Source organism: Epinephelus moara, chromosome 11 (assembly GCF_006386435.1).
Source record: "Epinephelus moara isolate mb chromosome 11, YSFRI_EMoa_1.0, whole genome shotgun sequence".
NCBI classification, from domain to species: Eukaryota; Metazoa; Chordata; class Actinopteri; order Perciformes; family Serranidae; genus Epinephelus; species Epinephelus moara.
In genome coordinates this window covers 21970117-22040704 of record NC_065516.1, presented here as the reverse complement: position 1 = coordinate 22040704, position 70588 = coordinate 21970117, and the positions used below count along the sequence as shown (strand labels likewise).

The 70588-nt window shown below is 42.9% G+C and overlaps 6 protein-coding genes across 6 annotated transcripts in view; 3 read left to right on the top strand and 3 right to left on the bottom strand.

The window, feature by feature from the left end:
* Positions 1 to 1605, top strand: part of pola1 (polymerase (DNA directed), alpha 1) — an 83350-nt gene extending 81745 nt beyond the window's left edge. The window contains exon 37 of the mRNA XM_050056266.1: positions 578 to 1605. Within this exon, the coding sequence (XP_049912223.1) occupies positions 578 to 714 (137 nt within the window). The 3' untranslated portion in view covers positions 715 to 1605. The remainder of the gene's footprint in view (positions 1 to 577) is intronic.
* Positions 1606 to 3653: 2048 nt separating this feature from the next.
* arxa (aristaless related homeobox a) lies at positions 3654 to 12816 on the bottom strand. The gene is made up of 5 exons (XM_050056276.1): positions 12244 to 12816; positions 11392 to 11956; positions 10034 to 10079; positions 8040 to 8371; positions 3654 to 7461 (listed from the first exon to the last, which is right to left on the bottom strand). Exons 1-5 carry the CDS (start codon positions 12431 to 12433, stop codon positions 7194 to 7196), a joined length of 1401 nt encoding a protein of 466 aa, XP_049912233.1. The 5' UTR covers positions 12434 to 12816; the 3' UTR covers positions 3654 to 7193.
* A 14155-nt stretch (positions 12817 to 26971) lies between these two features.
* On the top strand, positions 26972 to 36553 carry hgd (homogentisate 1,2-dioxygenase). Its single transcript, XM_050056278.1, has 14 exons — positions 26972 to 27132; positions 28348 to 28419; positions 28750 to 28838; positions 28944 to 29049; positions 30798 to 30857; positions 30942 to 31033; positions 31139 to 31173; positions 31287 to 31366; positions 31698 to 31797; positions 33277 to 33401; positions 35146 to 35250; positions 35345 to 35471; positions 35909 to 36090; positions 36181 to 36553. The coding sequence occupies exons 1-14, from the start codon at positions 27118 to 27120 to the stop codon at positions 36322 to 36324; spliced, it is 1332 nt and encodes a 443-aa protein (XP_049912235.1). The 5' UTR covers positions 26972 to 27117; the 3' UTR covers positions 36325 to 36553.
* Positions 36554 to 38269: 1716 nt separating this feature from the next.
* Positions 38270 to 41106, bottom strand: ndufb4 (NADH:ubiquinone oxidoreductase subunit B4). The gene is made up of 3 exons (XM_050056292.1): positions 40883 to 41106; positions 39300 to 39443; positions 38270 to 38421 (listed from the first exon to the last, which is right to left on the bottom strand). The coding sequence occupies exons 1-3, from the start codon at positions 41057 to 41059 to the stop codon at positions 38359 to 38361; spliced, it is 384 nt and encodes a 127-aa protein (XP_049912249.1). The 5' UTR covers positions 41060 to 41106; the 3' UTR covers positions 38270 to 38358.
* LOC126397461 (sperm-associated antigen 16 protein-like) lies at positions 41051 to 42996 on the top strand. The gene has a single exon (XM_050056287.1). It carries the CDS (start codon positions 41180 to 41182, stop codon positions 41987 to 41989), a length of 810 nt encoding a protein of 269 aa, XP_049912244.1. The 5' UTR covers positions 41051 to 41179; the 3' UTR covers positions 41990 to 42996.
* A 12152-nt stretch (positions 42997 to 55148) lies between these two features.
* Positions 55149 to 61297, bottom strand: si:dkey-12l12.1 (uncharacterized). The gene is made up of 6 exons (XM_050056291.1): positions 60942 to 61297; positions 59235 to 59282; positions 56461 to 56571; positions 56016 to 56132; positions 55695 to 55775; positions 55149 to 55610 (listed from the first exon to the last, which is right to left on the bottom strand). The coding sequence occupies exons 1-6, from the start codon at positions 61062 to 61064 to the stop codon at positions 55539 to 55541; spliced, it is 552 nt and encodes a 183-aa protein (XP_049912248.1). The 5' UTR covers positions 61065 to 61297; the 3' UTR covers positions 55149 to 55538.
* Between the last annotated feature and the right edge of the window lie 9291 nt (positions 61298 to 70588).

Sequence of the window (70588 nt, the reverse complement as noted above, 5' to 3'; positions counted from 1 at the left end):
CTCTTTGGTGTGATAGTGTGTTATTACTTGGTTTCATGATACTTCATCTACACTTGACGCTCAGTATAATATTGTAAAGATTTGGTTTTGGTCAGGATAGCAGCTCTCAGTCTTCTCTCTGGCCTTATTATGGCCCACCCGAAGGGATAACAGGGACAAGATATTGACTTCATGCTCTCATTGGGCATCTCTATCGATCCCATGATCCTGTGTGTGTGCACACGCTGCCATCGACCCATCTGTCCAATTCTGTGATGCCCCTCAAAGTGATAGCATTACTGGTAGATAGCATTGGATCTGTTAGCTCTCCAGTTAAGGGTGAAACGCTCCTCGGTGTTTATTAGTGACGAGACAAAGCCGGCGTGCACTCTGCTCCTCTTCCAGTAGGACTCTGCAGAACCTAATCACAGGGATAGAGGGGGGTGAGAGTCATCCAAGAGTGAATCATTCACCAGTTTGAAATGCACACGTCCTGGTCGCCTGTGGTATTGACTTTGATGCAGTTGAGGAACCAAATGATCTTCCATTGAGCTCTGCCAATAACTCTTCTTTCTTCTCTTTCTTCCCTCACCTCCAGATCATCAAAAGCATTGGTACAAAGAAAAAGAAGTGTATCGGAGGCTGAAGGAAGTGCCGGACAAAGCCTTGGCCACCAGTGGCTACTCGGAGATCAACCTGGCCAAACTCTTCCAGGCCTTCTCCTCCCTCAAGTAAAACAACACACACACGTCCGTAAAGACAACACCTGCCGAGAAGCTCCGACATCTGACTCAAAGCTGGACATTTGCACATTCAACTACATCGGTTTTTGGTTTCCAAATGTAAAGCAGGGATGGCGATTTTAGGCTTTGACCTCCTCACCCCTGTACAATGTTCCCCGGCTCTAATGGGCTTGTTATTTAACTTCAAACCTAATCTCACCTTTTTGTCAGTTCCTTCACTTAGACGCTCATGACTTGACCCCATCACCCTGACTCTGTATCCTAAAGGGGACTAGCAATCATACCTAAATGACAGTCTATTGTGTGTGTGCTGGGGGGGTGCGCTAGCTGTGCCCAGATGTGTATGTGAGTGTGTGTGTGTGAAAATGACATATCCTCAGATCAGCCAGTATCCTCAAAAAGCGGCTAATTAGCCAATGATAGTGACCCCGGCCACTAAGACCACTGGATGCCTGCAGCGATCGGACACTTGTTCTGATTACCACCATTCATCCCTAGTGTGTGTGTGTGCCTCTCTGTATGTGTGTGTGTCAGATCAGAGGATAAAAGAAAGGAGTAAGGAGGATGCAGGGAGTGACGGGGTGAGGGAGGCCACACGCGCTGCTCCCTCACTCTTTTGTCTCCGTATCGAACATCTGATCTCCTTCTCCTCCACTGCCTCTGTTTAACTGAAGCCATTTCATCCCTTTCACTCCTTCCCCTCTTCCCTCTGTGCAGATTGTGTTTTAATGCCTGTGATTTTCTGTGTGTGTCCCACTTGTGTCGCTCAGGTGGGTGTATGTAACGATTTTTGTAATGACCAGAATATGTCGTGTTGGGTATTTTGATATTGATGAGAACAATTTTGATACTGAATCTTCAATAAAAACCTAAATGGATAAGATGTTAATCTTGTGTTATTACAGTGTGGGGGGGGTGATGGAGATGAGTGGATGGATGTTGTAGTGTCTTAATGTATCTTCTGTTAACCAGTGCGCTCTGTAACACTACAAAAGTGAAGTTAATATTAAAAACACTAGAGAAAATGTAAATAATCTGGCTGCGTAAATCGAGCATTCCTTCACTGTATTTGACGCCATATTTAAAGTGAAAGTCAGACGATATTCTGTATTTTTATTAATCCTAACAAGTCCTACGAAAAGAGCAAAACCATCAATGAAGCGATACCTGTGCTAAGGCTGGTAAGTTTATTGATATTATATCAAAATTATGATGTGAGACGAGATAGCTGCTTAGATTTTGGATATCAAAGTACCTTAAGTGTCGTCTTTTTTTAGTTTTAAAGGCTGCATTACAATAAAGTGATGTAATTTTCTGAACTTACAAGCTGTTTTATTATTTATATGATATTCCTCTGTTCCACAGGCCTCCATTATTGTCCCAAAACTATTAAAGACACACCAATGAGCCACACATTTGCACTGGCTGGCGTGCGTCTTCATATCTATGAGCCTAGATTCTCACTAGAATTAGAAGTGTGTGTTACTCCGCAGCTGTAAATAGTCCCCACCAAATGCACGGTTTCCTCCTCTGTGAGTAGCATTTGTTAAAAACTACAGTGCCCAGCCAGTATATGAAATTAATTGCCCTTTTTTTTTAACACATAACTATGTATTTTCATTTTTCAGAAGGAGCGAGTGGTTTGTGGACGAGCGCCACACACACAGGCAGAGAAGTCCTATGTACTGTAAGTATTGGAAGATGAAGCTGTACTGTTTAAATATACAGATGGGGACTTTGTGAGTTTGACTTGATTTCAGGAGAACAAACAAGTGTTGATTTCTAAATAGGAGTGAACGATTGAGATAAAAACATCTATTATGGTGTTTGTAATTTTCTAACGCGGTGTTATGATATAGTTCATTCTGTGGGAAATCAATTGAGAGGTGTTTATGAATAAAATAACTCAGGAGTGTTTGCTGTTGGCTAATCCAGTGACCTGAATACCTGTGTGTCTGTATATTATGCCAACATTATTAACAGGAGTTGATATTCTCAGGCTGATGCATACATACTGTCATATCACTTTCCTCTCCCTAAATACTGTGTTTCCTCTGCTGTAGTTAACGCTCAGCCTGTAACTTGCTACATTAAGTGTTTCACCATTTCCATCCAAGAATTCTCCTTTGTGTTAATACAGTGGAGGGATTTTTTACTCCATCCTGCCGCGTGCATTTCCATAAACACTGCACGCCTCACAAATCACTTCAAACCACTGTGACTTGTGAAGGCAACCTTAAGTGGGCTGAACACTTAAACCATGATTCACTATGCAATGGATAGAACATGCTGTGTGTGAGAGAAAAGTGTCTCAGTGCATTTGCAGCCTATTGCTCATAACTTTACATATTTATTAAATCATATCAGCTCCGGCACTTCTCCCACAGTTGCTGGGTTTAATCAGCTCCCAGTAGATGTGCACAGGACCTGCCATTCCCACTGCCAGGCTGAGGGCCCCCGTTTTGTAGTCAACCAAATTGAGTCCCCCTGCATTAATTCGACCCAGCTAAGCTAATAAGGTCGAACAAGTCTCTTTGTATTGTGGCGTTAAGCTTTATTGCTTGTCGTTTTGACCAGCGATGTACAAGGTAGGCTTTGATGAGGGAATTAGTCCCCTATTCTGTCCCTGTTATTCATAGCGCGGTGGAACATACAAGCAGCAGAGAGGGTGTCAAAAGGAGAGCTGGTCCTATTGCAAAGTGTCTCCCTTGTTGGAGCTGAAAGGGCGGTTATGAGACGATAAACCGCTTAATACACTGAGCTAATTGGATGAGAGCAAGAGAGACGGGGAATTAAGGGGCGATCCGAGAGGGGAGCGGAGTGCCATGGCCCTGCTATTCAGGTCTTTCATCGGGGCCGGTTCTCCGCCTGGGGAGGAGGAGGAGGAGGAGGAGGGGATGATGGAGAGGAGGGGATGAGGGGGGGTGCTGTTCATCAAAGCGCCTTTTAGAGCTCCTCTCCCGGGGACTGAGTGAGGACTGATCCGGCTGAGGCTGTGGAGTGATTGGGCCTATTCTCTCAGGCAGGGTCGTGGTGGGAGAAACGAGGCCCGGGAGAATCCAAATCACGGGCCAAATCAAGTCCAACAGCTGGGGGAAGGAGAAAGGAGCGGGGCGGTGATGAAAATAGGCACGACTTGCACTTTTCTGGACACCTGGATTAACCTGGGAGAGGCGGGGGCAGCATTAAGGCCCAGCGCGTTGACACAATCCACCAAATCATGTAGATTTCCTTCTTCATCTGTGCAGGCAATTTGCAAGAAAACACCGCATGATTGGACTGTATTCACCTCTTTTTTTAATATATCAACATTCATTATCATGATCATTCATGCAATAAGAAGCCTCGTGGTCTAATCCCAAGTGCAGGCCTGTCTTTGAATGAAAGAGCACACATCCAACAAGTGTGACTTTATAAATCCAGAGCCACTGCCCTGCGACAGCATTTCAATTTTCTCGCCTTTTTGCGCTGCAAAGAAAGTTTAAGCCTCGCTCCCAGCAGGTCATCCGCCTCCCGGCATTCCCCAGATATTAGGGACAAATTGGTTTGCCATTCATTAGTTATATTCACAATAAGATTAAAACTCCCCCGGACAATCTCATCAAAACCCTATAGGGCCATACAGAGGGGGAAAAAACACACACGCTCCACTGGGCTTGAGCAAAAGAATGGGAATTTTAAAAAACATGGAGCTCACACATCGTAGATGGTTTGGGCGCACAGGAGAAAATTGGTTTTTATCTTTTCTCTTTTTTCCCCTGCTTTTTTTTTTTTTTTGCATTATGCACCAAGGAGCAGCTGCGTGACTTTGTGCGCGTAAATGCGCAGGAATATTCTTCCATCGGTCTCTTATCGCGTCTAATTCCTGCTTGTTTGGACTAAATTGGGTGATTAACAGGTGTAGGACCTGCAAGACCTGAAGGAAGGAATAAGAAGAGGGTTTTCACAGATGCACACAATAAAAAGAGGGACTACATTAATCCGCAATTTCACGCGGTGTGCTCGGGCACCATGGATGGGTCAAACGGAGGAGAATAACCATTGATTGCTGTAATGGTGCTGCAATAGTTGTGGGATCCAATGCACGGTGGAGGGGGTGGATTTGGGGGAATTAACTCTACGAGGTGTGTGTGTGAAAGCCGTTTGATGAAGTGGTTTGTTACTTCATTAATGACAAAAGGGACCCGCTTCCATCGACACGGCATTACAGATGTTAAGACCAATTTAGCGCCTTTAAAGGGGTTTAAAGGAAGTTTTGTGACGGGCCCCCCCACATAAAGTGGGCGATCTAATTGAAAACCCCTCGCCTTTGTCGCGCGTTTCACATGTTGGGGATTAAGCTCATGAATATATGGTCAGTATTTTGTCAACTCGGCTGAAGAGGATAGACGCACGCAGCGCGCTGGATTATACACCTAACGCATTTTCTCTTATTCAGGTGGAGCAGTACGCCTCCATCTCTGCTCTCTGCAGCGATAAATTCCTCTTTGGGGAATGTTTTCATCCTTCCCAGCAGGCTTTTTTACCACCAGACAACTTGCTACTGCAGTCTGATGCATTTATTTTACATTCCAGTGCACTATTCAGTTAATATTACAATTATTTATAGTATTAAAAACACTTATTTATGTAAGAATTTACATTCTGCAGAATTATTCTTCAATGTAAGACAGCAAACACATTTTCTTCATAACACCTTTTATTAATAGTTCTATAATATTCTATTTCACATTGTTTATTTTTTTCCTGGTTTAGGCCTATGTCAGCTCTAAAGGAATTTGAAATAATAAAAGATAACTCATTTTACCAGTGTAATTTATTCAAATTAGCAATTATTAAACCAGGAAACTTACAATCACTTAATAAGAAAACAAAATCTCCTTCACTCGGTTCCTCGGGGGGGAAAAGTTTTGACATAAATAATGATCTAAAAATCCTAATAATTCATAAACACAGGTGAAATTCTACACAGGGCGACATTCATTAAACACTACACGGAGTGCAAATTATCAAAACACGGTCTCCTGAAATATACACGACCTTGTTTTGAAAATCATCCTTTTTTGTGGTACTTTTTTTCTCCCCCCTTTTTTTTTTTTTACACAATATGTACAGTTTGTCAGGTCTCAACTTTTGCTCGCGTGTCCTGGAGTCAGACTCAGCGGAAAGTGCCACTGCTGTGATAATCAAAGAGAGGGGTTGAGGTGGGGGGAGAGAAAAAAAAAATCTCAAATTGCAGCAAATTTACAGAAATCTGATGCTGGGAAACGACCTCGAATAACTCTGGTTTGAGTCAGAGATTTAAAAGGTATTTATGCACAGTGGTGCTGCTGAGTGTGACTGGTGGACAGGCGAGCAGCGGAGAGGAGTCAGGCTTGTAGAGAAGGCTATGGAAGGTCTATGGACAGTTTTCCTTTGGTTCTGGGGGGGTGTAGGTGGGTGGGGTGCGGGGGGACCTCCTCCAACTCGCCTTTATTATAGACGCAGACCGGCTCAGCCCACATCAATGCATACAGATTAAGCAGTGTTAATGTCGAGCACTCGAGTTATCCACATTTGAAGTAGCACAGGAATCCTTTCTACAAGTCTGGGTTCCCCTGTGGTTCTTCAGCTCTTTCTGTGTGTGTGTGTGTGTGTGTGTGCGTGTGTGTGTGTGTGTGCGATGACAGATCATTTCCTTGGGCAAAACATACACCCTCTCACAAGTTAAGTCCTGTTACTTGAGTAAAAGTACAAAAGAAATTGAGCAAAATGTACTTTAAGAGCGCAGAAAAATGGCCCCTGTGAGCGATACAGCTGTATTTTACATTACTGAATTATTATAGCTGATGCTTTAATGTGTAAGTAGTTGTAGGTGTATTTTTGGGCAGCAGTTACAGTGCTTAATATTTTATAAATTCATGTGTTTAGTGTGTAAAATCCTAATTTTTAAAGTAGCTAATTATTGCTAAATAAATGAGGTGTAGAATAAATTAAATGTAAAGTATAACGTAGCATCACATGGAAATACTAAAGTACAAGTACTCCAAATTTGTGCTTTAGGAAAGTATACTTTTTTAAATTCATGCGGCACACCATCAAAAAAAGATGTGGATTATATGTAGTGTGAAGTAATATTAGGAAAATCTTTTTAGCTGTGTCATAAAATATTGTAATTGTTCTTCAAGTTACTGAGGTGTCATTCAGAGAGGTGTGTGTATGGAGTGTAAAACAAAATTACGATAGCTGTCATCACCAGACACACACACACACACACACACTCTGTCTTTTAGCCTGTGCTCTTTTGAATTTGGTCGTGCTATTTTGTTGGGGAAACATGAGGTAACAGGGGTGGTTGAACAAGGGGACGTCAGGACATCAGCCTCCAGAGGTATGAATGGGTTTTTGGAGAGGGGGGACGTGGGTGGGGGTGTGTGTGATGGAATGGGACGTAAGCCCGGGACAGGGAGGCCTAGAGCTGGTGTTGAGTGTTCAGCACACCTCCTTCCCTGCGGCTCCGGCGGGCAGGATGTTAAGCTGGGTGAGCTGAGCCGAGTGTTCCTTGGCCTTGAGGCGCAACGCGGCGATACTGGAGGCCCTGCGGTCCGCTGCGGCCGCGGAAGAGGGGGAGGACGAGGAGGAGGAAGGGTCGGGGAGGACGGGGCCCGCGTGGGAGGGGTTCTCTACAGGGGGGGCGGGCTGACGGAGGAGGGCTGCAGCGGTGGAAGCACTGGACAGGGGACCCATACTGGAGAAGAGCCTGTAGGAAGACAGATTTACATTTATGGATGCTGAACGTGTTTAAAGTTTAAATAGCATTTTGATTTTCACTGTCCCTCTGATGTATTTTACTTCCTCTCCATTTCTAAATAGATTTACATCATCTATTCAAGCTGACTTCTTTAATGTAAAGGATAACGTGGCGAGAACAATGTTAATAATTCTCTATAGCAGAGAGGACGGGAGCAAATGAGAGGCTAATTGTGGCATATGGAGTGTGCGGCGTGTCACACCTCCTCACAGCTTGTCTGGCAGGATCACACGTTTGGTTAATTCATTAAGACGTTTGACAGAGTGATTACACACCACTGTGAATGGTTAACAGTATAACATATTTATAATCAGTCACCGTGAGATAAACAGTAGTGCGGTGTGACTGACGACCACAGCGACCATCAGTCATTAGAGTCACATGATGTGTTGGGGTTATTATGAGCCTGGTGTCTGCTGTTCATTTCTCCATACATGTGAATGAACATGGCACACAGTTTCAGGTGTACATGAGTGTAAAGAAGAGATAGCAGGTCCAAGGGAGCTCTGTGCATGGGTTCAGCCTACCTGCCAAAAGTGGGTCCAATGAAGGCAGGGTGGCGAAACATGGCAGCTGTGCCCAGAAAGGTGCCCAGGCCGAGCGGGGTCGCCAGGGGCGGAGCGGAGCCGTTGTGCGGCGGTGGGGCCAGGCCGGGGAACGCGGCGGCCGCAGCTGCAGCAGCCGTCCACGCCGACTCCAGGGCAGGGTGGTGGTGGGGAGGGAAGGGCCCTCCCTCCAGGTAGTGGCTGAGAGGGTGGCCCGCTGCCAGGGGGCCTGGGAACGGCAGGCCTGACGGGTGGGCCTGCACCCCGGCCTTCTCACGCTTCCTCCACTTGGCTCTGCGGTTCTGAAACCACACCTGAGGGGCACACAGAGGTGATGACACATTAATATGAGCAGTTAGAGGGAGGATAGCAGATTCTACAAGTTCAGGTGTGTTTTTGCCTTTCCTCCTCTCTAAATGAAGGAGTGGGTGCTCAGTTGGAAACAAGTCACAAATGCCAATATAGCTGTTTGCTTATGCAGCTCTCCCATGCTATAAATAATGAAAACTATAACTCCCTGCCCTGCTTCTCACAGCAATGCTTCGTTGTAATTAACATGACTAAACTCTATTGAATGTTGTGTCAGTGTAGTCTAATAGTTGTCTAGTTCAGGTGGTGGCCAATAGGCGGAAAGTCAAGGGTAATTACATGCAAGGTAAACCCTGCCGCTCACGGTCCCTTAAATCTGATTTCTGTCTAATTAAACCCCCCTGTCCCTGCAGACTGGGCTGCAGAGTGCTGGTGCTGGTGGAGGGGGGAGATAATTAAGAGCGGTGTTAACAAAAGATCCAGAAAATTACCGCTGAACTGGCTCCAATAACAATTAATGCGCTTTAAATTAAATTCTTAAGAGACGCAGAACAAGTGACTTCCATCCAAGAGAGTATTTAACTTTCCCACGCATCCACTGTTGCCCAGTTTGCTCTGCAGAAGCACGGGGCTCTCACAATGAGCAAAATGTCAACATGAGCAAAGTGATTGAACGAGCTGGCTTGAGCGACAGGCCCTGCACACACACACACACATACACACACATTATTCCCAGAGGGCTGTTTAGCATTACACAGCCCCTCGGGAATTTATGAGTTTTTATCACCTCCTGATGGCGCCTGTTAAGTGATTTGTTCACCTACAGGCCCCTAAAGAGACATCTGTTGTTTTACCGACGGCCATAACCTCCCGGAGCGTCCACCGTGTTTGAACTGTCTCTCTGGTTATGAGCCCGGGCTTTCGACATGCAAGCCACGCTTTCAGTGCGAGGCGAGGAAGAGGAGGGAGGGATGGAGAGAGTGGGATGAGAGAGGAGGAGGAGGAGGAGGGGGGGGAGGGGAGCGGGGAGCAAACACCTTTAATGGTCTCTCATTCGCTCCCAAGTGCAAAGCATCGGATCAATGCAGGTCTATTGCAATCACATAATGGGAAATCAAATAGCATTATCCCTCCCCTCTTTCTCCCCCCTCCCTCCTCTCCCTCTCTCTCTTATTCCTGCACACATCTCCCCTCTCTCTCTCTCTCTCTCACACACACACACACACACACACACATATCTCGCCCCCTCTCTGTCCCCTCTGATGGGAATCCAAACACCATCTCATCCCGGGAATACAGACAGTGTTTGCTCCTGCACTAAGTGAGCTTTTTATGAATCGCCAGCGTCGGCTTAATTGCCACTAAAACGTCCCTTCGCGTGTAATAACATTCAATAACAGGAAAGACCTTCCCCGCGCAGCGACTGGGGCCATTTAACACATTTTTACTGTAATAAATTACCGCCTCAAATTGGCCCGTAATCGCTGATCCTCAATCAGTGACGCATATCACCGGTTATTATCCAGCACTGTGTACCGGGGGACATTTTATAGAGGACATAAAACATTTATTTTTTTACCTCCTCTCTCTCTTTTTTTTCCTCTATTTGATTTACAAGTCACAGGCTTTTTCTTTTGCAGATAAAGATAAACAAGAGAGCCACTTACTTGCACACGGGCCTCGGTGAGATCCAGGCGCATTGCGAGCTCTTCTCTGAAAAGAATATTTAGAAAAAGAAAAAGAAAAAAAAGAGAGGAAGAGAGACAAGAAAGGAAAAAAGATTCAAGGTTACAGGCCAGCCGTTTTGGAAAGCAACGCAGAATTGCTGTTTTGTCCCCTCCTGTTGTTCACTGTCAACAATAGGCGACCGAAAATAGGCTTGATTTTTTTGTTCTCCTCCCTTGGCGCATGGACTGCAGAAAAGACGCCATAGCCATATTCTATTTTCCCTGTCACGGATGGGTAGAAATAGGCCCTAGTGATTGTTAGATTTTCCTCAGCACAGGCCTGTCACTGTAACAACATAATGGTTGAAATAATGACATCTAAACTAGCCTGCCACAAAGCAATTGACGCTGCCTTCAGCTGCAAGATGGGCTGGCAGTGTGAATTAGAGCCACGAGTCGCCTTAAAGTAAATCGATTGGAAAATATGAATAATCCCAATGGTTAAAAAAAAAAAAAAAAATCGAAAAAGCAAGTTATTGTGTCAGAAAGCCTCTAATTTAAAGCATAAAATGTGTCAAATATCAAAATGTTACTGTGCAGATTTTTTATTTAAATGGCTTATTTTCCTTTACATAAAAAAAATCTAATAAGGTATTTTTAAGCATTTATAAAACCCTCATAAAATGTGTGTTTGTGTGTGCACCTGCCCTTTGGCTTGAGGTGAGGCCCTGTTTTTTTTTGAGTATCATGTCCAGCAGGTAACCTGAGCTGCACCTGTTAATTGTTCCCTCTGAGAATAACATGAACAGGAGCGGATACAGGTGACAAAACGTCCCCAGTGTTTGCACTTGCAGGGCCCATTGTGTGCGCTGATGCTGGGCACGGGTTTGGTGTTGAGGCATTTTATGAGGTGTGATCCGCACAGTGTCCGGTTAAACACGTGTGGAATTACTGGGGATGCTTTTGGAATTTTTATATGTTTATTTAAAATTAAATGCATTTGATTATCACATTAAATTAAGGAGTTATTAGAGAACACGGTGCATGTTTTGTGTCTCTGTGTTGCTTGGATTTTATTTGAAACGTAGCCACAGAGTATATAACGATAAAAATAAAATGAATAATAATCTAATTATTATAAGACAATTATTAGTATATTAGTGTAATTATAGAGGTTTTATATGCATGTAAATTAAAATTCTTAGGCCTAGTTTTTATGGTTTTAAATTTAAAAAAGGCACAGGCCTGTAGTGCAAAATTTCTACAATAATTATTTTATTGAAGACAAAATTTTAGAATTTCACAGCATTTTTTTTTATTTTTATGAGTATTAAATAAATAGTTTTACTGTGTCTTACCTGGTGAAGACGTCGGGGTAGTGTGTCTTCTGGAAAGCTCTCTCCAGCTCCTCCAGCTGGTAACTGGTGAAGGTAGTCCTGTATCTTCTCTGCTTCCTTTTCAGCATCCCTTCCTCCGAGTCACTGCCCGCCGACAGACACACGCTGTCCTCCCCGTCCCTCACGTCCCCATCCCCGGCGTTCAAGCTCTCCCTCTCCTCGTCCTTCGGGGACAGCGCCGCCGCGTCCCCGCAGCCCTCCTCCTCTTTCCCCGCGTCCTCCTCGAACTTGAGCGGGCCGAGCTCCACCAGCCCCAGGCTGCCGTCCTCCGAGCCCTCCCCGGGACTCTGGTCGCCCTCTCCCCGGCTCAGCGACGCGTTCTCCCGGTAGGACTTGCTGCGGCTGATGCTCACCTGCGGCGCCTGGCTGATCTTGAGGCTGTCGCTGGCTTGCTCCAGGAGGAGCCGCTCCCTGTCGAGTGTCTCTGCGTGGTCGTGGAGGTACTTCCCCCCGGGGCCGTACAGGCGGCGGAGCTTGGGAGGCAGGTGCATGTCAGCGGCGAGAGAAAGGGGGTCTTTGGTTGGCCCTGGAGAGGGAGGCATGACAAAATGGCAAAATGTTCATATGAATAAAGTTTTTATAGGCCTGTAACAACCCTGTCATACTTTGTAACAGCTGTTTAATAAGGAAACATTTTATTTTAAAAACATTATCCACTGTTAAACATGTCGACCTGCTTGCTCCATAAAAACCAACTCTCCTTGACGCATTAACTTTGCGCACAGAGCTGCACATGTTTATCCCTCACAATGCTCCAAAATAACTTAAAAAATACTATTTTTTTTTTTAAATTTAATCTCAAATAAAACTTACTGTCAGCCGTCTTGTCGAGCTCCCCTCTGCCGGGCAGACCCGTCAAACTTTGCGCCCCTATCAGCCGGACCTTACAGGGGCTCCGGCGGCCCAGAATGCTGTCTATGCAGTAAGAGGAGAGCAGCGTCGGGGATTTACTGCTCTTCCTCTCGCCCCTGTCGTGGAGGTCTTCCTCAAACTGACCGCTCATGTCGACGCTTCGGCTCGTCTCGTCTCGGTAACGCCTGTCAGTCTCCCACTCTCTCCCACTCTCCTTCACACACTCTCGGGGTCCGGTGCGCTCTCCTCTTCTTCTTCTTCTTCTCCTTCTTCTTCTCCTTCTTCTTCCTCTCCTTCTCCTCCTTCTCTTCTCAGGCCGGTGTGTGTGTTTGAACCGGGACCGTTCACTCCTCCTCCTCCTCCTCCTCCCTCCCTCTCTGTGCTCTGTCACTCCTCTGTCACACTCTCAGCTAATGACAGGCAGCGGTTTGGCTCCTCGCGCTCAGCTCCGCTCTGCCAGGCGCTTCTCCGCTCCGCGCGCTCGCTCAGCAGACGTGTAGGCTGTTATTGAGCGCCTGATTGGCTCGTGTGTGTGTATGTGGGGAGAGAGACAGCGCGGGGCTGCTTTATATATTTTACGATTAAAGTTAATTTGAGGGAAAGGCGACAAAACCCGGCATGGAGTGCTTTTCCTGCGTGGAACGAACTCGGCAGATAAACTTAAAAAATTTTTTTTTTTTACCCTATTTTTTTTATCATGTGAGAGGGGTCAGCTAAAATCATATTCACTTCAATTAAATTATCTGATAATGCAAGACTATTTTTGGGCGAGGTGGCAACAGTTGCAACTAAGCGCAGGTGTGTTTTGTAACATTAATTTCAGCACACTGACTGTCGGTCTACAATATATTTCTGCAATTTATATATAAAATAAATAAAATAAGACCACACAGAGGTTAAGACTGCAAGGGGGCACACAGGGGTCACACTCCCCTAAATAAAATTAAAACATTACAGTAGCAGAGGACTTTTATTCTGAAAAAAAAAAAAAAAATTTACACCATAAATTGATGCAGAAAAAGAAAATCACTTAAATACAGGAAATTATGTTTGGATGCCTAAAAAATTCTACTGGAAGGCCCCCAAATGATCCCTCTAATATTCAAACAAAATCTGCACCCTTGGGATCACAATAGGCTTTTATTTCCTCCTTAAATAAGGCATTTGAACGCATCACAGTAGGAAATAATAAAATTAATGACGGCTAAAATTCCATTTAGCTGCTTCAAAGTCAAGATCTTGACAGTGTGCTTGCTGGCTGTCAACAAGGCATTTTATTTACACATATATCCTGTTTATAAGTCAGTAAACAGAACAGTATATTAAAGCATTAGACTATTACAATAGTGTCTTTTATCAGAGACATTATTCCTGGTTTCCTGTCCAGGGACCAGATGAAAATTAGCTTATTGCTAACTCTGGTGCATTTAAGTAGCTATGCACTGTCCCTGTTAAATATATAGGTACATAACTTATTATATAAAATAATGTTAAGATAACTGTTGATATTGCTAGCAGTACCTTAAAGTTAAACTAGGAACACCTTTTCATAATTTCCTATCTTAAGGGGCCTAAACATGGGCACACTTTTATTTTATGTTATTTATATTATCCTACTTTATAATGATGATGCAATAATCAAGAATAATATTAGTAATAATTTAACTGTTATTGCAGACTAGTGTAATTATAAACGTTTTTATATAATGATAAAAATAGCTGATAATAAACGAAAATATTGGATATACTATAATAACAGAATAAACTGAGTAGGCCTGTGTTTCATGATGATTTTTGGTAGTCTTAATCACCAGCCATCACTGTAAATAGCTGCACAATAAATTACATTTTTTTTCCCAGGCCATACAGACACCATTGAATCCCTGTGCCAAGATTAGACACCAAAAAAAATCTGGCGCGGAGTTTGTGTTCAACCACAGAGCACCTGTGAAAGCCATGTCAGAGATGGAGTCACATAGAAATAGAAATATCAACAGTGGGATCTGCCTAAAAGTGTCTCAGGTTGCAGCATGTGAAAAATATTGTGTTAAAAAGAGGAAAAGCAAACATTAATAGGGTTAAAATCAATCTATCTATCTATCTATCTATCTATCTATCTATCTATCTATCTATCTATCTATCTATCTCTTTTCTTGCTCTCTGTGCCCCTCTCTCCACTCGCCTGCTCTCTGCTGGAATTGTGGATTGACTTAAAAAGTGAGGGTGGCGCGTCGGTGATGAGACGCCGCACGGGGAGCCGGGATAGCACGCAGGGACTCCGCTGAGGAGAGGGGGAGAGAGGGAGAGATGGATCGAGAATGTAATTTTAAATGAAAGTCTATTTAACCCGCTGTGAATGGCATGACCCTTATCCTCGCCTCAGAGCCCATCACTGTTAAAAGGATCATTTTCAGAATTCAATCCAAAAACTTCAGCAAGCTGCAATTTACTCTCTCATTCTCTCTCTCTCCCCCCTCTCTCCCTTCTTCTCCTTCTTCCCCCCTCCGTTATGTATCTGCCCGGGGCTGCAGCATCAGCAGCAAACGAAAAATAACAATAAAATATATGTCCAGAAAATTGCACAAGTTATTCTTTTTTTTTTTCTCTTTTATCTATTTTTCAGCGTCGTGACCCTTTTGTGATTGAACCTGGAATAAGGGCGCCATTGATCTGTTTAGTTAAGGTGCAGGCGCTTTGATTTATCTTCTATTTTTTAAACAGTCTCACAAAATATTAACCAACACTGACACTATAAAATGCAGGAATACAACATGCATTTCTATTAAAGCCTGTTCTGTTAATGCTGTGAGGCAAACACAACATTCTCCTGTGCGTTTTAGTATAAGTAGGCCTTTTACAGGCAGATGCACTGTCACCAAACAGATGGTGTCACATTCAACCCATCCGCAACTTTTTTTGGTGTCACAAACTTCCCAGCTTGTTTATTTGCACGCAAATCAATGTAATGAGTGTAATAACAATATAAAAATGTTATGCCTTTTCCTGCGCGGTCACAAACAGACGTGCGTAATACAGACGGGTATTTAGAGTCGCTCTGTAATTTGGGGGCCACAATTTGATTCATTTATCCGCACACTGTTATTAACCCTGTGGAAAAAGAGATGTCAGCCGCCATTTCAGCCAGCAGGACATCCGCGCTTTGTTTAAATGCACTAATTACGCGCATACATTAGAGGGGGACGGAATAGTCTGAGCGCAATTTTCACATTTTCAATTTTCCGTCTATTTGACGTGCAGGTGAAGAGATGGCGGAGAGAGGCCGCCTTCCGTTTCAGCACCACCTCGCCACCGCCTCCCCTGTATTTGCATAACATCCTAACTTGATAATATCCAGGGGAAACACCGGGTTGCATGCTTTCTGTTCGTTTCAAGCTCAGATACTGCTGCTGCTGTGCCACTGCGTGTTGGTGCGCAGGGCCTTTGTGGCTCCCCTGGTGTCACGCACCTTTGGTTATTTGATTTAAACATAGAAGGAGGGTTTGTGCACTAAAAGCTATGAGTACATACATTTTAAGAGCTTCCTCCTAAGTGATGCAGGGTGTCTCTGCTCCCTCTCAGCGCAGGTCTCGTCCTCTCCAGTGAAGGCCACGGAAGTGATACTAATGAGGTCCATCATTTAGGACCAGCAGATCGCGCTTTGCCTTGCGGGTCATTCAGCTGGCGCCATCTCCTGGACGGAATAGGGAACTTCTCTTCCAGGTAAGACCCAGTTATTATAATGTAAGGGCACATACACTAAAAACAATAATGTTCTGCATCCATATTGCCCACACCATGATGGAGATGAATTATTTTATTTAAAGTTAAACACCTCACCCACCTGTAGGAGACATGCATGCATGCGCACATGCCAGAATCACTTTTATGTCATCCCACAAGTGCGTCCCTATGCAACACGTGTAAATACTGGTCTCTAACGTGCACCACTGGCTCGTGGCCTCGGTGACGACGACTCATCCTCTATCCATCCTCCCGCTCTGACATAATTGGACACTTGCTCTAGGCCAAGCAGGGGGAAGAAGGAAAGGAGAGACAGCGAGAGGAAGAGAGTGTGTGTTGGGAGGGGTGGGAGGCTTTTAAGGCGCGCGTAAGCAAAGTTAATTAGCGGTTATTAACAGCCCGCATAATGAGAGCGAGAGGGAGTCAATTTAATGACTTTGTTAGCGCGAGTTCAGAGCGACAGGCGATGATCGAAACAACAAAGGCGAGCGCGCACGCAGCCATCATCCGTAATTTCCAGCGGTAATGCGGTCTGATCAGAAACAAAGGGTTCTAATTTCGTTCAACTGACTCGATAATTTGTCCTTATGTAAGGAAAATAATTAATGACTTAATGCTTCAACAGAAGTAGCTTTCTTTGGGGGGGGATTTCGGAGGCCTCTTTTCCTCGAGAAGGTCGTAAGGAAATCAATTTCCAGGCCTATAATTATTTACATCACGAATTTAAAACGTGGACGTGTGCCTTTGCTCCCGTTAGTGTGCAGACGAGTGCGAGTCTATTAGGAGACGAGAGAAGGAGCCTCCAAATCTTCTTCCCTCAGACAAATTGTGTGTGTGGCAACAAATGAGCCACTTGTCATAATGTAGGATTGTAGATTTTGCCCCGAGAACACAAAGACAATCACCCAGCGTGTGAGAGGAGTGTAGGTTTTTAAAGCCAGATATAAAGTAGAATCAAAGCCAAGTATTCAAGGTCACTCGTCAGAGCAGGTTTGGAGGTTCTGGTGATAGATGATACCTGATCATACCTTGGAGCTCAGCTGAACCGATGGTCCTCACGCCTCGTACCTGCTCCCCACAATGCGCCAGGTTATTGTGGCTGCTGCAGTGCAAAATTATCCGAGGCGTGTGCGTCTTTACGCATGATTTCATCTTTCCACAGATGGGTTGAGTCGGAGGAAAGATGTGAGCGCTATTATCGATTGCGGGGAACATGAGCCGCCTGCGGGCCACTCTTGGATTCATGGCAGGTGGATAGGTCACCCACACGAGAGCGGCAATTTCACGGCCCCCATTGTCTCCACTGATTACTGCTTTGATCACAGGAATCAAGAGCCCGAGACTCTCGTAAACCCACTACGGAGTCCAGGAGCTCCTGAGCTGAAGAGGTCATCATCATCATCATCATGACCATCATCACCCGCCACATCATCATCATAACCGCCATCATCATCGCTAGTTGACCATACAAACCTGGGGTGCCGTGTGTTTTCACAGCCGCGTTGCCCTTTTATTGATTGCGTGCCTTAATTTTAATTCGATTGCGCGAGTGTCAAAAATTCCGCAAGAATCATCCTAGTAATGAGATAATCAAAGTAATATATGCAAATCAGTTATGTTGCCAGCTTATCAAAACCGGAGTGCCCCCCCTCGAGTCTGAAGAAGTCCATTTATTCAGTTAGTGGCAATACCTTGCGCAAATGGCGCGATGCAAATGACAGTTGATTAGACTAAATTAAGAACCTCGTTTCTCCCTGACCTTGTCTGAGTTTTATGTAAATTCTTTTTTTCTTGCTTTAATGTGATAAAAAATGCATTTTACACCCTGGCCTTTATAAATCTGAACAATATTTTCCATGTGAGAAACAATGGTCAGCCTCAAATAACTCACTGTGTCAATAGCTTGGACGCTTCTCTCAGTCTGTCTGTCTGTCTTTCTCTCACAAATCTCAGTATACCTTGACCCCGGTGCAGCTCCCACAGGGACAGAAAGTGTGCCGTTATAACTTCCTTGCTGTGGGGGAGTGTGCCTTGAAGATAGACTAGGTGTGTGTGCCTCGGAGTGTGTGTCTGCATGTGTGTGTTTACACGATTATGTGTACTCATGTGTGTACCATAACATATTGTCTTAGGGGACAGAGAGAGTGCAGTTGAGACTTCCTCTCTGTGGGGTGTGTGGGGCCTGTAGATGGGAAAGGAATAAATCCAATATAGATTGCAGGGCTGCGCTGCCTCCCGCTGGGGACCCTCAGACTTGCAGGCCAGGATCGAAGTGCTTTTCTCCCCCTAAATTGGCCTGAGAGGCCGCAGGAGCTGCCAAGCTACACCCCCAACACTGGGACTGCCTACGACCTAATGATGGTGCTGGGGACAGACACACGTATACACAAGCATACACAGAGACAAGAGACGTGCGCGTGTCCACGTACACACCGAAAACTCGCACACAATCATTCGCAGATTGATATAACATCAGTCACACACTTGCACCAGTCAAACACACACTTGGACGAGAAAACCACACAGCTATAAACACACCCTCCTCGTCCTCTGATGTTGAACACACTCATTCCTTGTCCGAAGACCATTCACCTCAAGTTTCCCTCTTCACATCTCACACCACCCCTCAAAACTACCCAGCTAAACTGCAGATTTAGAGGAGGCATCCTCACTACCTGTCCACACACTCCAGAGGGAGGGGTGAATGGTATAACTGGCACCACACTAAGTGTCTGGACTGATACACACTCCTGCCCTTTGGTTCCCCTGCAAGGAAAACACCACCAGCACCCCAATGCCATTACGCTTCCTGCCAAACATCCAGCCACTGTCATTTTGGTTCTGTCCAGGGAGCTAATTCTATTTGTGATGAGGTGTCTGATGTGTTGCTGGGTCGGCTCCAGAGACAGTGTGACAGAATATCCTATAGCTGGAAATTTGTGGCTCAGTACGCCTCATTACCTCCTCACAGGGCATTGCATGTTAACTACAGCATGCCACCACATAGCTCATCTCTGGAGGGTAACAGGTTGCAGAGGTCAATACAAATATATAGAACCGTGCATACATATTCACAACTCAGTCCTGTTTTTAAAATGACAGTTGAAAGTGTTTGCATAGTGTGAGTACCATATGATTGTACCATAGATTTATGTCACCATTTCTAACTAATACTGCTACGTCTGTCATTAATGTACCATAAACTGCAGTTGCTCTATTCAGATTTGCAAACTGTCCTAACCTACAAAGGTAGAGAGGGGAAAACTGATTTTAAGTTTTCAGGCTTGTCAGTTTATACACTCAGGTAGTGCCTTGATTTTATGCCTTTTTAGGCTGATTATTGCATGCAAAAAAACATTATCATAGACCTAAATAATACCAAAAAAAAGCATGACACTGCATTCTGCCCTTTGAGAATCTTAAGGAAATGCAAGGGTTTGAAGACGCAATATCTACATACAAAATGTTTTTTTTTTGTCATTCTAACTAAATTGTTTCAGAAAATAAGATTTATTTAGATTATTTACGATCCCTTGAAATTAAATATAGCCTGCACCTGTTTTGCTACGTGTCTGTCTGTCCACTATTAATATGTATTCCAAGATAATTATCATAAATTAATGTACTAAACATTTAAATACATGATTACAAAGTAGCTAAGCCTTGTCATGTCAGATCATATGACATAATTTTCTAATGGTAGATTTAAATGTTGAGGTGGTGGTCACTGCTAAGTCTGCTAATAAGTTAGCTGGATTTAGCAGTTTAGCTAACATTTCTTTTCTCCATCATGGCTAGATTTACCGCCCCATTTAGTTATGTGGAATGACTAAATGAATTACAAAGATAGTGGTTCATAAAAATTGCTATTTTTTTAAGTACAGACAACAGCAAGGGGAAAAATTAACAAGTGCTTTTAGCTACTTTTAGCTTTAGCTAGCCACGGCTAGCGCTACAGCTAGCTTACATTTGATATAGCTCTGTTGCTTTAGCTGTCTTTCTGCCCACAAATTAATAAACAAGAGCCACACTTGTTTAGATTTTTAGCTCTGTTTTGTATTTACTGCAAATTTAAAAAGCTGATTTACAGAGCTTAGACATTTCTATAGTGATTTTGATTCATATTCAGGTTTCAACTCAATTTTGACAATTAGCTTTAGCCAGCCATGGCTAGCGCTCCCACTAGCTAACATTTGACATAACTCTGTTGCTTTAGCCAACAGATTAACAACCAGAGTACATTTATTGTGGACTTAATTGGTTTTTAGCTCTGTTTTGTATTAACTGCAGATTTTAAAAGCTGGTTTCACAGAGTTTATACATTTCTATGGTGATTTTGATTCAGATATAAGTCTCAATTTAATTTAAAAAGGTATAGCTTTAGTAACCCTGGCTAACTCTCCAGCTAGCTAACTTTGACATAGCTCTGTTGCTTTCTGTCCACAGATTAATAAACCAGAGTACATTTATTGCACACTTGCTTGGTTTTTAGCTCTGTTTTGTATTTATTGCAAATGTTAAAGGCTGTTTTCACAAAGCTCAGACATTTCTACAGTGATTTTGATTCAGATTCAAGACTCAACTCAATTTTGACCAGCTGTTTAGCTTTAGCAAGCCATGGCTAGCTCTCCAGCTAGCTTACATTTGACCTAGCTCTGTTGCTTTAGCTGTCTTTCTGCCCACAGATTAATAAACCAGAGTACAGTTATTACGGACATTCTTGGTTTTCAGCTCTTTTTAAAAAGCTGTTTTCATAGAAATTAGACATTTCTATGGTGATTTTGATTCAGATTCATGTCTCAAGTCAATTTTGACCAGATATTTAGCTTTAGCCAGCAAACACTTCACATAGCTCTGTTGCTCTGTGTTGTTGACTATCTTTCTGCCCACAGACAGAGCACAATGACTGGTTTGGCTTGGTGTTTAGCTCTGTTTTGTATTTACTGCAAATTTAAAAAGCAGTTTTCACATAAATTAGACATTTCTGTGGTCATTTTGATTGAGATTCAAGTCTCAACTGAATTTGGCAAGACATTTAGTTGTGTTTTTGGCCTTGTAGGACGGTAGCCTACAGAGATATTTTCTGTTCACATCATTGCTAACGGAGGAGACCCACAGGAAGCGCACAAATAGCTACAACGTGTCCCCCACTCGTCTCCTTCCTTGTCTGCTCCGACTTATCTATGCTGTACCACATTGTGTCTTTTCTCTCCTTCTTTCTGTCTTCTCTGCTATTTTCCACTTTGTATTTTCTCCCTTGCATCTCCGTCACGCCTCTCTTGTCTCTTGACGCCGATACACCTTTCACCTTGTTGTCTTCAATTCTCCACTTGTGTCTCTGCTGTGGCGCATTACATTATGTTTCTCTAACATCAGCCCTCCTGTTTGTGGCTCTTTTCGCATCTTGTTTTGTTTAATAACTCATTTTTGGCTGCGTAGAAAAAGCAGCGAATCATTTGGTGATTGCTTTGATGTGTACTGTATATGCTCTGCCATAATTCAGCACAACAACAGAGACAAATGCATACTAAATACCGTAAATGCAAAGTCAAACACATGCAGTATATAAACATAAGCCACAAACAGATACACAACAAAATCCTTTTGACATCAATAATTGGTAAATCCTCTGATTAACTTGTAAGAATTGTCCTTAGAGTGCTTAAGTAATTGTGTTTGTGTGTGTCCTTTTTTATTGCATGCACCCCCCTCTCTTTAAAGCACATCTTTATAACCAAGCAATTCCAAAGCAATTTTCTCTGTGGGAGGAGAGTGTAATTTTCTATTCTGTGACACTGGGATGTGTAAGAAACTGGGAGCTGGCGCTAAAAGGCGTCTGTAGCGTGTGTCTTGGTGTGGGTGTGAGCCGCTTTAATGGCCAACGCGGGGCGGGTGGCGGTGGTGGTGAGCGGGTGCATGTCAGGAAGGCCATCATTTAATGACTCCCAAATAGTGCCCTCCTCGTTAGAGCTATCGTCCTGGAAACACGAGGCTGTGAACCAGGAGAGCGCCACACGCTGCAACAGTCTTTTATCTTCATATTAAACCATTTGCATAACATTACCGCGATAGATAGGATTCAGGAGATACTCAACCTACTCGGGGAGAGACAGAGAGGGTATACTACATGTCCTTGCAAATCTAATCAGCGTTAAATGGAGCTGTCAAATGTGTGTGTGTGTGTGTGTGTGTGTGTGTGTGTGTGTGGTGCTGGATGGCTCATGTCAGGAGTCATTTAACATTAAGCTGCAATAGTGTGTAACAGGGCTGTAATTACAAAAATACAAGAATCTAAGCTATTTCTTGTTAGATGTGACATCCAAATACAGCAGTTAACCACCAGTGATACACAAGCTGAGGCCAGGGTGGTGACAATTCAGATGTCGCGTATACTTGTGTCCTTCCCAAACTTAAGTTTAAATGTTTTTAATCCTCACATATTGAACTATTTTTACATCGCCGTAGCAACTCAGCAGGACACAAAGAAGTCTCCAATTAGAACAAATTGCATCGCTACCATTTTTCAAATTGCTGATGTGGTTTGCAATGATGGTTGAATTTTGTCTGATATCAGAAGGCTAACAAAAGACCCAATTTTGTGTTTTGTGTAGATTCAACGCCCATCTATACTGTATAAAGTGGTGTTTTGCTTGGCTTTGTGTGTAAAAGAGTAGAGCTGACAGCTGCTTTTCCCCCTCTCAAAGAAGAATAAAGAGAAGATGAAAGAATCTCATCACCACAGAGAAACAAGAGCAGGAAAGTGTGTAAGCACACACTAATTAGTTGGTGCTACTTGCAACTGCCTGATTAATTTAATCAAAAGTACACAGCACAATGCTCAGGCTCTGATAAAAACATTTTCTTAACCATGATAACACTGGCTACACATTATCCTTAAGATCTGACCATATGAGAATCCCTTAAGGAATTCTGGACCATAGAAGTGACGCATATTGTAAAGTATACTCTATGTATTGTATTAAAAAAGCTACAGTGCGTGTCAGAAGCCATCGTACTGACTTAATATAGCTCAACTATATTAGTTATATAAAAGGCCAGGCACACCCTGCAACGATTGACATCTCCCGGACTCTTCTGTTAGCTTTGTCGTACCTATTGGGGCGGGACAAATTACATCTTTATAATTCTTACTCTTGCATTGAGTTTGGTGACTTCACATAATTCCCAGCATAGATTCACCCAACTCTAATTAGCCGGAATAACTGACAACAGCTGTGTGGGTGTGCAGGGCCTTTTAAAGGATCAATTCACCCAAATAACACCATAAAGAGAGAGAGAAAAACAACATATTTTCTCAAATACCCATAATAGCATTTGTCCACCCAGATAGATTCAGTTTCACGAGGCTGAGGTTTTTTATGTGTTTGAGATATTTTCCACCTCTTCAATACAGCAGAATTTTGTTTGTGGTGCTCAAAGCATCAAAAGGTGCTTTATCGTAATGGAAGCAGCTCACGGAGAGGTCTTCATTGTCCGCAGTAACTAGGACACTGATTCTGGAAGAGACGCATTGCAGTGATGCTTTTTCATTGAATTTTTTTGGATGATTTGAGCCATACTAACAAAATTCCTTTAATGTTCCGAAGTCTTGAAAGCAGGTATTTTTAAAGGTCCAGTGTGTGAGATTTAGGGCCATCTATATTGGCAGGAAGGGTATATAATATCCTCCTGAGACCTGAACTTTTGTTTGGTATGCATTTTTAATTTCTCCTAGCTGTCTGGGATCAGTAGGACCTGATAAGTATAAAAAGCGAAACATTGTCAATGATAATTAAGTCCTAATGGCGGGTGAAAGTCAATCTTTGTCGGACCCATGACCCACCCCTCCCGCCCGCCCCACTCGGACTTTCGCCACCTTAACTTTCATCCTCCTGCCACATTTCCCCCGATGCCACTGGGCACCGGTAAACTATAAAGGCAACCAGCCACGTATCATGCCGAAGTTAACGGATGCCTTTTTTCATTGGTTTCTGACGCCGCAAGTCACTGCCCAAGCGCCGGATTTCCACGACTTCCGAGTGAGACTGGGCTTAATATTCATAACTATGTTTCCATTAGTTTATAATCACCTAAACATGACAACCATTTATTTCTTTACCTTAGAATGAGCGTTTATATCTACATTCGGAGCGGGTCCTCTTCCATGGACTCCGCCATCTTGTTCTACAGTGGCCCAAAATGGACAAACCAAAAACTGGCTCTAGAGAGGGCCATAATTCTCCCTATGAACCTGGTACACGGGAGAAGTTTCGGTTCTGCAACCTCACCGCCAGATGTTACTAAATCCTACACACTGTGCCTTTTAATCTCAGCCAGTAAAACTGAAATAATGTCCATGACTATAGCGGGATTTATACTTGTGTAGCAGACCCTACACACGTGGCCTACACAGTTGTGAGCATTTTTACTTGTGTGGTGTTGTGTCTGTGTCACTCTGCAGTTACACCTCCAAAACACTAGTCAGCGGAGGAGGTTTCTGTGAAGTGCTATAAAGTTTAGTTGATTCAAAACACACATTAACACACATTAAACATGGCTTAATAGAGACAATTTCAAACACAAGTACACAAATCGGGTTAACCGACAAAACAACTGTCTTATACTAAACACGTTTTCCAAACAAATATAACATGCTAATGTTATTAGCACTAGCCTATCGCATTTTACATTGTATAAATTAGCCTAGCGGCTAGCAGACATTTCCTTTACTCATATGAAGCCAGGGACAACAGCAACATTTAACAAAGGTAATGTTACAAAATTCGGGTCTCTAACAACTCACAAGGTTCACTGACAAAACAACCATCTTATACTAAACATGTTTTCCAAACAAATACAACATGCTAATGTTATTAGCACAAGCCTATGGCATTTTACATTGTATACATTAGCCTAGTGACAAGCGGAGATTTCATCCACTCATATGAAGCCAGGATAAATCACACACATGACTTAAAATGCTATTTTTTCTGGAGTATTTATTATCTACAAAATTTAATGTTTCTTATTAGTGAAATTAAAGTAAATAAAAGCTTTTTTCCCACTGAGGGAAACAGAAGGTCTGTATCGCCACAACGCGTAGTTACATTTCTGGAGAGGTGCACTGGCTACAGCGTAGGGTTCACCGTAGGCCCTACGTCGATGCAGAGCGTACACCATAGCTATGGTGTCAATTCAACGCAGAAGTATAAATTCCGCATATATTCCACCATGGGTAGGTGGGTTGCTATGTTTATATGTGTTTTAGCTGAAATGACTCTTTAAAGAATGTGTCAGTATAGAAGAAGGGGTTAAAAATAGCACATTCATTATAAATAGGTATGAAAGTTTGTACATTTGCATGTGCTATGAAACACCAAGGATGTCATCACATCACAGAGTATGCTTGTAACTGTGTGTGTGTGTGTGTGTGTGTGTGTGTAAGAGAGAGAGACAGAGAGAGATTGCTTGTTTATGCATATGGGGATAGACTGTGCCAGGTGAGTGTACCATTTACCATCACGCCATTGAGTTCAGCAGGCATCTAATAACAAAGCATTTATGGCCCACTTACGCATGCATAGATATAACTGTCAGTAGGCAACAACAGTCTCCTCTCTGCCGTCTCCAGCTATTCCTGCCTCTCTTAAAACACACAGGCACCATCCGGATTGGACCCAAATACTCTAGAATTCTATCATCAGACTCGGGGATGAAATTAAAATCGCTCATTTTCTTTCTCCATACAAGGAGCAGATCAATTTCCGGAGACTGGGACGTGATATTTTCCTGCCATTGGGCTTTCTCGTCTTTGGCACAGCACCCTGACTGGCTGCCAGCGGGGGGCCCGGGCCTGACTGCACGCCTCGCCGGAGAACAGTTACTTCTGCCGCGGCGAGTTTATTTGCGCCTCGCTATGAGAATTGCCATCATTTACCCTTCCCCAACACCTCCCAAAAAGAAAAGAAATAGACAAGAGGGGAAGCGAGGCAAGACAGAGAGAGACGAAATTGATTCTTTTTGATACATGCTGCACGGGGGACATTAGGTACCCCTCGTTTGACCATCTATTCCGAGAAATGAAGCGAATACATTTTGCGTAAAGTAATGTATAGGCCTTTTTTTTGGAGGCCTTCTGCTGCTCATATCATGAATGAATTGCTCGCTGCAGCGTGCAGAGGTGACGCCGTGTATTATGCTGCTTTTAAGAGAAGCCAATAACAATTAATCATGCCGCTGTACAGGAATGATAACTCCCTTTAAATAAAGCAGTAACTCAGCGTGTGTTAAGCATGACGCAATTATGGACAACTTGATGAACCGGTGGCGCGTTAAACCCGGAGAGATGGTGGCCTCCTCCATTGCAGTGCTCAGAACAAACTAAAATAAAAGGTGGGCTGCAGCAAATTTGGGATCCAATTTAAAAGACTGTACTAGTAGACTCTTTGTTTGTTCTGCAGGACGTGAGGATGTGCATGGCACCATATTGCGTAAGCAGTCCAACGTGAGGTCACCACATTTGATCATGCGAGGACGCTATAACAGACTAATATCATGTGTTACACCATCATTTATAGGCTGCTTGTTTTCTTTGTTTTATTAATATACATGAAGCATTTATATAATTAGATACTAATAATGGAGCATCCCTATTTTTCTCTCTTTATGAAAATTAGGATTAAAACTCATTTTAGGGTCACAGTTTTGATCCTGGAAACCATAACCTGAGATATACTCTTTAACCGTATTAAATCTGCCCTGTTTGTTACTTGCATGCAGGGCTCAAAGCTTCTAAATGCAGTCTGGGTCCTTGTTTGCCTTGGCACCTACACTGGTCCTTGTTTGCGCACATTTTGGCCATCCGGCATGAGACCCCGCTGTTGCGTCACGGAGCCTGTCAAGGCCTAATTAAACCCATATTGAGAAAGAGCACAAATCCAACCCCCTTTCCCCACTCAGTTCATATACCGGCATGCACGCGCCCCTGCAGTGGATTTTGGTCGAAGGGAAGACTCCAAGAGTCGGACTGCGCGTTAATTTGTAACCACTCAAGCTACTTTAACAACAACAAGGAGAGTTTAAACAGACGGCACGATGGCTGGACTCAAGGTAAGGCTGCGTTCACTGTCTTCAACATTATTAATACTACACATGTTTATGTGTTTTGGAGCAGCAAGTTTCAGATTGGTGCAACTGAATGCAAGTTTGCTTAAACATGCAAACATGCTGTTACCCCGGATTGGTTAGAGAATAAAGGACATCTAGGAGTATCTGCATGTTGCGTTTAAAGTTAAACTGCGCATGGAGCCATCATTGACATCTGAAGTAGTGCGGCTGACTGAAGGGCGGAGGTGCCTGTGACCAATCAGAGTGCAGCATTCAGCAGCTGCCCAGATGTCTGATCCTCCAGAAGTTCACAGAGCAATAATATGTCAGTGGAAACCCTCATTCCAATAGAAAACATTGCATTAATGTATTTTTGCGATAATCTTTACCACTTAGGTCCAAACATAAAAGTCAAGTATTGGTTCCCTGTGTATTTTATTCATCTGGTTCAAAGCGTTAAAATCCGAATAAAGCATCATTTTCTTGACACTAGCTGATGCTAATGTCTGTAGAAGAAGGCGTTAGGATCAAATATTTAACATTAAATGACCTATTATGACTGACAGTTCATGCATTTTTAGTGTTGGCCTTTAAATCTTCTATCCGTCTTGCAGCTCTGACACGAATAAACGCCTTGGTTGATTAAAATCCATCTCTACATAACATTCCTTCATGAGCCACAAACTGGAGCCTCTCAACTGTTTTTACGCTCGCACCAGAGGCTCATGAACGCGCACATATGGAACCCATCCATGCCTGTGAATGTGCTTTTTGCAGACCAACAATGACTCAGCAACATTTCCTTATGTTGTGCCAAGTTTGAGGATTTTTGTGTGTGTATAGGGGAAGACAGTGCCGCTACAGAAGGATAGTGGAGTAATAATCCTATCATAATTGAAATATTGATCAAAAAAGTACTGTGGAGGATGTTAGTGTAATTAGTCTGTCTCTGTAACACAATAACAAAAATAATGGATGACTGCAAGGGGGGAAATTTGGCATAACTGCAGTTTGTTTTATCATAGATCTAATGTGAATCAATATGACAACAATTAACAAAAAGACAAGCCTTAATGACAAGCCTTCAAATTTAATTATAACCAGCATGAACACATTTATCCTGCATTACAATGAAGCCGCATGGTGTTTACATGAGATTTTTTTTTATTTTTCACTTTAACTTACTCGAGTGTCGAATGTTTTGTCTGGCTCTCGCAGTACATGAGCGGGTTTGGGAATGAGTTCTCCTCCGAAGACCCTCGCTGTCCCGGATCTTTACCCGAAGGACAGGTAACCAACACACCCACAGAAATACACATTGTGACAGTCATTCATTTGAATATTTATCCACTAATTTTGCTGTTTTTTGCTGAAGTGGATTGCATGAATACTTAATGTGGCACCATGGGAGTTGGGAGGTGTGACTTGAGCATTTCACAGGGAAATATGAAAATCTGAGATGCATCGCTTGCCTTGCTTTTGCACATCTTCTGACTCGTTCATCATTATTTCACCAACTGCCTCTAAAAGAAGAAAATCAAACGCTAGATTCAGACAGACCTGTGCGAACTCACCACATACATGTGTTGTGTCTGACTGCACTGTGTTATGTCTCTACAGAACAACCCTCAGGTCTGTCCCTACGGCCTCTATGCTGAGCAGCTCTCCGGCTCTGCCTTCACCTGCCCACGGCCAGCCAATAAGAGGAGGTATCCATCTGTGTCTGACATTTAAATCAGCTCAGTCGCCACTATAAGACCAAATTGATCTTAGACATAAGAAACGACTTAACATTGTTTTTTGTCTTCCTCCAGCTGGTTCTACCGCATCTTGCCATCTGTCAAACATAAGCCCTTTGCTGCAGTGCCCTGTGGAAACCTGACAGAGAACTGGAATGACGTGGAGCCCGACCCCAACCAGGTATGTTAAGGAGTTCCTGCTCATTTTGTCTCTTCAAACAGAAATACTGTGAATCTTGTTGAAGCCCCTGAACATGTCTTTTAATTTCTTTGTAGAGAATGTTAAGTTGATGTCATGCTGCGTTAAAATTTGTGGACAGGGTACCATCTTGTGAGGTGCGCGATCTCTTGTGTACCTGTGCTGGCTACGTTGGGCAAGCAACTGTATTTAGATAAACTAATCAAGATAAACTAGGGCTGGGAAATATATCAGTATTATATTTATATCGTGATATGTCCCTAGACATTGTTTTAGATGTTGGATATCGTAATAACATTAGTGTTGTCCTTTCCTGATTTTAAAGGCTGCATTACAGTAATGTGATGTAATTTTCTGAGCTTACCGGACTGTTCTAGCTGTTCTATTTTTTGACTTTACCCACTCAGTCATTGTGTCCACATATTGGGTGAATATTTTGTGAACGCACCAATAGCTAACCCCACGGCATCGTCACAATATCGATATCAAGGTATTTGAACTGCAGGTTGCCTATCCCTGCTGTGCACAAAGTTGAAGTTTACAACAAAAAACAAAACAACATCCTTAATTTTTATGTATTTAAAGTTTACACAAGTAGTTTGAGATTATGGGAAAACAGGCTTATATGCTTTCTTACGACGAGGCAGATGGGAAGATTAACACTACTCTTATTTGTGCAGTAAATATAACAGTCTCACAGAAACACGTGAAATGGACATGACCTCTTAACAATGCATCACATGGTGTTGGGCACGAAATGTGTTAAGATTACATACTGGCAACACTAAAATAATGACAATGCAAAGCCTTCTACGAATGGTTGCAGTTTTGACGTGAAATGGTTGCAGCTTGGTTAGGTTGAGAAAACCTAAAAAAACTGTTAAGGTTCCGGTAAAATAATTTCGTATCGGAGAGAAGTGACATAAACCTTGAAAACTTTATCCAGCTGTGGCTCAGAGGTAGAACGGGTCGTCCACCAATCAGAGGATCAGCAGCTCTATCCCAGGCTCCTCCAGTCCGCATGTCGAAGTATCCTTGGGCAAGATACCAAACCCCAAAGTGCTCTCGATGGCTGTTCCATCGGTGTGTGAGAGGTTGTGAATAGTTACTGAGTAGCAGGTGGCACCATGTATGGTAGCCTCGGTGAAAAGCGCTTTGAGTGGTCGGAAGATTAGAAAGGGGCTATACAAGTGCAGTCCATTTACCATTTAAACTTAAGTATCTACATTACTACTTTGTGTTGTTAAGTGAATTCTGTGAAGCCATGTAACTATGTTGACTTTTGGTGTAACACAGGACACAAACAGCAGTCTCCAAGTTGAAAGTCCATGTTTGTATCCACCACCCCTCCCACTCATCCACCCTACACAGACTTCCTTGCTCTATATATCTAATTTGAATATCCACCACAACAAAAGATCCTCTTTGATTTTGCATGGGCAATGTTCGGTAACAAAATCCACCTGCCAGCTCCTCTAAGCTCACTGATTAACATATCTGGTTTGTTTAATCTTTAAATAAACCAAGATAGGTTAAGCAGTGACTAGCCGGCACTGGCTGCTGGCTGAAGCTTCATATTTACAGACATGAGGATGATCTTCTAATGTAGCTCTCTGCTAGAAAGTGAATAAACATATGAGGGACTTTTATACGTCTCTGAACCAATGACTTCATGTAATCCTCTGTATGTACTGATTAAGTAGATTCTGACTCTGAGGTTTCTCTCACAGCTGCGATGGCTGCCGTTCATCATCCCCAAGTCAACAGAGAAGAAAGTGGACTTTGTGGCTGTGAGTTGAACTTGTTTTTTTTCTCCATATTATCTGTTAATTAAAGGTCCTTAGTTCACTGATTGGGATTCTTGTCTGTTGCAGGGTCTGCATACTGTCTGTGGTGCCGGAGATGCCAAATCTCGCAACGGCATCGGCATCCATGTGTACACCTGCAACACCTCCATGGTTGACAGGTGAGTGTAACGAACGAATACGTGCACTTTCATATATAAAGGGCTTCAAAATCTGCGGTAATGCTTTCAAGTTCATTTCCAAACTCTCTTTTTTTTTTGTTCCAGATGCTTCAACAACTCAGACGGAGACTTTCTGATTGGTGAGGAAAAGGACTGTTGATGTTTTCACTGTCATCGTTCAGGAGAACAATGATAGCTCAATCCTCGGCCCTTCTTCTCCCTCCAATGTTCTTTTCTTTGTTTGTCTCCCCAGTCCCTCAGCAGGGTGAGATCTTGATCACCACAGAGTTTGGGAAGATAATGGTGGAGCCGAACGAGATCTGTGTTATCCAGGTGAAGTCTATGTTTTTCATCTCCCTCCAGTTCTCACATAGAAATCTACCACTGTGTCTGCCCCCCTTCCCCACTTCTCCGCACCCCACTTACCATATTTAGAAAGACATGGTTTGGTGCTTTTCAAAAATGACCTTAAAGATAAATAACAGTGGAGAGCGGTTTGAGGTACAGAAAGCCTGACCACCGGGAGCTGCAATTGCAGCATGTGCGTTTTCCCGAACACATTAGTGTATGAACCCATAAGTCCCCTCAGCATCTGTACATCTCACATGTGATTTATAACGGCACAAATATCCCCTCACCACCAGTTCTTATGTGTTTTATCCAGCAAGGGATGCGCTTCAGTGTGGATGTGTCTGGACCAACCAGAGGCTATATACTGGAGGTGTATGGAGCCCATTTTGAACTCCCTGACCTGGGACCTATAGGTGTGTGTTTGTGTGATGTTTGTGAGTGTAGTGCATGTTTATCCTTTCCTGAAAGCTGCACAACAACCTCTTTATGTATTTTTCTTGCTGGTATAGTCATCTGAAATGGATTTCACTTTCTCCCCAACAATAACATTCCCATCAGCCTCAGCTGTACTTTGTGTTTGGAGCTAATTAGCAAATGGTAGCATGCAAACACTCTAAACTACAATGGTAAACATTAACATTTTGTTAGCACTGTGATTATGTTAGCATGGTGACGTTAGCATTTAGCTCAAGGTATCACCAAAGTACAGCCCAGTAACTGTTTATGAAGATGGACAACGCATCTCCACTTCCTCTCACTGTACAAAAATGAAGCCAAAATAGAGTGGTGCAGGAAGGAGTCCCAAAACCCAGACATTATTTAGCATTTTAGCACTCTTCTTTCCCTCATCTCGAAGTCAGTATTCTTTGGTTTTTAGTTGGATGCCTGAAATAAGGTCTGTGGTCAACTCAAGTTTAAGATAATTTCACATTTTGTTCTACGACATAAAATACGTCAGTAAATACTTGCGTTCTGATTGGGCCCAAAATATCAGACCTGACCCAACATGATGCACGATGATGACGTTTGGTTGCAGCGTATGGACATCAGTGGATGTATGCCGTAGCCTGAGATTCAGTAGGCTTCGTCATCGTACAGTCTGCGTACATCAAACCTGATGTCGTACCCAAGTTTATTAGATCCATGTCGCACAGTGTAGCCTGCACTAAATTTATACACTTGTCAGAATCTTGCAGTCTGTAGGAGGTTTAAGACAACCAGATGCAGATTAAGGCAGAGCAGGGCAGATCTTGTCGGTGAAGATTCTCAGTCATCCAGGTCAAGATAATCTTAAGTGCTATCGTAGGCAACTGGACTCGCTTGAGTTTCTTCAAAAACGTCTTCAACAAACTCAAGCGAGTCCAGTTGCCTACGATATAGCGCTTATGAGTAGGGCAGATCGCGCCTTCGCCATTCTAGGAATCACATATGCGCATCCTGGATACAGCTGCCACCATCTTGCGCTGCTGAGGTCCTTTGAAGCCAGAGTCTGTGCAGTAGCGATCTCTGCAGTATCAAGTTGCCCATTCACCTGTCTGACCAATCATGAGCAGCGCCATGATTACGACTGGCACACACAGATGTCAAAAATAATGTCAACCCACCATTTTTAGCACCAAATACCTGATTAAAACTAATCTCATAATAAAAAATGAACACTTGAACATACTGTCCACTAACATGGACGGGTTTATGACCTGAACTGACGCCAGCCACCAGGGGGCAATTGCAACATTTTGGCTTCACTTTTGGGGCTCTGTCATTTCCTCCATCTTTATTATACAGTCTGTGGTACAGCCTCACACAGATGTTAGTGTGACTGTAGTATTATTTATAGAGATTTTTATTTTTGTGTGTGTGCCTATGTCTGATTATGCATGTGTGTTTTGCAGGAGCCAATGGTCTGGCCAACCCAAGAGATTTCCAGGTTCCAGTCGCTTGGTACGAGGATCGCCAAGTAGCCACAGGTTACACTGTCATCAACAAGTACCAAGGAAAGCTCTTCGCCTGCCAACAGGTGTTTTTTTTTTATGTGACATCTCAGTTGGTGTGTGTCAGTACGCCCACATGTACACAGACACTATATGGCACACTTGCCCTATTACCCTGTTTAGGTTTGTGCTCGCTTCAGTAAACACCATCGAACCGCGACAATGACTAACAGGAAACCGTCCAAGTGAAGCATATGATCCATTAGCTGCTCCTGCCGATTGAATTGCCATCCCTGATGATTTAATATCGAAGTGTTAGCTGTTACCCATTCAGCAGGTTTCCGCCTCGGCTCCCTTATGAGCCTTAATCACTCATAATTAGTTAAGGCATTCTGGAGTTACAGACAGTGTACCTGTGAAGCTTCGCTTTGTAGGAAAAACCTTTCCCAAGTTAAGCATTAATTTCACCATATTTCACTCGGGGAATGATCCCGCCCCTCCCGAAATGTCCTGTTGGGCGCATAATTGGATCGACACATAATGTCTGACAGGAGGTTTTTTTTTTCTACAGAGACAGGGAGGAGGTGGGAGGAGAGGTTTGTCATGGGCGGGGGTTGGGTAGGTCGTAACCGTGGAAACCATGTCAAACCACACTGTTATTATTCATTGTATGAAGTACACAAGGGCAAGATACTGTCTTTTTTATAGCGAAAAACATGTTTCCATCTCCCTCGCTGCCTCCACTTGAGTATCCGCCCCCTGTTACATGCTCGGTGTCAGAGGTGGAGGCTGCTGGCTGCACCTGACACTCTTTTCCTGGTGTCCACCCTTCCCCGAGCCAGGAGGGTGAGGCTACAGGGGTAGGAAAATAAGGTGGGGGACGCGGGCCTCATCTCAGGGAAGATGCTGCTGCTCCCGTCTGGTCCTGCTGTTTTGTTCCCCCGCAGAGTGCTGAAATTGCTCAAATTAACTTATTATTTGCTTGACTGGGCCAATATGTTTGTGTTTTGTGTGCATGTGTGTGCAAGTGCTTGCTCTCCTCCATTTTTCCCTCAATTTTAATCGAATGTAGTGGAGTTACCGCAGATGAATGTCCAAGAGATTACCTGCACTGGGTTTCCCAAAGGCCTCTTTGTATGGTAACTACTGTAGATCATGTGTGGTTAAGGTTTTTCTTGGTGTTTATTAGTCATATAATGTGAATGAATTTACTTGCGCATGTGACTGTGTATGCATATGTGTTTTATTGTTTGTGTGCGCTCGCTGCTCACGGGTGCAAGTGTGTGTGAGCGTGTGTGCGAGGAGCACGGAGGTCACTCAGGAGGCAGCCTGAGTTGTAATGAACTATATTGATTTTAGAGCTGCTGTTGAATGTCTTTTTTCACAGTGGCATTATCAGAACAGAGAAACTATATGAAATTGCTGTGGTTTTAACAATCAAGATAAAGAAATATCTCTGCACCCACTGTTACTGCCGCTCCCTCCTCCCATAACTGCGCCCGCCACGAGCATCAAAATGCTCAAAGTTTGGGAAAGTTTGATTGTGAAGCCAATTACCCCATAATACCTGGAGCCTCATATCACAAAGAACAGGGGGAATGAAAGAGAAGAAAGAATGAAAGAAGCACACCCTCTTTCACAATCAACCCTTTTCATTACGACCAGTTTTTTTTTCTCTTTATGTCAAGAAGTACTCTCTCTGGGAATTTAAGATTACAAAGACATTATTCATTATTCCTTTTTCCCTGTGAAAAGCTCAATTTAAAGTCTATTGTGTTTGTTGCTTGGGCAGACTCGTCTTATTTGTTTGGCTCTGTGCTCTGCTTGTAGGATTTTTCTCCATTCAATGTGGTAGCTTGGCACGGGAACTACACACCTTACAAATATAACCTGGAGAACTTCATGGTTATCAATGCTGTGGCCTTCGACCACGCGGTGAGAGACACTCCAAAATACTGCATTCCTTTTGATATACATACGAGAAATGAACTGCCTTTGACGTTAATTGCACTCATTCATCTTCCTTTAGGATCCATCTATCTTCACTGTGCTGACAGCCAAATCCACGCGACCAGGTGTGGCCATTGCCGACTTTGTCATCTTCCCCCCGCGGTGGGGTGTGGCCGGCCACACCTTCCGTCCACCGTACTATCACCGTAAGTCCACGATAACGCACATTCTTTTGTTCAACTCTAAAGTGGTTTGTTCTCATTTTGCAGAGGAAGGAGAGGAAGACTTAAAAAAAAAAGCAGAGAGAATGAATTTTGACAACTAGGTTGCTGAGATGGAGCTGAAATTGAATCCTAATTTGAATGGAAATGTCAAATTCTGTCTAGTGAGACTCATTTTAGTCCATCATGAAATGAAACAAGCCAGCCAGAAGCTAACATGTCCATTTACCCAACCAGTTTCAAGACAGCAGGTGATAACAATCCACCTGCTTTATGACTCTTTTCAGCTGAAGCATCCACAGCGCCTTTTGTCTGCTTTCACTGCGGCTCTGTAAGGCCATCTGGTGGAGATCAGTGTTACAGCCTCCCTGTTACACAGCAGCACAGTGTTGTGTTACAGCTCCTCCTGCTTGTCTCTTTAGGTAACTGCATGAGTGAGTTCATGGGTCTGATCAAAGGCCACTATGAGGCCAAAGAGGAGGGTTTCCAGCCGGGCGGGGGCAGCCTCCACAGCATTATGACCCCACACGGGCCGGACGCTGATTGCTTTGAGAAGAACACCACCGCTAAGCTTGAACCTGAGAGGGTGGCCGAGGGAACCATGGTAAAGAAAACTAAAAACTTTCAAGGTCAACTTTTGAAACAGGTTGAATGTGACCACTGATAATATCTGTCATGTATTTCTCTCACTCAGGCTTTCATGTTTGAGTCGTCCTTCAGTATGGCCGTCACCAAGTGGGGTCTACAGACATGCCAGAGACTCGACAAGAGCTACTACCACTGCTGGGAACCTCTCCGCAGCCACTTTAATCCCAAATGGAAGCCCAGCAAACAGTAGAGCAACAATGTGACTCAGAAGAAATTTCAACCAAATATAGTTGTTATACACAAAAAATGTAATTTCACTTCATTTAATATCACTACAAGCAATTTAATGCTCGAGGAACTTGGCTTCCTTTGTGTTGTTTGATTATGTCTGTTGCTGGCATTACAGAAAGAATAAAGTCATTTATTTTATGCAGACAACTAAGATTGGAATTGCACAATAAAAACAAAGATGACAAAGATTTGCTGGTCGTCGTGTTAGAAATAAAAAACACAGTGAGGCTGCATAAATTCAGTGTGTCTACAGGTCCTTAAAAAGTCTTAAATTGTCTTAGATTCAGATTCAGACCCTGTGGGTTTACTCCAGGTACTCCAGCTTCCTCCCACAGTCCAAAGACACGCAGGTTAATTGGTGACTCTAAATTGTCCGTAGGTGTGAATGTGAGTGAATGGTTGTCTGTCTATGTGTCAGCCCTGTGATAGTCTGGTGACCTGTCCAGGGTGTACCCCACGTCTCGCCCAGTGTCAGCTGGGATAGGCTCCAGCATCCTCACGACCCCTGACAGGATGAGCTGTTACGGAAAAGGAATGAATGTGTTTTTTGTGTCTATCTCCTGCTTTACTTTGAAAGTTTGGGGAGTAAAGGGGACACCACCTAAATGGTTCAATAAATATTTGCGAACATGAGCTTTGCTCTCTCAAAGCCAGAAACTAGAGAAGTAAGCCTCAAACTTGTGATGTCATTGGGTATAAAGTCTGGAACTGCTCCACAGACAATCAATGGGAGCCTGATCTTGTGGACCCACAGGTTGTTTTTTCTTTTATACCCAAGTGAGCTTTATTCTGTTGTAGTGGTCTCAGTTTTGAAACAGAAAATGTACCCATATAGACTAAATTTCATGACCTTGTGCTAACACTTCCAGGTAGACAATGGGTAATTGTTTTAAATTGCAGATATATGTGAAGTCGGCAAAGTTGTTAATTTCTGTTGTCACTTTCAGCTGTAATTGTAACATTTAAAGGTGTATAGTTAAACACGATGGTCCGACCTATCAGACGTTTCTGCTGTGCTTATTTCATGTATTGTGTTGCTAGCATCTTTGATAAACCAAATCTACAAGCACAGAAGCTCAGCAATGTACTGCCATGGATGGGGGCTGCAGCAAAACATGTTTTAGACACCTAAAAAACCTGTATCTGTTCAGGCGTACGCTATATTAAGTATATTTGCAATGCAGCAACTCCTGTGTTCTAAAATGCCTATTTTTTCCAATGGAGTCTGGTCATTTTGTTCATGAGCAATAAAATCAGCCTGTTAAGGAGTTTTGTTGTTAGCCTTGGTCAGTAAAGGAAATGGATGATAGTTATGCTTAAGGTAACAGTCAGGTCAGCAGAAAGCCTAAAAGAGGCATCGAGGTCAGGCTACTTGACCTTTGTTATGAATGCACTCCATCTGTGGTCTCCTAGTTGTGGTGCAGGGGGTACAGCTAACCAGGTAAGGGTGCCTAGCCAGCTCTGTTGCCATAGGCCCCCGAGGTTAAGAGGAAGGGAGGTTGCACTATGCTCCTGGCTCAACAGAAGACAGTATTTTTAGATATGCGCATTTTGTAGGAAACAGTCGAGGTGATTTAGATCAAGCAAGGTGAGCGTGCTTGTTGTTTGAAGTTAGTAACCAATAGAAAAGTCACAAAGCCATACATCAGGCCAGAATAACCTTACTTGGGAAGGTGGAGTAACTGGCAAAGGAATTCTGTTTGGGGTAAATGCAATAACGGGGCAAGGACGTGGTGAGGCTCACCACCCCTCTGTCTATTGGTTAACATGCCAAACTAAGACTTGTGCAGTGTCCCTACCTTGGTCTGTGGTCATGTAACTTGTGCACACATTTATAATATTATACAATACCATGTGTTTTCCCACCATTCACACTTCTGCCTCACCATTAAAAACCACATAACTGTTTTTGACAATATAATTTTATTCGGTTATTAATAATTACACACGCTGACATCACCAGAACATACAGGAGGTCTTTGTACATCAGAGCTCATGATGACAAAGCGTACTTGCGCTCGAGGGTTCCGGCCTTAATCTGCTCCTCCCTCTTATCCTGTGCAAAAGACGACACACAGATGACGGGTTAATATAGTTTCCATGGCAACAAAGTCATATCACCCTCACCCTCTTCACCTTCCGGACATTTTTCTCAACTGCATGTTTTATGAGTGAGCGCTTTGTGATTGTCAGGTTTTTTTTCCCCCTCTCCCAGTGGAAAGAGGGAGACGAACATGATAGCCCAGCGGTGCGACAATTGCACCAAATTTTCATTTGAATTCCTATTGGCAGAGATTTGGAGGGTGAATCACCATGACAATGGGGAGGAAAATGAAAGCAAGCAGCATTTCAAATGAAGCATTCATTTCTAATGTGAATGGAGCTGTGACAAAAAAGATCAACTGCACACCTACGTGGGAATAATGAGGCCCAATCCTCAAGCAAAAAGCTTTTCAGATCTGTGATGCCATAATGACCAATTATTAAATTTTAGGATTGTTTCAGACAACTATTCTTGTAAATGGATTATCAGTGTATTTAGTTGGCTAAAGAAATTGATATTAGCGCTATAACACAGTAAAATTACATCATGTGTTCTCATTCCAAAGCTTTGTTGTTCATGGCATTATATCTACTACAGTCATTGACATTTTGACCACCAGTCTGGCACTGAGGATTGTCAATAGAGCAACAGATAGATGCAATGAAAAGACAGCAGTAGGGGCTGTAAATGAAGCTCATATACCTGCAGCAGAGTGGCACTCACTGAGAATAACTACTTTAACCTGCAACAATATTTGGCTGTGAATAAATGTGTGCAGACAAACATGTCCTACTGTATCTTTAGTACACAGGCTGCTTAACAGGTGAGAAGTGTCATTCATTTAACACTGATAAACAAGCAAAGAGAGGTCAGTGCATCTTGATCCATACCCTGTCTGTCTTGAAGATGTAATAAAGGGCGAAGAGAGGGAAAACTCCAAACATGGCACCCAGCAGAGATGTCTTGAATGTGGGCCTGAAGGTTGCGTAGGGGTTGGCGCGAGCATACACCCAGCGTGTCAGGGCAGGGTCTTCCTGGAAAGACAGAAGTATGCAATGAAATCTCAAAGACTGTTTTGTACACACTGAATCCTTGCCATCAAGAGACAAATACAAGGAAAAACAATAATTTACCACAACAAAGATACGAAGACTTTAAGGTTGATGTCATGCTAAAACAAAACTGTTGTGAGTTCTCTTTGTCTCAAAAAGCTTTACAATACGTCAGCCTACAGTACAACACCCTCTATCCTAAATTCCTCCATTTATCAACAAGGGTAAAAGGGAAAAACCCGAGGAGGGATCCCTCTTCAAGGACAGGCCTTTTTCACGTACTGCATCTTGAAATGTCAACAATAAAAAATTTACAGGTGTAAATAATAAAATCAATGATGGCAGCAAGGAGGCTCCTAGTCATAACCCTGTGGTGGGGGAGCCCTTCTGTGCGGAGTTAGCATGTTCTCCCTGTGTCAGCGTGGGTTTTCTCCAGGTACTCCAGCTTCCTCCCACAGTCCAAAGACATGCAGGTTAACTGGTGACTCTAAATTGTCCATAGGTGTGAATGTGAGTGTGAATGGTTATCTGTCTAGTCTGGTGACCTGTCCAGGGTGTACCATGCCTCTCGTCTAATGTCAGCTGGGATAGGCGCAAGCTCTTTCGTGACCCCTAACAGGATAAGCGGTTATGTAAAATGAATGAATAAATGAATTATGTTTAGCTGCTTGAATTTAAGGGTCCCGTTACTGTGCATGCTGCCTTGGTTTAACAAAACTGAGCTTTCATTAATGTAATCAGTAACACGTGCCTTTCATACTATGATGAGCAAAAAACATTGGCTGTGAAAAAGCCCACAGAATGGACAGATATAGCAGTAATAGAGCTACAATACATGTACTAAGTAAATATTTAGTATGACAAGTTAAGGAGTTTCAGGGACAGAGAACAATTGTATATTAGTGTTACATGGGACATATTTTGACCAGCTGGATGTCAATTAGGAGAGGACACCTGCACACTGCTAACAAATGATCCACTGCAGTTTGACTGATTGAAGCTCGAAGGGCTGGGGTCAATTTAGCTGCACGGTCGGTTGAACAGAATGGGAAGGTATGTGGCAATTATCTCTTTCGTGATAGCAGCAATGTCATTTGGTGTTTATTTAGTCTATCTACAGCACATGGCAACACTGTAGCACTTCAGGAGGGGTTTATTGTAAACATAATTTATGCTAGGCTACAACATACTTTATATTGTCGATGATATTTTCTTTCTGTGGTGTAAGTTAGACTCTGAATTTTCATTCCATCCAGCCCCCCGTTTACACAACATACATATAAACATGCCACCCTAAGCTTTATACCAAAATACTTTAGTAAAACTGGGTTTTTATGACGTGGGCTCGGACATGCTAGCGTTAGCAGCGAGCCTCAGCCAGTCTCAAGGGTGACATTGCTAGCTAGCCTGTAGCCACTTACAATGAGCTCTTGTCTGTGCGGGTTGTTGAGTTGCGTCTGGTACTGCCTCTTCAGGTTGGCTCGTAGTGCTGCCCTGTCTTCTTCGGCGCGACGGTGCTCCGGCGAGATGTTGAAATACTCATTTGGGTCCAGTGTTTTTGGCCGAGAAGCCAAGGGCGCCTCTTGGTAGTCCGCCATGATTGTTTGCTAACGGATGGAGCGAGGCGAACGCGAACTCGTGAAATCTCGCGTTGAGTGGCGGAATCGTCACCATAGCAACTTCAAACTTTTTCCTGCTGAATGTGAGCAAGTGAAGCAATGAGTGGAAGAAAACAAGAGAAAGATGAGAGTGATGATGACTTTCAGTATGAGGAAGTGTCTTTAGAGGATGAGTGGAGTTTGACAGAAGGGGAGGAAGATTTGGAGGCGACGGTGAAAGCTATCCAAGACCGGGCAGAGGCCACTGCTGCTGCGGGTGCTGCTCCCAGGCCCGCCGCCACCTCCAGCACACACCAACCTGAAGCTTTGGATGACTTTTTACGCAACTTTCTTTCACAAATGAGCATGACAGAAACACTCGAATGTTTCCAGACTGAGTGGACCGAGATGGTGCAGAAAGGGCAGGTGGATACAGGCCGGGTTGGTGTCGTACCGGAAGTGTACACTGAAAACCAGCGTCTGGAGAGCGAGCTGAAAAACGCGCAGCGGGAGGGGGATGAGTATAGACTGGCAGCCGCTGCCGGAGCTGAGACACTGCTCAGGGTCCTGAGAAACAGAGACTTCCACCGGCTGCGACACAAGCGTGTGGTCCAGGAGAAAACCCGGCTCATCGAGGAGATGAGGAGGCTGAAGATGCAGTGCAGCGCCTATGAACCTGAAGTGAAGCGGATGAATGAGAAATACCAAGCCGCTTTAAAGCAGACCATGCTGCTGACTATGGAGAGAGATAGAGCCTTGGGACAGGCAGCTCAACACAACATCTCTTCCTGGAAGGATGCAGGTGAAGAAGGAGCGGTGAGCAGTGTCAACATGGCAACCCATCAAGGGATCCGACCAAGACCTCCGACACCTGCACATGCTCCAAGGAGTCAGACCAGGGTGAAGTCAGGGAGGGCAAATGCTTGTTGAAATTAATATTTGGTCTCACATGTATGCTGTTAGTGCAGTAATCATATCTGGTATTGATTTTGAGTAACTCAATACACAACATGGAAGATATATATTAAAAAAAACATACGTTTTCTTTGACCATATTTCTTATTCTTGCTTGATATACGACTTTAGTTACTCAACAGTCCAAGGTCTCCTTTGTCTCATTTTGTGCTTCATAATGTTCCACACATGTTCAATGGGTGACAGGTGTGGACTGCTGGCAGCACAGTCAAGTGCCTGCACTCTTACTCTACAAAGCCATGCTGTTGTAACATGCAGATTGTGTCTCAATGTCTCGCTGAAATAAGCAGGGGCGTCTCTGTAAAAGACGTTGCCTGGATGGCAGCATATGTTGCTTTAGAACCTGTATCTTACGGCAGTCATGGCGCCTTTACAGATGTGAGAATTACCAGTGATGCCATGGGCACTAACACACCTCCATCCCAACACAGATGCTGGCTTTGAAATTTGAGCTGGTAACAATCATGATGGTCCTTTTCCTCTTTAGCCCAGAGGACACAACGTCCATGATGGACTTGTCAGACCACAGCACACTTTTCCACTTTGTGTTGGTCCATTTTAGATAAGCTCAGGCTCAGAGAAGTCGGCCATGTTTCTGGATGTTGTTGATATATAGCTTTCACTTAACCTTATGGAGTCTTGACCTGCATTTGTCGATGCATTGACGAACTGTGTTCACCAACAGTGGTTTTCCAAAGTGTTCCTGAGCCCATGTAGTAACATCCTTTATACAGTCATGTCGGTTTTAAAAGCAGTGCAGCCTGAGGGGTCAAAGGTCACAGGCTCTCAGTGTTGGTTTTCAGCCTTGCCTCTTACATGTAGAGATTTCTCAGGATTCTCTGAATCTTTTGATGATATTATGGATTGTAGATGGTGATTTTCCCAACTTTTTTTGGAACATGTTGCAGGCATCAAATTCATAATAAGTATGAATTTTACAAAAAGTAGTAAAGTCTATCAGTTTGAACATTAAATATTTTGTCTTTGTGTTGTATTTAATTGAATATAGGTCAAAAAAGATTTGCAAATCATTGCATTCTGTTTTTATTCATGTTTTACACAGCATCCCAAAATATTAATATGAAATAGAAAAAGCACTTTACATCCCATATAAGGAAGTGTGTCCTGTGTAGTAATAATATCTTGCTATTGATTTTGAGTCACTCTATCTGATTACATAGAGCTATTAAAAGAAAATGTGATTTTTTTTTCAAAGATATCTTACATTTTTCCATAAAAAATATTTATATAAAGACAAGTAGCACTAAATTCCAGTGTGAATAGGTGTGTTCTGTCCAGTAATATATTTTGGTACTACATTTGAGTGACTGGCTTGTCTTACATGGAACTTATTGAAAAACTATGTGGGGAAAAAAATCAGGAATTTTCCTTGAAAATATTAATATAAAATAGAAGAAGCACTTTACATCTCATAAGGAAGTGTGTCTTGTGTAGTAATAATTGTAGTACTGATTTTGAGTCAACGTATCTTATTACATATAGAAGCTATTAAAAGAAAACATGTTTTTTAAAATAAGAAATCATACATTTTTCCATAAACGTATTGGTATAAAATAGACAAAGCCCCAAAATCCCTCATTAGGAAGTGTGTCCTGTGTGGTGTTATTATAACTGTTTTTGATTCTTTGCCTAATTTGTCAATACAGACCTTCATTTAATCAGCCACCTATCATCGCCCTGTCACTCAAGCTCAAACATGTTGCATTATAGATTATGACCACAAGAGAGCAGTCTGTACTAGCTTTGGTTCCACTGCCTCAGGGCGAACATCAGCCTGTGATATCAGCTAACTGCAGCTCCACCAGAGGAAGAAGACATTGTAACAGCAGGGAGGCAGGAATCTGCTGAGCTGCACGCAAAGATAAACCAGTAAAATACCAGTGCCATTCTTTCTCATACGAGTGCTCATGTTCCCTTTAAAAACAACCACAGTAATGCTACCAGTTGTTAGTGTTGGGGTTTGGATGGGCATACAGTAGGCAATGACATTATGGAGCTACTGCTGTAATGTTTAGGCTACATACTGTGACTTTACACAAGAACCCTTATGCACAGATATTGTCACAATAAGAAATTGGATTAGCACAGCGCAACTTTCCGTCCCTGCAGATATTTTGTTTCATGAGAATTTATCTGGTTGTACTTGTTATTCCACCAGGACGACAGGATTTAAGTAAAGCTGAGCTGTCACACTGCCTGTTCACAGATAGTTTTACAATTGGATTATGCAACACAGACATATAACTTCTCACACAGAACTTCTTTTTCTCCCTCCTCTCACACTTCATACTTGAGTTGTGGAGTACAGAGTTGCTGAGAGAGCTCTTTGATCCAGAGAGGCCGAGGCAAAGCTACAGTACGTGTGACCAAGTGATTTATTGTCCTCTCAGGACCTCTAAAGCGCCACCCGCTCTGCAGTTTTGAAACATCCATTTATGACTTCAAAATTCAATGTGAGACCACACTCCCGGGGCCGACGAGCCTCCCCTCTCCCTCTCTCCGTAATGTTCAGAGAGAGATATAGCCTCAGATGAAATATTAATATGTCTCTGCCCTGGCTGGCACCCGTAAGACCTCATGGACTTGGAGTTGAACTTTGGGAAGTTTTTGAGCTGTGGGTACAACCTGCGTCCTTCACTATTAACTTCCACACTGCTTTCGTACAACAGAACATTTGTTATTTTTTTATCACACATCAGTGATGCTGACTGACGTTTATTTTGATGCACTCACCGTGTAAAGCTTTTGACAGATAATAGAGCACTAAAGATGCGATCTAGGTACGGAGGCAGCTACAGACGGAGAGAACAGGAATGAAAAGACTTGGAGGATTTCTATCAGCAGTCTGTGCTACCTTGCAAGACTTAATCACTCCCAGTAATCAGAAGTCATTTTGTGGTGCTTTGTAAAACGACTTCTACATGGGAGCCTGGCTTGAAAAGTGGAAGCAGGTTTCGGTTCCGACCACAAACTAAAAGTACTCTTCTCCTTATTCTTCACCAAAGGTCCCTGAAGTGGTTTGTAGACTCAGAGACAATGACCTAATGTGTTATGCTGCTCTTTGGTACTTACTCACAATATTTCCTGGCCCGGAGACTCCATTACTCCGCTGCCCTTGAGGAATGTAACTTAGGAATGTAATGTTCCTTTCCACCCTTGTTTTCATCTGCACAACATAATTGGGCCAGTTCGGAGCCTTTGTAAATTTCACAAACGGTTAGAAAGTCAATGAGGTGGTGGCTGGAGGCAGGAGGTTTTGCAATTTCAGCCAACAGTTTGTCCCTCCCAAGCCCAAATTACCTTTTCCAGGCTGCCCACTTCTTCCTTCCTGCTGACTTCTCATCCGAGGAAACATGGTTGTCTTTCACAGCCTTTAAAGTCTCCCTCCAGACACGCATGTAAAAATACTCTGCTATGAATATATTTCGTTTAACATGGTTTTCCCACATAAAATGTAAAAAAGAATAACTCTGAAAAGAGGTTGGAAGCAGATCTACTCTTTCGCCCTCACTGAGAAATTCTGGATCTGGCCTCTGCCTCGCCCACTGCCACTGCATGCGGTAGGTTTCACTTTCTGCTTTCTCCAATGCTGGCGCAGGGCTAAAATTTTGGCTCAATGACTGTAAATAAAGATGGGCACCATGTCTCAACTCCATCCCACTGTACAAGGAAGATATAAAAGAAGGAACAGTCATGGCGACAGTGACATCGTTTGAGGCGCCAGACTTTGGTGTCATGTCTATTGGAATCAATGGGATGCGCTCTGCAAATCACAGTTTAACCCATCACATCTTTGTTGCCTCAACTTTGACTGAAAAATCCTTCCACCTGATTTAAAGAAATACACATTAGGTAATGCTTACTGACGTTTTTGTATCTAAATATGCACGTTCATTTGGCTTTTATTGGTCTCCAAACAGATAATGCCTCTGTCCAGCAGAGGCTGAGATGCAGCTGACGGTCAGAGACAATTAATGTGTATATTTGGAGGGGTAACATAGAATGGGGCAGGGTTTATGACCTATACTGCAGCCAGTCAGAGGGCAAACGAGATGTTGTTTCATCTCATTTTTGGTGAGCTGTCCTGTTGTCCATCTTTGTCATACAGTCTATGGTCTGGCTATGTGAGACTAGCATCAGATTGACTGATGAAAGAGCAGTATGCATCAAGATCGCTATCGTTAGCATTAGATGAAACATTGGAGAGATTCAGCCATAAATGTTTGAGCCTCAGTCAGACCTAGACCCAGATAAGTAATTTGTTGGGCACCAGAATTGGCAACTAGCAGACATATCAGATTCATCTTTTATTTGTTTATGTTGTTTGTTAGCTTGTAGGCTAACTGTCAGTGACTGGCACAGTGTTAGTGGTTGTGATCAAATCAGCTGTTGCATTGTGTTTTCACTGGTTCAGTTTACATCCAAGAACTGCACACTCCACTATGTTTGCTGTCAAAACTGTCACTGCACTAATGCAAACTTCCACTCCCTGTACCTACAAGTCCGCTCTGCACTGGAGGTTTCTGGTTTCTTTGCTGGTGTTGTGTCAATGTCTGTTCCTCCAATATGTGTTTCCTGTATTAGACCACCCTTTGCTTTCATATTAGTCACTAGCGCTGGATATCGGTACTCGATACTTCTAAGTTATAGACCGAAATAACTCAGTACCAAGTAGTATGTAGACTTCTCCAGTCAAAAATACACCTGCATTTGATCATTTCTGTACCCTGATCTAGGAAAAAAAGACTATTTGTATAGTTTTGCTCCAAGCACTATTTAATTTAATGTGTAGTAAGGAGCAGCGGCTCTACTCCGAGCTCCCTTCGGATGTCCGAGCTCCTCACCCTATCTCTAAGGCTGAGCCCAGCGACCCCACAGAGGAAACTCATTTGGGCTGCTTGTATCCGCGATCTAATTTCTTTCGGTCACTACCCAGAGCTCATGACCATAGGTGAGGGTTGGGACGTAGATGGACCAGTAAATCAAAAGCTTCGCCTTCTGTCTCAGCTCCCTCTTCACCACGATGGTCAGGCACAGCACCTGCATCACTACAGATGCGCATCAAACCGCCGATCCATCTCACGCTCCTTTCTACCATCACTCGTGAACAAGACCCTGAGATACTTGAACTCTTGTGCTTGAGGTAGTAACTTGTCCCAACCCAGAGGGGGCAATCCACAGGTTTCTGGCAGAGAACAATGGCCTCAGATTTGGAGGTGCTGACTCTCATCCTGACCGCTTCACACTCGGGTGCAAACCGCCCCAGTGCATGCTGGAGGTCACGGTTTGATGAAGCCAACAGGATCACATCATCTGCAAAAAGCAGAGAGCAAAAAGCCCTATTAGTGACGTACCTAATCTTGCTTGCCCCTGGTACGCTTGGATCTCAGATTTTCAGGAGGTGCACAGGCATCCGCCCCTTCTGGTGACCAACTTTGCACAGATACAAATCAGTGTTGTCAACGTCAGACATTTTAGAGGGCATAAGCATAAGACATACACATTTTTTAGTGGAAGGGAACTTAATGGAAGTTCTTAACTTTGTGGGTCCGTCTTAAACGCCTCAGACTGATTGGAATTCCTCCCCTGCTCACCCAACTCCCTGTGCTGCCCCCTCGGCTCCACTCTCCACTGACAGCCCTGTCCACTTCACAGCCCGCGACGACCTTTGTGTCATACCAAAGAGAAAGGAGAATGAGAGGGAGAAAATTCACGTTTCAGCCCACTTGGCTCGGGCTGAACCAAACCTGCCTTGCATCCTTTTATCTCTCTGCCTCTGCACCTATTTCTCACCGAATTCTTTGTCCTGTTTATGCAGCTGAATTACACCAGGCCTTAAATTGTGATTGATTGAGAGAGATTGCTTTAGTCTAGTTACCAGGCATATATATGATGTGTTGGTTCCTCATTCCTCGAGATATATTTTTAAGAAATCCTGCTTTCTCAATTCATCATCAGTTCTCCCTGCCATCCCATTCTAATCTATATCTGTGAAATTGATTCAGCCTGTCTAAGAGTATTCCCTTCTTAATAAATCAGCTTTCTATGGACCTATGCAGTGGGCAGCAGGTCACACTCAGCAATATTTTCTGCTTTAATGTACTGAGCAGGGCAGAGATGGGGCCGTGGCAGTGACTCAGCAGGCATCCATCATCTTCAAGGAGAGCTACACAGATGAATTGTTCAGAGACGGAACTGACAAAATCCTGCATCCTTCTTTCAGCTATGCTCATTTCACTGCTGAGCTCGTGCATCAGTGTTTAAGATTTCTCTGGCAATGTTCACTCCAAAGTATAAGAGATTTATTGCCTGTGAATTACTAATAGTGAAGGCTGTGGGCACTCTTGATGCCCGAGCTGTCAGGAACAGCATCCAGCATGTTGTCGTTGGCACGTGAGCATCTTGTAAAACCAATTTTGGTCAAGATTGTAATTATTTTGCTTCTATTGGGTTGAGGGAAGTCTCGAGAAACCTTTTTAAATAGATTAACTGAACTAAAAAATGCATGGTGGTCAAGTTTAAATCAACACTGCTTTTTCTCGATTCCTGACATTTCATGATGAGTAATTTTCCAACCATAGCCAGTGTTGCATTTCCAGCCTGGCAAAGTGAGCCACTGCCTCGGGATGCCAAAGTCCCCTGATCAAGCTGTATCAGTTGACTGAACATAACTTCACCAAAGGAATAGTTTGACATTTTGGGAAATGCGCTTGTTTGCTTTCCAGCTGAGAGTTTCATGAGACAGATACCACTTTAATGTCTGTGCAGTGAATATGAAGTTAAAGCCAGGAGACTGTTAGCTTAGCTTAGCATGACAGCTGGAAACAAGGGGAAACTGCTAGCCTGAGTCTGTCCAAAGGTAACAAACCAACAATAATTTTAACAACAGTTATCTTAAGTCTATCATGTTCATGAGGTTGACTGGCAACTCTGGATCAAACCTGGGTAGGGGAATTCGGAGTTTGCATGTTCTCCCCATGTCAGCATGGGTTTTCTCCTGGTACTCCGGCTTCCTCGCACAGTCCAAAGACATGCAGGTTAATTGGTGACTCTAAATTGGCCGTAGGAGTGACTGTAATTGTAAGTGGTTGTCTGTCTCTATGTGTCAGCCCTGGGATCATCTTGCGACCTGTCCAGGGTGTACCCAGCAGGATAAGCGGTTACGGAAAAATAAATGAATGAAATGAATGCTAAGCTAATCATCTCCTGGTTCTACCATCATATTTAGCATTCAGACATGGTATCAGCTTTCTCATGCCAGGCGCCGTTAAACTATGATGGCGACTGGCTGCGTATCATGTCAACGTTAAAGGACAGCTTTTTCCATGAGTGTCTGCTGCCGCAAGTCACTGCCAAAGCGCCAGACTTCGATGACTTCGGAGTGAGACTGGGTTGGTTTCGGCTTCACTTTTGGGGAGCTGTCATGTTGTCCATCTTTATATACAGTCTATGGTAGAAAGCATGGTATATCTCATAGACGTGGTGGGGGGTGTCTTTGGCATCGATATTGCCCATCAACGGGCGTGTCAAGAAGCAATATTTGACACCCTGGGAATGAGAACAGGTTGCGTCTAGCCCTCTGTAATAATTTCCCAAAGTGAACTCTTCCCTTAAACCAACACTAGTGTTTCTTAATTCCTGACGTTTAATGATGCAGAGTTAGTTAAATCTAATGGAAACCATTACAAACATCCGTCTATATATACAGTAAAATATTGGTAATGTGTAGCCTACTAGCAACGATGTACACTGTATGACTGTAGCATCAACGCTTTGCATTAACTGTAGTTGATAGATGTCATTAGAAGTTTGATCAGGGTCTCGGCAGTGTCAGAGACATTTTGTAGATGTTTGTTTTCAGTGAGAAAATGGAGGGATTGCAGGTGGCAGACTGCCTCTGGATGTGCCGACAAAGGCTTTGTTTATAATAAGAGGCTGCCAGAGCCTGAAAAAGTCAATGAATTCTGCATCAGCCCATAAATAACCCCTCCGCTGCCATACATGTTGAAAGGTCAGCAGGCTGATATATTGAGCTGACATCACAGCTCTGTTACTGAGGACTTACACATATCACACATAAATCTCTGTTTGTCTATCTATGCCTTTCCTTCATTAGGACCAGGGCGATGTGACAGGGCCGCCCCGCCGTGACAGCATTTGGAGGAAGTCTTGACAGGCAGAGTTAGGGAGGCTGTTTGGGGGAGGTGATGTCAGGCCGGAGAAGAGTGACACGAGGTGAGGGAAGACAGCCAACGCCCTGTATCTGATCTGATGGGAAGTGGCAGGAGATGAAGAGAAGGAGCCAAATTCAGCCTGAGAGCGTGGTCATAGTCTGAGGTCAGTGGGAACAGAGAACAGACAAGCAGAACCACTCTAGGAATACTGAGCAGGGAATACCTAGTCCGGACTGTCAATCATAAAATATCACATTTTACAGAGAGTCTGCAGGCGCTACAATACTTTCTTTACTCTTACTGCCTGATGCAATAGAGTTAATTGATAACTCCAGTTAAGAAGTCTGTAAACTGTGATGGATGTTGACAACATTTTACCATTGATTTTCTCTTTCAATAAGTTTGGCTTTATGTCATTCACTGAGCCTGACATCTTGTTAGCCAATTTGACAAACCCGCCAGAAGTCATTCCAGTCGCACTGACTTTGTTTGCTGTCAACACAAAAGTTGCAGTGGTTGCTAGGAGCAGTTAAACTAACCTTTTTCACATTAAACATTTTGGGCAATACGGTCATTGCTGAGAGTTAGATAACACTGATCCCACTCTTACATCTGTACACCGAATATGAAGCTATTATTAGCAGCTGTATGGATTGCATGTATTAAAGAGATTAGATACAATATGTTCATTACTCAGGGGCATTCAAGGACATTCAGGGCTTATCCCAGACCTCTGTAGGGAGGTCCAGGGACATCCTCACTCAGGATTTAAAAAAAAAAAAAAAAACAAGTACTTTGAGTTTATTTAAAAGAATCTGGCTCCATATTTACAGTCAAACTTACAATCACTGAAAAATTAGAATGGATACCTCAGTAAGAGTCTTTTAGCCTCCTTTCCAGATTACTTGAGAAGTTTGATGTCGAAAATAAAAGTAGTTTTTTGTCATTAGTATCATATAGAAACAGAATCCTTCACCACTGCTGTCATCAAACATTTATTGACAAGAGAGAGGACCAGAGTTTTCCTTTCAGAGTTTCTATTTCTGAGTTGACCTCACAGCAAATGGTGCAGCTTCGTCGGTCACTTCCAAGCTTGTCAGAATATTTCTCTTACTAATTTTGATTAATGTAGCCAGCTAGCTGTGTAGGAAGCTAATGTTCCCATTGTTATTACTGCCTATTTAGTGGTGACTGATTAATCCTTCTCTAGACAGGCATAGCAGCAGACCTACTGTATCTGAATTGCTGAAGAAATCAGAGATGTGGCCTGTGATTTAGAGGCGTAGAACCAGGTGAAAATTGACTAGAGGTTTATTTAAAACCTGTATGATCATCTGACTGCTCTTGTTTTCAGCTGCTTTCTTGATTCAGTCTTTTGGCTCCATATTCCCTGACACCAAGATTACTTCTTAATTTCAATCTTTTACAGTTTCAAAATAACAAACAAAGCAAAAGCTGAAGCAAAAGTTTGGGCACCTTGCATGGTCTGGACCGAGTAGCAACCCCTTTGGCAAGTATCACAACTTCTAAATGCTTTTTGTATCCAGCTAAGAGTCTTTAAGTTTTTCTTTGGGGTATTTTTACCCATTCTTCCTGCAAAAGGCTTCTAGCTCTGTGAGATTCTTGGGCCATCTTCATGCATGTACTGAACTTTAGAGGTCTATCCACAGATTTTTAATGATGTTTAGGTCGGGGAACTGTGAGGGCTTCGGCAAAACCTTCAGCTTGCTCCTCTTGAGGTAGTTCATTGTGGATTTCAAGGTGTGTTTAGGATCATTGTCCTGTTGTAGAAGCCATCCTGTCTTCATCTTCAGCTTTTTTACAGATGGTGTGATGTTTGCTTCCAGAATTTAACTGAATCCATTCTTCCCTCTACCCATGAAATGGTCCCTGTGCCACTGGCTGCAACACAAGCCCAGAGCATGATCGATCCTCCTTCGTGTTCAACAGATGGACAGGTGTCCCTTTTATCTCCAAACATACCTTTGCTCATTGTGTCCCAAAAGTTCTATTTTAACTTCATCAGTCCACAGGACTTGTTTCCAAAAAGCATCAGGCTTGTTCAGATGTTCCTTTGCAAACTTCTGACGCTGAATTTTGTGGTGAGGACACAGGAAAGGTTTTCTTCTGATGACTCTTCCATGAAGGTCATATTAGTACAGATGTCACTACACAGTAGAACAGTGCACCATCACTGCAGAGTCTGGTAAATCTTCCTGCAGGGCTTTTGCGGTTAAACAAGGGTTTTGATTTGCCTTTCTAACAATCCTATGAGCAGCTCTCTCAGAAAGACCTCAACTTGACCTCCACAGTTTCTGCTAACTACCATTTCTTAATTACATTACCAACAGAGGAAACAGCTACCTGAAAACACTTTGCTATCTTCTTATAGTCTTCTCCTGCTTTGTGGGCATTGGTTATTTTATTTTTCAGAGTGCTAGGCAGCTGTTTAGAGGAGCCCATTGCTCCTGATTGTTGGGACAAGGTTTCAGGAGTCAGAATACCCAAGAGCTCAGTACCCAGAGCTCTAACAAGCTAATCATGGTCTGAGACCCTGTTAAAAGTTGTCTGAGAGCTCAAATGTCTAGGGGTGCCCAAACTTTTGCATGGAGCTGCTTTCATTTTTTCACTCTAAAATTGTACAAAACAAAAAATGATACACAAATCTTGCTAAAAATGTTGAAAAGCATGTTTCATCTTTAAGTTCATGCCTTTTGAAGATCAGTTCATCTTCTACTTACTTTACTATTCACAGTAAACTAAATTTTGACCAGGGGTGACCAAACTTTTGCCTGCCGCTCTAACTCTGTGAGTCAACTTTGTCACCAAAGCTATAAAAATACCCACTTTGTAGTAAGGTGGAATTATGATTTAAATAGAACAACACTGTAATTCACGCTGTGATAAAAATGAAAGACACCTGCATAATATCAGTGTGTTCCTGACTCAGATGGTGATCCTATCTTCCTTGAGGATAAACTTGTTCCCCACTGCTAACACAGAACTTGTTTGTGACTCTTTTCCCACATCGCATGTTGTTTGGGATGAGACGCTCCTGTCAACAGAAACTAATACTTACCCCGTGGTTTCTACTCCTTGAAAAAGGATGCCGACTGTAAGCCACTAACTACATATGAACCTGACTGAAGCCTTTATGGGAAATTGTGACATATCACTCTGCTTGTGCAATTTCCTACCACAATACTATAGATTGAAGGCTTCCAGATTATTTTGTTAGTGGTGATTATCATCAGCTTTGTTCTCGAGGGGATGACTGAACCCAAAACACAGCGGAAACAATGCCACACACACCATTACGCAACCACAATGACTGAAATATGCTGCAAGGATTCCCTTTGTGTTGACCACACACGGTGACGCATGCTCGGATTGAAGTCTGAACTTTAATTTAACATTGACATCACCAGAGGAAATGGGTTTATACGGTTGATTTCTATTTATGACGCGTGTACGCTTGTAATATTGCTTTTTACAATGGATCCCTTTTTGTGTGTGTGTTTGTGTGTGCTGTCTGCAACTGATACGCACACACTCGGACGCTTTTGCCTCGTTCCATCAAGCCATCAACTGTAAGTTTTCCCAGGATGCATTAGCCCAAGGGTACAGTCGGTTAGAGATACCCTGCTGGCAGCTGTCACAGGAGTGTGTGTGTGAGATGATGACGGGGGGAGTGAGCTGAGGCTGCGTTTCTCTTGTTGCCTCTAAATAGGAATAATAAGCTCTTGGTTCTTATCAGAGCATCGCTGTTTTCTGAGAAACCTGAATGGCATCCTGTGGTTGTTTGTCACCAAGACGACGCCAAGACAGTTCACAACCAGCTAATCCAGGTTGTCTGGTGGCCATGTCAACAGCTCAGGACCTTACGCTTGTCTGTGTTCTGTGTGAGCGAGCTGCTGAAGCATATTCAGCTCCAATTATGTGCTTCAGGGAAAATGTCATGTTTATAAATAACATTTTGTTGTGTTATTTTTTCCCTTTTCTCTGTGTTTGTGTCTATAAAGCCATAAAAATGAGACTGAGCACTGCATACCCACGTCATGAGCTGAGAGCTTTGATCGGTAAATGAGCGGAGGATGAGTCATCCTTTTCATTTAGATTGCCTTACACTTTTACACAGGCTTTTTTCCTCATCAGATTGCCTCATGCTCTGGATTTCCTGGTGGCAATCAGTTTGGGTGGGCCTGAGTGCAATTTTAGGCATCGTTTTTTGCTGCTTTTATTTTTAACCCAGCGTGCAATCATCACAGTGCAGAGCTGTGTTTTTTTTTTAAGTGTGACACAGGTGATTCGTTTAATCTGATATGCTGTAAATAGGTAGAGACCCAGATGCGGAGCAGCCCACAAAGATCAGATTTTGTGCGCACATTTACGTCAGCGTCCTGCAGAAACACTCAAACGAACCTTCTGGTTTCCATTCCTGGCCAAATGAATTAAAAATGACACAAGATATTTAAATAGACAAAGTTTGACTCCTGAAACAGATGGTCTGGACTACATTTAGATTTTTTCTCTCCTTCTCTCTCTCACACACACACAGGCTATTAGCCCTTGGCTGCTGTAATGTAAATGGATTAAGACCTTTTATAGCAAAGAGGTTCCTGCTGCTTTATCCTGCTGCCATCTTTGCCAACCATGCACCATACATGTAACACTTGCCATCTGTAATTGGGGACTTAGTGGCATTTCAGCCCCATGATACTCAATTTTATGAATCAGTCATGGGCAGTTTCGCAGACCCTTGAGTGGGAAATGTAACGTGTCATTCTGGGAAAGGCAGAGGGAAAGACTGAGCTGCTACTGTTATACGATTACTGAATGTAAAACTATTATCCAATTTTATGGAGGAGGCTCCAGTGGAGCGTAAAGTGCTTAATGTTTAAAGACTCTCACACCATATGTCTCTACTAAACTTTTATTGGAATCTGATACAACAACACATGAAACATTTCTGCAAAAATATACCCCAAATCTTCATAAGGAATCTGTGATTAAATAGGTTCAAACAAAATGGCAAAGTATAATAATAATAATATGGGATCTTTGGTGATTTTATAACATGCAGGAATATATTAGAAACTTAAAATAGTATAGAAAAAGTATCCGTAAGTGCAGACTGACTGATTAAAACAGTAACGGTGGACACACACCATAATTACTCAAACCAAATAAAAACTGAAGTTCTTATTTCAAATGTCAGATTTTCACACCAATCTTCAGTTTGTGTTTTTTTTTTTTTTTTCGGGGAAGAATCGGACACACTTGAATGTGCACACCCCTTGTTAGTCATTTTATTTTGCAGCACTCCTCTTCTGTGTGCTTCTTTTGGGTCTGTCGGTCTGTCCGTCATTCTGTGGATCTCCCTGCAGAGCAAAGAACACGTCATGTAAATATTTATTAAATGATGCAAATTTGTGCACGGGGGAATAAACACTACGATGACTCACCAGGACAGAGAAAGCCCCAGAACGACCTGAGCTCCCCCTCTTGGGTGGCTCGTTCTTCACCTGTCTCCTTGCTCTAGTTACCTGAAAGTGAAATCCCACACAGAGGAGTGATGTTTCTGAGAGGACATTAACTTATCTCAGCATCATGATGAACATTTTCTACTGCAAAACTCAAATCACATTGTCAGCTAACAGATTGCAGCAATGATCTGACCACAGCGATCCAATAAAACCAAGTAAGGTGGCCTTATAACTCTGCCTGCACATCCGGCCTCTTTGCCCCAGCTGTTCCTCTGCTCGGGGGTTGCCATGGAGACTCACCTGTAGGGGGGTGGATTGCTTGTCGTTGCTAAGGAGGGAGTAGGAGCCGACGCGGGATTTACGCTTGTTCTTTTTCTTACTCGCAGCTTGAACCAAGTGCCGCCTGGACCTATCAGTCTGAGACACCATAGACACAGGGATTAGTGAACATTAATACATCCTGTACACACATTTGTGCTCTGTTTGAAGCCACTAAATTGAATTTGGAAAACACACATTCCCCCTCTAGATGCTCTTATGGTACTTTTTTAATCATTTTTTGTGAGCAAATGTGGTCTCAGTGGATCACTGCTATGGATTTCAGCACATACAGATGATTCAGTATGACTAAAACTTCTCCGGACCTTTGGCAGCGACAGCCACCGCTGCAAACCAGTCACCACCCTCCCACGCATTTGGCTTTTGCTCACTCTGACTTCTCCGTGACTAACAAGATGCGGTTTACCTGGATGAGAGTGTTAGGGAAGCCTTTGACGGAGACGGTCCCAGGCAGGCTGGAGTGGCTCAGGTGGGTGGGACCCCTCCGCTCCAACTGTCTCTTACGTCTGAACAAAACCTACAAGGGTGAGACAGTCACAACCACATCCACAACCACAGAAGGAAACAACAAGTCTCGCACGTCTCCCTGTGTGGGAAAGTGCATGAAGTCTTGTGTGTGGTGGATACTGAGCAGAGCGTTGTTTTGTTCATCCTTTCCTTGTCACATTCAGTCTCCCTTTTTTATTGGCACTCAAACTCCAGCATTAATGGGAGGAAACGGCATAACTATTAATGTCAGCGGCTCCACCATTTCCTGCATTTCTCATTGATCTGCACACAAACGTAGCACTGCAATCGATCCACTCGTTTTCCTAATGAATGGACTGTCACTTCGAGAAACAACAGGTTTCAGTTTGCCAATTAGGACTTTGTGGTAAATTTATAACGCTACCGCAGGGCCTCAGCTCCATCGAAGCTTATTTCCCCCCTCCGAGTTATATAAGTGTGGAAATGAAAAGATTGTTCCCAGCATTGGATAATAACTTCCTACCGTTGCTCTTTTTCCATTCGGCTGAAAACAAAGACACTAGTTGCAAAATATTTGCCTTGCAATCATTTGCGCTGCCATTTAAAGTGCTTATAGTGATTGCTGTTGACCTACATTTTGATGATTGTCTGAGTTTTTATTGTGGAATGAGCTTTGTGGAGTATTTGAGAATGCGCTGTGGCACAACAGCTGTACAGTCTGGAGCTGTCAGGTAATTGCAACATGCATATGTTATTGCAGGGCTTTGCTAGTGCCTATAAGGGACTTCAGTATTTTGTGTTTAGCTTCTATGGTTTAGCTTTATCAAAAATTCAGGCTGTTCTCATGCACTGTTCGTATGTAAACCCATCAAAAGTAATGTACCAAAACTTGTACGCACGTAATCCAGAGCCAGTAGTTCGTGTCTAACTCATGTATTTGGGAAGGCTGTGATCATGTGACCAATGCATTGATAGGAGTAAAGGAAGCGGTTCGTCTAAAGGCTCATTTGTGCTCCCTTTCCATACAAAAATAGATACGTGTGTTTCAAATGTTGTAAACCTCACAGCCCTTGTACTTCCAAATGTCCTTTGTGTTGACGTACAGCCAACAGATGGCACTAGAGGGCGGAGTCAAAACTTTCAGACAACAACAAACGAGGCGAGGAGGTCGTAATAATGTACCTTTCACCAGAGGCAGATGGCAGTGGCATTTGAGGCCTTTAAATACATCCCAACATGTGGACAGAAATTTTTTTTCATTACGCCTTATTTACAGATGTCTCTGTCGTCTCCTACAGTTGTATCTTACTTGAACTTCACTACGCTGCCCCCATGATCTCCGGTAGTGTTACTCCATTTTGTGCGTATCTGTAAGCTTTTAGAAGAGGTGCACAAAAATGGATGAAATGAAAGCAGAGTGCAGATCAAAGGCTCCGTCTGTCTCCATATCTAATTGTTGAGCATAAATGAGCCCTCAGGAGGCAGGTTGGGGTGGTGGATCGGTCACAGAACACACCTCCCCCCAGGAGGCTTGTGTTTGAAACTGTGTGAGACAAAATGAGCTCTGAGTCATTTTTAAGGCACAACGTCACCATGTTTGTTTTCCTAAACCAGGGGTCGGCGACCTTTACTATCAAAAGAGACATTTTTTTACCAAAATAATTAAATAATATCTATCTGGAAAGGTAACACAGCCAAATTAAGTCTATATTAGCCTATCCACGTTATTAACAGGTTTAAATGAGCTTTCATTAATATGTTTTACCACAAGGGGGCGACTCTGCGATGGGCTCTTTACGATTATTCTGTACTTTAACTTTGCAGCGTTGGCTGTAAAAGCAAACAAACCTGTCCACACCCTATTAAATACTTTATTTCCTCCAAGACTTTTCCTTCTTTTGGATTTGGAATCCATAGCTAGCCGAGCTAGGGAGACTCAAGACGAGCTACTGCTATTGAGGTTTGTCAAAATTTCGAGAAAAAGGTGCCAGGCTATTGACGTATGACGCACAGTTAGTTGACGAAATTTTAAAACATTTTTCTTATCTGGTGTGTAGGCTACACATTTTTACAGTTGCAGAATGTACGAACTTCTTAAGGTTTACAACGATGATAAGTGAAATTAAAATGTTAAAAAAATAACCATAATTCAGTTACATATTTTTTTGTCAAAGCCACAGGAAGCCACTGGAGATGGTGGAAAGAATCACTGGTTGCCTACGAAAGTTTAGCTGCCTAAACCTAAAGACGCCCAATAATGTTTCTTTTCCTAAACCTAAGTAACTTTACATTGAGCACTTAACTTCACGTGAAGCACATAACATAAGTCGCGAGTCGCTAATTTGTTAATATTATATGAGCTGTTGTATATGTTGCACAATTCCATGGTATCACCTCTATATTAGTAATATAGTCATCTAATTCTCAAGTTTGCATGAATCATTATAACTGTTCTATTATATAAGAAAGAATGAATTCAACAACCTATCTCTAAATTTCCCTCTGATGTTTGTTTCTGCCTCGTCTGTCTAGTACTATAATGTCTTTTCCCTTACCTTATTCCTGATGTGTTGTTCCTATGACCACGCACCAGACTGCCTCAGAGTAAAACCTGCTCTTAACTGGAGTCCTCTCACACATGCACTACGGGTTTCAGACTGAAGCAATAACAACCTTGTGTAGTAAAGGAGTACAGTAAGTGTTGGCACATACCAGTTCGTCAGTTAAGGGTAGCGCCCTCTGCTGCTTCTGATCTTCATACTGAAAAGAGGGAGAGGAGAGGAGCGAGAGTCAACACTGATGCTGTTGGTATTCTGTAGCACATTTTAATACATTAATGTCATATGTAACCATTAAGTAATCAGGTCCTTCACATTGGTTTTCATTCAGTCCCACTGTGTGAAAATAGTCCTGACCCAGACAAACCAGGACACATTGTCCTGTCTGACAAAATGTCACCATGTATGTCAGTACTTGACAAAACAAATAACTCTTCAGCCCCCAAGGCATCACACATGGCAGCATTTCTGTCTGGCTGTATCTGTGTGTGTGTGTGTGTGTGTGTGTGTGTGTGTGTATGTAGGATATGGGACAAAATTGAGCCTGCATCAAAACCTGCTGCAGTCCATCTGATTTTCTGCTGTCGCACATATAATGCATTGACGAGTCCCATAAATTACTCATTTAATGTGTTCCGTTATAAACACAAGTGACCCCGGTGGGAAACTTGAAGTAAACTAAACCAAATGCAGCCGCTGAAAAGACGCTGCATCGGTTATTAGTTAGTCCCCCACCACATGTGAAGCTCACAGTTGCGCATGCTGTAATTACAATACAAATAACTGCAGCAGAAAAAGGCACATATGTGGCACAAACGCCCTCAGACGGGACAGAATCCCCAATGAAAGCTCTTTCATGTGTGGGTGAAAACCGTCCTCACTCCTCCTCGCAGCTGTCGAACCCGTTGTCCAGATGAGGGTGATTACTTTGGACAGAACACGAGGACTGTCCACAGAAAAATGCTGACCACAAGTTTAAAGTATAACAGCCGCCGGCCACATGAAAAGCCAAAAAAGGGAGCTGAAAGATTTTGTTCCACGGAGGGGTATATTTTTGGTGTGGTGGCTGTAAAAACCATTACAATGAGAGTTTGTTTCTGTTAGAAGGAAAAAAAAAATTATATGTCTCCACAGGTCAGGGTTAGACTGTACACGTCTGCTGCCATCCTGACACACACTTGACCACTATTATCGTCACGGCAGCGTCTTTCGAAGGAGTCAGAGTGGACTTACATTCCAGCAGAGTTACTGGCTTCCTTTAACCCAAACAGTATAAACACTGACCTTACTGTGTCTGAGCACAAATCAGTACTCTGACGGTCATTTCAATCGAAACTCAAACTGTTAAAGATTAATATAAGATCATTTAAGATGCATCCTAAATGATTTCCCTCAGTACATCTATGCCAGTCACATGCAGGAAATGTTGGTTAAAGGAGCAGATGAGCTGGACAGATTTTTAAGCTTGTACAAGAGACCGAAATGACTAAACTGTTTTGTAATTTCACTGTCACTTCCACAAATTTAAACACAGTCTTCTCTTAAAATGAAAATCAAACTGACTTAACGTAACATTAGAGATGTAGCTCCACGTTTCACTGTCAGCTTGCATTACATAAAGAGCTCTGTAGCGTCCTTGCCAAAGAAAATGCTGATAATTCAGATTCTTTTTGCTTCCATTTGAGAGAAGAGTTGGTTATTATGTAGTCTGCAGCAACAAACAACATTTAAATAGTCTCAACAGGCTGCACTTACCTGTGTAGTGTCACAACAGCACAGATGATGACTGATAAATAATGAACACCTTTGCTCACCACTGTCCTCCCCTAACTATCACATCCATTAGAAGTGCGTCTCTTACCTGTCCGTCTGCGGTCTGTCCGCTGACACACAGCTCTCCCTGCGTCGCTCCTGAGCAGTCGAGGGCGTGTGACAGCAGGCTTGCCTGCAGGCAGAGCACGCACAGCCAGATAGTAAACCCCATGATCCAGGCAGGAACTCGAGTGTTCCCAGCCCCTGTCAGCTCCCTGCTTTATACTCTCGGCTCTGCTAATGGGGAACAGATGCAGGGGAACGGGAGGCCATGCCAGCTTCACGCAGACAAACAGCACACCACAAGCCTGTGCTCTACGCCAGCCAGTGGCCTGCGGTCCTGCAGAAACATGTCAGACATCTTGAGGGGCCTCCCCTTTAAAAATTGCCTCCCCCCTACCCCTCTAACCCTACTCAAAGAGGAGATTTTCCACTTATGCCTGCACTGTAGCTCCTGCCAAAGTGTGTGTGTGTGTATGTGTGTGTGTCTAAATTAGAGAGAGCACAGAGAGAGTGGAGAGAGAGGGGAAACTTGTGTTGTCAAACTTCTGTACACAACAAATGAAAAATTGGTGGTTTGGTTCCTGTAATGTCTTGAAGAAATGCGGCATTATGCAGCGAATTAGTCTCCTGGCTCAGTGTGGATGAATCTCTTTCCTTGTGCTTTCAAAAAAATGTACACGTACAGCGGCTGTTTATTCAGATCTGTGCTGATCCAAACACTTCAGCGAGCCTTTTAGAATTACAGTAATTACTCCTCAGTAGACTTCTCAGTGGAATATACAGCTATCAACACTGTCAATCCATCTTTCAACTTGCAGACTTCTGTTGACTGAACACTGGCGAAGGATTGTAAGATGTGGATAAAAATCATTATGGGTCTATTAGGTAAAATACTCACAATCACTTGGGGAAGAATAAACTGAAAACAGACAGAAAGTTAGTGTGTTAGAATTTATTTCTCTTTAAATGGTACAGCATGTTTTACATTAGGTGGAGCGCATGTTGAGGAGAGTTACTGTACCTCTGTGGGAGTTTATACGGCCTTTTAAAACAGCACACCGTAATGATTGTATCTCCTGATGGGGGCACGTTATAGATGAATAGGCACCCTGTCTCAAGGTGTGTTACAGGATGGAAAGAGTGAGTGGGAGCAGGAGAGAATCTAGTCTAACGTCTTTAAGCCTCAGGCTCCGGGTCAAAGAAGAACTGTCTCCTGCTGAGGCTGGAAACAAGCACTGCTGTGAGAATTGTTCAGATTAAATAACCTTCATTTCCTGCCCAAGACAAGCCCGTATACCACCACCCTGTCCTCCAGCATATCAGTGACAAAGATGTTGCTTCTTACTCAACAAACTTGGAAAAAAAAGATTGTGAAAGCATCTGTAATGGCTCTGGCAATTTCCCAGTGAGTCACAGTTTGAGTGGGGAGAATGAAGGATAGTTATTCATCTTCATCCCCAGCTCCCCAATCTCTCCCCCCTTATTTTTTTCTTCTGAGATATGTCTGACGCTGTGTAGGAAGTGTTGTTGCACACTTTTCCCTGGAGGTTCAGCGAGACCACTGGCTAGACAGCAGCATGCTAATGATGTGAATTGATGTGGGAGATGTTTAGTCAGGAGACAAAGGAAGGGAAGAGTGAAAAATGACCTCAAAACAGCAAACACTGCTTTACTTGGCAGCCAATCTGAAATGGACTTAAAGGAGCAGTGTGTAAGATGTAGGGGGATTTAGTGGCATCTAGTGGTGAGGATTGCAGATTGCAACCAGCTGAAACTTCTCCTGATTAGAATCCCTTTGGTGTTCAGTGTTCAGGAGGTTTTTACCAGGAGCTGAATTATCCACAGAGGTCTCTTCCTCTCCAAAACAAATGGACCAGTTGATCAAAATGGGTGAAAACACTGAATAAACGGATATAAAACATGTTACAAATCAGTGTTTCTCCAATGCTGCTAGCCCAGAGCCTGCTAATATGTGCTCACCTTTTTTCTATGATAACTTCAGATCAAGTCGATCAGGAAGTTTTTACCAGGAGCCGAATTATCAGCAGAGGTCTCTTCCTCACCAAAACAAATGAACAAGGTGATTAAAATGGTTAAAAACAATGAATAAAGCAGTGACACCTTACAAATCAGTGTTTTTCTTATGCTGTTTGTCACATCACAGATATGCCGCTATACCAACACCTGCTAATTTGTGCTCACCTTATTTCTAATGAAGACACTTAGGAGGTTTTTACCAGGAGCTGAATTATCCACAGAGGTTTCCTGCTCTCAAAAACAAATCCTGTGATTTAAACCCTGTAAAATCACTGAATAAACAGTTTCACTTTTCAAATCAGTGTTTGTCTAGCCCAGCACCTGCTAATATGTGCTCACCTTTCTTCTCTGATAACTTCAGATCAAGACTATCAGGAGGTTTAAACTGGGAGCTGAGTTATCAGCAGAGGTCTCTTCCTCTCTAAAACAAATGGACCTGGTGATTTAAACCAATGAAAACACAGAATAAAGCAGTTTCACATTACAAATCAGTGTTTTTCAGTGCTGTTTGGCATGTCTGAGATGGGGTGCTAGCTCAGCACTTGCTAAAGTGTGCTCACCTTTTTTATCTGCTAACTTCAAATCACGACGATCAGGAAGTTTTTACTAGGTGCCGAATTATCAGCAGGACTCTGTTCCTCTCCAAAACAGACAGACCTGGTGATTTAAACTGATAAAAACACTGAATAAAGCAGTTTCATGTTACAAATCAGTGTTTCTCCAATGCTGTTCGGCATGCCTGAGTTGGGCTACTAGCCCAATACCTGCTAACGTGTGCTCAACTTTTTTCTCTGATAACTTACAAACCAAACATTCAGGAGGTTTTTACTCGAAGCCAAATTATTAGCAGAGGTCCCTTCCTCTCCAGTGCATGTTGTTGGTGCGGCTGTGACTCAGAGGTGGAGCGGGTCGTCTACTAATCAAAAGATTGGGGGTTCGATCCCATGCTCCTCTAGTCCACATGTCGAAGTATACTTAGCCAAGATATTGAACCCCAAATTGCTCCCGATGGCTGTTCCATCTGTGCGTGAACACCTGTGAACGGCTGTTTTGTAGCAGGTGGCATCTTGTATGGTAGCCTTGGCCACCAGTGTGTGAATGTGTGTGTGAATGTGACATTTAATGTAAGAAGCGCTTCGAGTGGTTGCAAGACTAGAAGGGTGCTATACAAGTACAGTCCATATATGTAGACATAACCAGCTCATTCTAAGGTAACAAAAAGCACATCCATTCTAATTCCCAAGTGATTATACACTAAAGAAAATATACTGATTATATTTCTGCCAGTATAACCCCCTGAATCCTACACACTGGACCTTTAAGTCTTCCAGTGGACAAACATGTCAGCCATTTTACTGACACACCAAGCAATTAATTTCAGTGTCAGCCCTATTGAGAGTCATAGTCTGTACTTTAGTTTAACAAAACATCAGATGACGTCTTCTAAGACATGTCGAAATCATGTTACCAAGGTTACAAGTTTGCATTAACCTCTCACAGACCACAATGTGGCTGTGTAAAGAGACAGTAATCACAGCGAAGGAGAGTTATTTCATACTCCAAATCCCTGTTATTCACTCTACACTTTCAAGTTTAAAGTTTTTTAATGCATCTCAGGGAGTTCACTGTAAAAAAAATTGCTATGCAGAGCCACTCTCAGTATTCGCCCCCCTGTACCTCCCTAGTGATGTTCCCCAGCGGCTCTGCTTTGAGCTGCTGTCAGCGAGTCTGAGGATGATTCTCTACGGCTAGCAGATGTTGACCTTGTGAGAAAAAAAAACACTTTTTTTTTTTTCACTGCACATTGTCTGCTCTGACCAGAGACGAGAAGACAGGTAATTTGTAACACATAAATACTTGTAGAAATGTGTTTGTGTCTGCATGAGGGTAAGCAACAAAGCTGTTCGGCGGCGGGATGACAGATGAGAGAAAACAGGAAATGTGACTTAGGAAACAACATCTGGATTAGGAGACATGACTCATAAAGTAATGGATGTTTTGGATTATGTAATTGAAACATCGAGTCTCTTACGGCCCCATTTGTTAAAGGGTTGGTTCACCCAAATTACAGAGAAACTTCTTCTCACTTAACTCTGATGGTATCTGTTCATGCAGATAGTTTGGGGTTTTTCCCCCAGATTTTGGGAAAGTAATGCCTCCGCCCAAATGCTGGAGGTGAATGGAATTTTGCTAGTAGTGCTGAAAAACATGTACAAAGTTTAAATGGATCGTGTCTGTCAAGACACATATTCCCTGTTATTCTGTAAAATCCACAGACCTGCTTGGACCTGCTTAAACAACATAAGGAAGTGGTTCAGTCGCTTTTAATTCAGGCGAGGAAAGCCATCATGGTGAAATAGGTCAGGGACGACCCTCCCTCTGTTTCTATGTGGAAATCCTTCATCTGAGGTTGTGACTCTGGAAAGAATAGGACATTATATTGATGGAAGGTCTCATCTTTTTCTGCAGAGGTGGAAGGAACTGTTGGAGTCACTCGGACCTAAACATAATTTGGATTTACATGGATGAAAGTTGGATTTATGTCTGAACTGGGGACAGTGGATATGAATCGGATTGATGTACTCAATAATTACTTAACCTCACCTTATTGTTCCTGCTGTTATGTAAATGCAGATTGCAATTAAGAAAATAAGAAAAATTCCACAGACCTCGTTGTGAACCATTTTTCAGAAGGACTATTTCTTTGGTGAAAGTAGGCTAATGATTGTAAAAACTAGAAACATCATTGGACTGGGGTAAGTTTAAATATTTGCTTTGTTTAAATGGGTTATCAGGGCCTGTGAAAGGTTTAATGGTTAAAGGAACAGATTGGGGTCCTGGGGAATATGCTTGTTTTACTTTTTTGCAGCTATAGTCAAGAGACAGTTAGCTTAGCTTGGCTTAGCATAAAGACTGGAAACAGGGAAACAGCTAGCCTGCCTCTGGCCAAAGCAAACATCGCCTAACAGGCTAACTCTGTTTCATACTACTTCCGGTCTTTACATTAAACTTAGCTGATTGGTTGCTAACTTGATATTGAATGAAAAGCAAGAACCCAAGAACAATGCTGGGCTTTGGAGCCAATTTGACATAGTGGCTGAACTGAATTACAACTTCTGGTTTCGTCACGTGTTGCCCTGGGGCCCCAAAAAGACTTTGTCCCACAGATTTACACTGTAAAGAGACATCTGTAAAGCCCAGTTCACACCAAAGATGTGCAACAAGACAAAACCATTGTAGAACGTAGCGGGGAAGAGTTGCAGAAGTGTGAACTGGCCCATCTCAGCTCGACTCACATCGGCTGATGGTGTCACCAGTTAAGTCACCAGTAGCTGGTTTTAGAATGTAAGGCATGTCATTCTGTTTCAACAGCCAATCAGCTTGTAGCAACACAGATGGAATCTTCGCTTGCTGTGGCAGACAGCCCTCCGTCCCTGCCGAGCCCAAGTCTGTCTCCTTTACATCCCCATGGCTGTTGGAACGGCTGTCTGCCTCCATCCTTACGGTGGGTCCCTGCTGTTGCTCCCTGTATGTGTGTATATCAAACACACACACACAAACACACACACACAAACACACACACATACTGATAAACTGGTGCCGGTCATCTAAATTATTATGGTGTATGTACTACAAATGCGGCCCATCTGAAGATCGGGTCGTTTTATAATTTTGCTGCTTCATTACTACTGGAAATGACACTGTATCTCACCATCACTATCCTCATTCCGATTTCAACAAGTTACAAATTATATTCAGCCACAGCCAGTGTTGGTGTAAACTGGCAGGTTTTGAGAACGTTGCAGACCGGCACATTGCAAGTTTCAACTCATGTCGTCATGAATCTTTGGTCTGAAATGGGTTTAAATCAGCCTTTATTGTTTTTTGGAGGCGAGGTTGAAGGGAAAGCTTGTGTGCTTGCTCTATGAGCTCCACAGTGCAGAAAGTTCTGGTAATGTTATACCAGGAAATCCAACATTTTTGTGCCTCTGAACAGCCTTCATAGAAATAAACAAGGCCCAGCCTCTGATGCTGTATCCAGTTCCCTTTGTATATCCATGATGAAAAGACATGAGAGTGGTATCAATCTTGTCATCTAACCATTTGCAAGAAATCACATCCCAAAATGTCAAACTCTTCGATTAAAGGTGTGTTTGGACACAAAGTGAAGTGAATTTTTGGCTTAAGTCTTGTGCAGTAATTTGACCTGAACCCCAAATGGCCAATGTACCAGCTGTAAAATAGCTGTTAGCGAGCAAACAACAGATGCACCAAGTTTGTGTTCAGCTCAGCATCTGTCTGATCTCTCTGTTATTCCCCTCCAGTCTCTTTTCATCTCCATACATTTAAAAAAGCAGATTCATAAAGTCCAGGGATACCCGCAAATTTTTCGCTCGAGTTGAAACCTTTTCATCAGTTGGGCTAATGTGCTTCTAATTGTTTCCATGTTCTTTGTATGTAGTTGCCCTGCCTCTATAATTTGCTTTGCCTTCTGTATGACCACTCAGTATGAGTAACAACCTCGGAAACTAAGATTTATTTTTTGTATTGGCGAAAACGTGTTCTCCCACTTTATTTACTAAAGGGTTGTGTCGGGTCTCAGCTCAGAGCTTTATAGTGCTATCCTGCTGTAAATGACCAACTACAGCTGCCCTTTGTAGCTCTACATGTGTATTTGTACATGCCTGTGAAAGCTAAAAAAAATAGCCAATGTGAGTAGATCTGCTTCACACTGGGAGGTCATATAAGATGCTTTCAGATGAAATGAACCATTGACAACACAGTCAACAGTCAATTAGCTTCCATGTGCATCAGGGGGAAATTTGTCCTTTTCAGGCCTCCATTTGGCGAACCAAACGCATGTCTCATCTCTGTATACAGGTATTGTATGTGTGTGTTGACAGAAGGAGAGAAAGGCGAGGTGTGAACTGTGTGTGTATACTTTATGTTGGGTCATGACCTCTTGCTGAGAAGTGAAAGACTGAAACTCATGTCTGGCCCCTCCGCTCTGAGCAGCTGGACAGGCTCACAGGTCTGATTACAAATCAATACTCCTCTACAGCACATTGTCCCCTTCTGTTTCCATGAGGCTGCTTTGGTAACAGCGTTGTGAAAGGTGCGAGTGAGAGAAAAGCAGCAAGGCTTTCAATCCTCTCATGTGGAAACAGTGCAGGAAGCCAAGAACGAGGCTGAAGGGGAAAGCAGTTCGGCTGCGCTGCAATTTGTGCACTTGTCATTGAACAAAGACGGATTATTGTCTGGCCTCTTACATTTTCACTTTCCGTTTATGTGTCCTTGGCTGTTTGAGTATTAGCACGCCGAGGAGCGCTCATTTGGCTCAAAGTGAATCTTAAATATATCATCAGTTACTGACAGTATTTGTCTCTAATCTCACATCTGAACTCCCGGTGCCCGCCACAGGATTTCGCTGAATAAAAGGCACTCAGCAATCAGAGCCCTCAATTTCCCACAGCACACAGATGAAATATGCCTTCATGCGAAATGCAGTCCTCGAGATCCGTCTACAGATTACCCTGAGTTATCAATTTAGACATCAAAGCTCCCAGGAAGAGAAAACATTCAGTCTGTAGATAATCAATTAAAATACAAGTCACTGTGGTGAGAGGCTTTGTAGAGACGTGGTGTCTCATGGGAGTCAACACATATACACAAATGTCTAAGGTGGTTTGAAAATAGTGGAAAACTCCTCTCTTACTCCACAAAAGCAAGAAAGTAGGCCAGGAGCATTTTGAAACATTTGCTGGGTTACAGACACTTTATTGCTTCGAAATTAATTTTTTAGGTTTTATTATGACGACTGACAAAATGTGACAGTTAAACATGGGTGCTAACATTGATTTTGAGGATGTAAGTAGTTTGCATTGTTGACAGGAATGTTGCCTTAGTTAAAGGAGAATACAACTTCAATGCTGTTAACCCCATTGTGCCCAAAGACTTTAGTTAGTATGATAAGGAAAAATGCACATTTCTGATTGGTTTAAAGTCTTGAAATCTGGTATGGACACACTTCAGGCAAGTATCTAAGAATACAACTTCTACATTTTTAGATCCCATGAAAAATCACCCTTTTATCAACAGTCAAAAGCCATTTTCACACATAGATAGTGCTATAGAGCCCCTACAAAGTCCCTTCTTTATAGAGTTAGCCGCTAACTGCTAGCAGCTACTTTTTAAATCTCCAGCAGTGTGTCACACACATAACACGTCGTCAAGACTTCACACCCGTCCTTCCCATGGTCCAGTCCTTCTCGATGTCCTTTTTTATACAAACACCGTTTCAGCGTTGTTACTACCTCCCGTTGTGGATTAAAAGCGAGACTACTCTGACCTCACATTCAATGATCATACCTTATATACAGAAGGTGAGGTGGCATAATGACTTCATACTCCTGCTTCAAACATGCAGTGTAAAAGGGGGCTACTGTTTGGATTTTTGAAAAATGATCAAAAACACTAACACTGTGGCAGCATGGTGATACAGTGGTTAGCACTGTTGCCTCACAGCAAGAGGGTTCCTGGTTCAAACCCCAGGGTGGAGGAGCCCTTCTGTGTGTTTACTGGAGTTTGCAAGTTCTCACCGTGTCAGCGTGGGTTTTCTCCAGGTACTCCAGCTTCCTCCCACAGTCCAAAGACATGCAGGTTAATTGGTGACTCTAAATTGTCCGTAGGTGTGAATGTGAGTGTGAAAGGTTGTCTGTCTGTATGTGTCAGCCCTGTGATAGTCTGGTGACCTGTCCAGGGTGTACCCTGCCTCTCGCCCAATGTCAGCTGGGATAGGCTCCAGCCCCCCCATAACCCTTAACAGGATAAGAGGCTAAATTAATGAATGAATGAACTTACATTGTGTTTGTTGTCTTCCATATGAAATATTTGTGTGTGATATTTTTGATATTCGACGTGTCATTTTCTTATCATACTATATTCAGTCTGTGGGCACATGGGATTCTTTTTGCCCCTAAAATATAATAAAATATGAAGCAAAAACACGGTGGTCCCATGTGCTCAAAGACTAAATATAGTTTGATAAGAAAGACTCTCTATTCAGCCAAACTGACCAATTTTGAAAATGTTCTCAGAGTTATACTTAGGAATGCCTGGAAAATATTTCCACCCAAAAATATTCAAAATATTAGTTGTGGGCGCAATTAGATGTACAGTAGCTATTTTCATAAGACACATTTAATTTTGGGGTCAGTTTTGTTGTTTGTCAGTGTGTTTTCCTTCTTCCATGTGAAAAATGGCAGCCAAATTCCTGTGGACCAAAATAAAAACACAAGACAAGTTTTAAGGGGAGCAGCTTCCAAACTTGTGTGAAACAGTAATAAGTTCTGTTTTGTAAGACAGTGGTTTTCAAGGTTTTTGGCCCATGTGTACACACACATGACACACATGCTACCTTTCAGCCCAGTTGCCAGAAGGAAATGTGAATGGCATTTCTGCAAACCACAGATATGTTACATTGTATGGGATGGCTGCCAAGCTGCAGACCAATGCAGAGCACAGTTCAAAACCACCAAACAACAAAACCAGTTGTTTTTTTCTTAGGCATCAGTGGAATTTCCAGCTGGGATTGTGTCAGCAAAGGTTGGTATTTTAAGCCAGAATTTCATCTTTTTCTAACCATAACCAAGTAGT

What these genes read in the sequence shown, in the direction of transcription:
- LOC126397461 (XM_050056287.1), top strand. Translation starts at nt 41,180, where the DNA reads ATGAGTGGAAGAAAACAAGAGAAAGATGAGAGTGATGATGACTTTCAG.
- arxa (XM_050056276.1), bottom strand. Translation starts at nt 12,433, where the DNA reads ATGAGCGGTCAGTTTGAGGAAGACCTCCACGACAGGGGCGAGAGGAAG. An exon ending in GCTCGACAAGACGGCTGACA is followed by an intron (nt 11,957 to 12,243) that starts GTAAGTTTTATT and finishes CTCCCTCTCCAG; the next exon opens with GGCCAACCAAAGACCCCCTT. An exon ending in ATTGGACCCACTTTTGGCAG is followed by an intron (nt 7,462 to 8,039) that starts GTAGGCTGAACC and finishes GTCTTCCTACAG; the next exon opens with GCTCTTCTCCAGTATGGGTC.
- hgd (XM_050056278.1), top strand. An exon ending in CGGCCAGCCAATAAGAGGAG is followed by an intron (nt 28,839 to 28,943) that starts GTATCCATCTGT and finishes GTCTTCCTCCAG; the next exon opens with CTGGTTCTACCGCATCTTGC. An exon ending in GGGTGGCCGAGGGAACCATG is followed by an intron (nt 36,091 to 36,180) that starts GTAAAGAAAACT and finishes TCTCTCACTCAG; the next exon opens with GCTTTCATGTTTGAGTCGTC.
- ndufb4 (XM_050056292.1), bottom strand. Translation starts at nt 41,059, where the DNA reads ATGGCGGACTACCAAGAGGCGCCCTTGGCTTCTCGGCCAAAAACACTG. An exon ending in CGCACAGACAAGAGCTCATT is followed by an intron (nt 39,444 to 40,882) that starts GTAAGTGGCTAC and finishes CTGTCTTTCCAG; the next exon opens with GAAGACCCTGCCCTGACACG. An exon ending in ACATCTTCAAGACAGACAGG is followed by an intron (nt 38,422 to 39,299) that starts GTATGGATCAAG and finishes TCTTTTGCACAG; the next exon opens with GATAAGAGGGAGGAGCAGAT.
- si:dkey-12l12.1 (XM_050056291.1), bottom strand. Translation starts at nt 61,064, where the DNA reads ATGGGGTTTACTATCTGGCTGTGCGTGCTCTGCCTGCAGGCAAGCCTG. An exon ending in GACAGACCGCAGACGGACAG is followed by an intron (nt 59,283 to 60,941) that starts GTAAGAGACGCA and finishes CCCTCTTTTCAG; the next exon opens with TATGAAGATCAGAAGCAGCA. An exon ending in AGCAATCCACCCCCCTACAG is followed by an intron (nt 55,776 to 56,015) that starts GTGAGTCTCCAT and finishes TTTCACTTTCAG; the next exon opens with GTAACTAGAGCAAGGAGACA.